Source organism: Delphinus delphis, chromosome X (assembly GCF_949987515.2).
Source record: "Delphinus delphis chromosome X, mDelDel1.2, whole genome shotgun sequence".
In the NCBI taxonomy this organism is placed as follows: Eukaryota; Metazoa; Chordata; class Mammalia; order Artiodactyla; family Delphinidae; genus Delphinus; species Delphinus delphis.
In genome coordinates this window covers 73,884,204-73,956,292 of record NC_082704.1, presented here as the reverse complement: position 1 = coordinate 73,956,292, position 72,089 = coordinate 73,884,204, and the positions used below count along the sequence as shown (strand labels likewise).

Genomic DNA, 72,089 nt, shown 5'->3' with positions numbered 1-72,089 from the left:
TTTCTAAGTTATTGCCACCCACCCACACCCCCAGATACACACTAACTAAGCTGTTTCGTTCATTTGTCAGGCAGATCAAAAAATAACAAGAAAATTATTATTACTATTATTAACATCTTTATTGGAGTATAATTATTTTACAATGGTGTGCTAGTTTCTGCTTTATAACAAAGTGAATCAGTTATACATATACATATATTCCCATATTTCTTCCCTCTTGTGTCTCCCTCCCACCCACCCTCCCTATCCCACCCCTCTAGGTGGTCACAAACCACAGAGCTGATCTCCCTGTGCTATGCAGCTGTTTCCCACTAGCTACCTATTTTATGTTCGGTAGTGTATATATGTCCATGCCACTCTCACTTTGTCACAGCTTACCCTTCCCCCTCCTCATATCCTCAAGTCCATTCTCTAGTCGGACTCTGTCTTTATTCCCATCTTGCCCCTAGGTTCTTCATGACCTTTTTTTTTTCCTTAGATTCGATATATATGTGTTAGCATACGGTATTTATTTTTCTCTTTCTCACTTACTTCACTCTGTATGACAGACTCTAGGTCCATCCACCTTACTACAAATAACTCAGTTTTGTTTCTTTCTATGGCTGAGTAATATTCCATTGTATATATGTGCCACATCTTCTTTATCCATTCACCTGTCGATGGACACTTAGGTTGCTTCCATGTCCTGGCTATTGTGAATAGAGATGCAATGAACATTTTGGTACATGACTCTTTTTGAATTATGGTTTTCTCAGAGTATATGCCCAGTAGTGGGATTGCTGGGTCGTATGGTAGTTCTATTTGTAGTTTTTTAAGGAAACTCCATACTGTTCTCCATAGTGGCTGTATCAATTTACATTCCCACCAACAGTGCAAGAGGGTTCCCTTTTCTCCACACCCTCTCCAGCATTTAATATTTGTAGATTTTTTGATGATGGCCATTCTGACTAGTGTGAGAGGATATCTCATTGTAGTTTTGATTTGCATTTCTCTAATCATTAATGTTGTTGAGCATTCTTTCATGTGTTTGTTGGCAGTCTGTATATCTTCTTTGGAGAAATGTCTATTTAGGTCTTCTGCCCATTTTTGGATTGGGTTGTTTGTTTTTTCATATTGAGCTGCATGAGCTGCTTGTAAATTTTGGAGATTAATCCTTTGTCAGTTGCTTCATTTGCAAATATTATCTCCCATTCCGAGAGTTGTCTTTTGGTCTTGTTTATGGTTTCCTTTGCTGTGCAAAAGCTTTTAAGTGTCAGTAGGTCCCATTTGTTTATTTTTGTTTTTATTTCCATTTCTCTAGGAGGTGGGTCAAAAAGGATCTTGCTGTGATTTATGTCATACAGTGTTCTGCCTATGTTTTCCTCTAAGAGTTTGATAGTTTCTGGCCTTACATTTGGGTCTTTAACCCATTTTGAGTTTGTTTTTGTGTATGGTGTTAGGGAGTGTTCTAATTTCATATTTTTACATGTACCTGCCCAGTTTTCCCAGCACCACTTATTGAAGAGGCTGCCTTTTCTCCACTGTATATTCTTGCCTCCTTTATCAAAGATAAGGTGACCATATGTGTGTGGGTTTATCTCTGGGCTTTCTATCCTGTTCCACTGATCTATATTTCTGTTTTATTGCCAGTACTGTACTGTTTTGATTACTGTAGATTTGTAGTATAGTCTGAAGTCAGGGAGCCTGATTCCTCCAGCTCCGTTTTTCTCTCTCAAGATTGCTTTGGCTATTCAGGGTCTTTTGCTTTTCCATACAAATTGTGAAATTTTTTGTTTTAGTTCTGTGAAAAGTGCCAGTGGTGGTTTGATAAGGATTAAAGCAAATTATTTTTAAACTTATCCAGAGACACAGTGTAAGCCCAGGGCCAAAAGGGGACCAAACACTGATTTCCTACCTTCCAGGTGTCCTGATGTTGATCAAAATTGAGAAGAGGCCAATGTGGAGAAAGAAATTCAAAAACAATGAGAGATATTCCAAACATCTAGTCCAATCTCAGGTAAATAATTATTAGCCTGGGGCTTACCATGAGCGAAGTCCTCTCACAACCACTGGGGTCTTCAACAATCCTAAGAGGGATGTTAAGAGGCAAGTTCAGCTCTTTGTTTTCCAGAAGAAACAAAGGTTCAGAGACTGACTTGCTCCATGCTAAGGGAAGGAGGCAGAACAGGATTCCAAGTTCAGTACTGTTGATAACCATCTAGTTCCTGTCAAGAAATATAATCAAAAGAACACTAAAGCCTCAAGGTTTTTGAAGATTCATTAACAACACTTTAATTTAAAATACCTCAAAGTCAATTTCCATTTCCTGCACATTTTCTTCAGACTTATGTTCTTAGGACCCAGAGAAGCCACGTTGAGCTGTGGCTGTGACCAGTATAACACATTTACATTCTGAACCAAAATATCAACAAAGGTCATTCTTACTCAGGGCCAGTCGAGCAGCATTTAGGCCTAGGACTCCAGGAACAGGAAACATACCAAGAAATTGACTTATTTTCCCCCACCAGATAAAACAGTGCTTGAAATTTGTTCAGTGATCTTTAGACATTCTTCTGCCTTTAGATGCTTCTCCTTCATAACTGACTCTCTCTGTTTGCACCTCCTAACCTCAGGGCATGGACCTCAGGGATCTGCTACTGTTCTCTAAATGCTCTGTCTTTTTGTGTCTTATATCTCATCACTCTATGTGTATGTATCCATCTCTAAGAGAGATCTCATCTCCTCTATGCTGAGACTCCCACATGTCCTCATGTGGTACCAAGCCATAAACATTTATAAATTCCTTATAAATCCTTACAAAACACTATGAAGCATGTGTGTAGCATCAATAACGTTTTTTAACAGATGAGGAAACTGAAGCCCAGGAAGGTTAGGTTATTTTTCCAAAGTCAAACTGTTTAGAAAAGCAAGATTTGAATCCAAGTAGTAGATTCTAGAGCCTGTATACTAAAGCACTGTCCACGTTATCTTGCTTTTAATTTCAACATTCAGGGCCTCTCACCTCTTGCTTTCACCCCTTGGCCCAATCAGTTATCCTAATATATTAGGTTCATTTCAATCTTTATATATTGGTTTAAGCTGCTTCCCCTACTCCCAACACCAGCCGGTTTTTATTTCTCTGTACCTATACAGATATTTGGAGGATTAATTCAAAGTCCTATGTTTTCCACAAAGCCTTCGCTAAACACTCCAGGATACATAACAACATGATTGCAGTTAGCATGAAATCTTAGAATGTCTTTTCACTGATCTTTTAGTATTCAGGGATAGATATCTTTTCAATTCTATCTTAGTTTTTTCAAGAACAGACACTTCTTTCATGGCAGTCAGATAGCTTTAGCACAACACTTAGGTATATACTTCTAGTGAACCGATTTTCCAAATCTAAGTAAATACTGGTGTGACAACAGGTCAAATTTCTTGAATCTGGAATGAATTGTCCCAGTCCACAGGGTAGACTTTAGCTTGTGCAATAAATAATTTAACCAATGGTTAACTAAATAATCGTCTTAGTTAATCAACTCATGTTTATCAGAATGTTAGCAGATTTGTTACAGCAGGCAGATAGCTAGATATGAGCAGAGAAAGGGGGGGCAGGGGCCAGGTGACAGGAAAGCATGCCTCTTGTAAACAGCGGGGGTCCATGGGCAGACAAAGAAAAGTAGGAACCTCCAGACTGACAGGAAACCACACATTTTGGGGGAGAAATGTCCTGGAGGTGGACAGGCTGGACAGGTGGGTGAGGTTGGTCTAAGAGGCTTGTTCAGGCTTCCTGGTGGGAGGTACTGGTGCCTGCCCACTAGTGGGTGGAGCTGGGTCTTGTGCCTCTGGTGAGCAGGGCCATGTCAAGGGGTGTGTTTAGAGGCAGCTGTGGGCTCAGGAAGACTTTAAGCATCCTGTCCACTGGTGGGTAGGGCTGCATTCCTGCCCTGTTGGTTTTTTGGCCAGAGGCATCCCAGCAGTGGAGCCTATAGGCTATTGGGTGGGGCCAGGTCTTGGTGTCAAAATGGCAGTCTCCAGGATGGCTCATGCCAGTGAGTACTCCCCAGTACCTCTGCCACCAGTGTCCTTGTCCCTGCAGTGAACCACAGCTGCCCCCCATCTCCCTAGGAGACTCTCCAAGTCCACCAGGTACGTCTGGCCCAGGCTCCTATGAAGTCACTGTTTTTTATCCTGGGTCTTAGTGTACATGAGACCTTGTGTGTGTCCTCCAACAGTGGAGTTTCTGCTTCCCTCAGTCCTGTGGAGTTCCTCTGATCAAGGCCCACTGGCCTTCAAAGCCAAATGCTCCCCACTAGCTATCTACCTTACATTTGGCAGTGTATATATGTCCATGCCTCTCTCTCGCGCTTTGTCACAGCTCACCCTTACCCCTCCCCATATCCTCAAGTCCGTTCTCTAGTAGGTCTGTGTCTTTATTCCTGTCCTACCCCTAGGTTCTGCCGTATAGCACAGGGAGATCAGCTCGGTGCTTTGTGACCGCTTGGAGGAATGGGGTAGGGTGGGTGGGAGGGAGGGAGACGCAAGAGGGAAGAGATATGGGAACATATGTATATGTATAACTGATTCACTTTGTTATAAAGCAGAAACTAACACACCATTGTAAAGCAATTATACCCCAATAAAGATGTTAAAAAAAATGCCAAATGCTCTGGAGGCTCCTCCTCCTGATGCCAGACCCCCTAGGCTTGGGAGCCTGATGTGGGGCTTAGAACGCTCACTCCTGTGGGAGAACCTCTGCAATATAATTATTTTTCAGTCTGTGGGTCGCCCACCTAGTGGGTATGGGATTTGATTGTATCACAGATGCACCCCTCCTACCATCTCGTTGTGGCTTCTTTTTGTCTTTGGAAGTAGAATATCTTTTTTGGTAGGTTACAGTCCTTTTTGTCCATGATTGTTCAGCAGGTAGTTGTGATTTTGGTGTTTTTGTGAGAGGAGGTGATCTCAGGTCCTTCTATTCCACCATCTTTTTCTCAGACCTCGTGCCCCAGCCCAGGCTCCCTCACCCAGGGCAGCACCCGCCCATTTGCTGTGGGTCTCTATGAGGAGCACTCAAGACAGAGTGCAGGGCCTGCTTCCCGTGCCAAGGTCACAGTCTTGGAGAGGTGCCCATCCTTAGGTCCAAGCCACAGCAGACCCAGCAGATCCTCTATATATTTAACAAACATCTGTTTTTCCTTTTCCGTGAAATGCCTGTTCAAATCCTTTTGCTGATACTTCCATTTTGGTTTATCTTTTTTTTTTGAATCACATTAGAGGTTTATATATAAAATGCCACTAAATAAATGTACACAATGTTAGCTTGTGTTAGCATTTTCAATGTTAAGAGGCAAGTGGACTTTTCTTAATATCCATTGATTCTTTTTTCAACTATTTGTTGAACACCTGCTATCTTCCAGACTCCAGAATATATAATGTTGAGCAAAAGAGATATAACTCCTGCCCTCATGAAAATTATGATCAGTTAAATGGGTAGAAAGATATTAATTAAACTATTAATTAAATAGTTACAAATAATTATAAGTGCTGTAAGAGAAAAGTACCTTGACTAAAAGGATTGAGGAATCCAGGCTGGTGGGCCATTAGGTAGGCTGCAATAGAGAAAGGATGAGTAGCAGTGCTCCCATTCAAAGAGCCAGAAGCAATGGGAAAGGATCTCTCATCTCCTGAAGACAATCACCTTCTAAGGCTCTTTCTCATTAGCTCTAGGATCACAGTCTGCTTGAAAAGTATGCTTTATGAAATAAAGTTAGCTATAAAAGTACTGGGTGAATAGAGAATCTAGCACTTCACTATTAATCTTTGGCCAAAAACGAGGAAAAGACTATCCTCTGTATCCCCGGCACAAGTCCACTGCTGGAATCCTTCTAGGAAAGCCAGGAGAAATATGTGATGGGTAAACCAAATGTTTTCTGCAGAAACTAGGGAAACTGTGACTTGTGGAAATCCAGTAGGACTGTGTACTCCATTATAGCACTATCAACACCAGCAAGAGCAATGATATTAGCAACATCAAAACTCAGAGCAATGGCAAGAATATCAAGATGCTTAAAAACAGGAGCAACAATATCAACACGAACAAGAACATCAATCACAACAACAGGCAGTATAATGACAGAGGATGATAAGAGCACCTCAGACTGTTTTGTACTTACTCTCAAGAAGACAGTAACAGCATGTTCAAGGATGCTTGCCACTTCTGTCATGCTATGCACTGAGAAACCACCTTCAACCTCAAGAAACATGGAATGGAAGATAAAGTGTGGGCCCAGAGTGTGATCCATCAAACTCTTATGATCCATTGGAGAGACACCATCCACTGTGAGGAAAACCACAATCCTGAGCAAGAATTGCTCCTAAGAGTTGTATGAGGAAATCCAAAAAATTTGGAGAAGTTGTCCATTTCATCTGGTCTCTACTCCCACATTTCCAGCCTTTCCATGCTTGACTGAGAAACCCATCTAGGCTTGGGACCTAAGAAAGTCTTCCTAGCACAGAAAACAGTTTGGGTTGTGATAGGCAGCATTGGCCTAAATAGTTTCTATTTATGATGCTTTATAACAAAATAGAATGGCCTTTACTTTAATTGACTCATCATTTTAAGACCTTAAAACTTAAGAAGCAGAAGAATATAAGACTTCAAATTCTCCAGGACTCATGGCTCTCTGGCTGATGCAAGCTTCACAATATGGTTTGAGGCTAGGCTGTGATAAGGGCTGGGCTGTAGTGATCTTGGAAGTTAGGGCTGCTCCAGGGAGAGGTTTGAACCCATAGCCCCTCTAGGGAAATGTGGGGGCCTTGGCTGTCCCAGTTTGTCAATGTTCCTCTCAGAGTGTGGTGCCCATAAGGGAAAACATTCTGTAGTCTGACTTTTTGGCCACCACATTTCACAATTGATGCATACTGAGCTCACTGTCCACCGAAATCCCAAAGCTGTATTACACATGCTTCCTCTAAGCCACATCTCATCAGTGGCCCTTCTCCTTGGATAGTGTCAGCAGCACATCAACACATTCTTTTGTTTTTGTCTCCTCTTTCTCTAGCCTCAAAGGAGACTATCCCCCTCAACCTCCTGTCTGTTGTGACAACACAACAGTAACTTCAGCCAAATTACAACATAATTGAATAGGTTACTGTTTTCTATATACTAAATTCCATTCCTGCTATGTCTTCCTAAACACTGGACTTGGGACACAACCTGGTCCTTTCATCGAGACTTGGGACACATTCGAGTTCCATCACACCAGTAATATGTGTCCAAATCCCTTTTTCAGGCTCAACTCTTTCTGCAAAAGGCTGAGCTCATATGTTTATTGTTGATTATGTTTGATTCATTTTCCAAACAATCAAATTTGGTCTAATTTGACCTCTGTAGGAGCAAGTAGAGGAGATGGGGTTGGTTGGAGGATGTGATCCTTGTGGGATTTGGCACACCTTCACGATAACTATACAAAGTTCAACTCCTCCAGAATTTATAATAATCAGCTCTTACATACCATTTCTTTTGAAAGGTTAAACAAGTCTGATTTTATTATAAAGAGGCTTTACTATTTATTTATTTATTTAGGGCTGTGTTGGGTCTTAGTTGCTGTGCACAGGATTTCTCTAGTTGTGGCCAGCAGGGGCTACTCTTCGTTGCAGTGTGCAGGCTTCTCATTGTGGTGGCTTCTCTTGTTGTGGAGCACGGGTTCTAGGTGCGCGGGCTTCAGTAGTTTTGGCACATGGGTGCAGTAGTTGTGGTTCGTGGGCTCTAGAGTGCAGGCTCAGTTGTTGTGGTGCACAGACTTAGTTGCTCAGGCAGATTCTTAACCACTGCGCCACCAGGGAAGTCCCTGCATATCATTTCATTTAGTCTCTGTAAGAGTCCAGTGAGATACACATTGTCACCTGTTTATTGATGAGAAAGCCAAGGTTTAGAGAGACTAAGGGTTGTGTTTAAGAGTTACACAATTAGTTATGAGCAGAGCTGAACACAGAAACTCTCTTGAATAATAATGCAAGACTTTTCTGCCTTTCCATTTGGCTTTACCTAAGAGTTGGTGGGACCTCCCAGCTATGCTACTCCTGCCATGACTATCCTGTTTCTGACTGTTTATGGAGACCTCACAGTGGGACAAAATATGCCTGTGACAAAATCATGTGATGCCTTGTCCAGACCTGAAGTAGAAGAGAAAGGAAACTGGCCTCATTGCTTAGGTGCTGCTGCCAATGAGGTGGCCTGGTCATAGTGCTTAAAGAGGAGGAGAGAGATTTTACCAGACTACTAAGAAGGTCTCCCTTTGCCAGGGACTCATAATGCCCTGAGAGAGACATCAGTGGACAGTGGACTAAAAAAAAAATTGGTCTCTGCCTGTATTAGTTTTTTAGGGTTGCCATAATAAACAATTCAGACTGGGTGGCTTAAAAAACAAACAAAAAATATTTCCTTATAGTTCTGGAGGTTAGAACTTTAAGGTGTCAGCAGTTTTGGCTTCTCCTGAGGCCTCTCTTTTGTCTTGGAGGTGGCCACCTTCTCACTGTGTCCTCACATGGTCTTTCCTCCATGTGTACACATTCTTGGTGTCTCATTTTGTGTCCAAATTTCCTCTTCTTATAAGGATACCAGGCGGATTGGATTAGGGCCCATCCCAATGGCCACATTTTAACTTAATTACCTCATTAAAAGCCCTATATCCAAATACAATCACATTCTGAGGTAGTGGGGGTTCAACATATGAATTTTATAGGACACAACTCAGCTCATAATACTGTTCCTCAGAGTTTGGACTGAATCTAGTCCTCCTTTTAGTTTTAAATACATAAAGAATAGCTGCATAAAGAGACACATAAATAAGGTAGTTTTGAGAAGAAGGATGTGTGGTGAGAGGGGTCAAGATATTGATTACCATCTAGTATCTATACCTGTTCCGCCAGGTTCCAATTCCTTCACCCCTAGGACTAGAATTTCAGAGTTTCTTGGCAACCCCTTATTGTCTTCTTGCTACCAGAATCTTATTTTTCTTGCTGAACTGTCTCTTTTCTCCTGTTTGGCTAATATTTGATTCTTTGAGAAAGTTTGGTTTTCTGGAAACAAGTATACAAAATAAAATTTTGATCTATATTTATAGATCTTTGATCCAAAAATGGACATTCTATCTTTAGGCAGTGATAATCATAAATATGGTAGACATAGATTTCAGATTTCCCAGCATAACTTCAGGTCTAAAAGTTTGGTCTTATTGCTCCCATAATTACATACACATTTGTTAGACTGTTTGTTCGCATCTGGGTTCAGAAAATATACTTCAGGAAGTTACTAAATAAATTTTAGTATTCCCTTCAATAACTTTCCATTATTTGGGGGACAAATTCTAAACTCAGCATGACATTCTATGTTCTCAGTGATTTGGACCTGCACATCTATCCAGTTTCATCTCCTGCCACTCCTCAACATAAATTTTGTGATCAAACCACACAGAATTTTAGTCACCCAAAATTACCTGCTTCATCTACATTTCTGCACATGTGTTTTAGGATACTCTTCTAGAATGCCTATGATGCTCTTCTTCCCACCCCTACCCGTAAACTGCCTGCTATCATCTTATTTATCCTTCAAGTCTGATTTAAAAGTTTCTTCTCTGTGAAACTGCTCCTGCCCTCCCCAGGAAGTTAATCACTTCTGTTTTGCCACTGTAGTTTATACATACTATATTACATATTATATATACTATAATATAGCTTATACATATTGTATTACATATTACACTTGAATATATCATAGTGATTAGCACTTTGTACTAATTGAACAATTCTGTTTATTTGGCTATCTTCCCCACTAAACAGGGACCTGACTCAGAGTAAGTACTCATGTGTTTGTAAATTAATGAATAAAAAAATATGAAGAGGACATTGCCAAAGATGTGTGTCTTCCCCTTCTTACCCTCCAACATGATCAACATAATTCCTGTGATTAATGATATGGGAGTGAGGTAGAGATAAGAATAGCTAAACCTAGGCTTCTAACCTGTTTACCAATTATGGGATCTGATCTGATCTAAGCTGAATTACCAATGCTGGGCCCTAAGAAGACCAATCCAAGTTGTCAAATTAACCTAAACTCCAAAAGGTATAAGTAGTTCAGGGGAAGGCAGGATGGCCTGATAGACATGTTCCCAGACAGGCCAAGTGTCATGTTGAGGGTTTCAGAAAACCTGGCTTCTCCCACCTCCATCACCTGAGGTCCCCATCCCAGGGTCCCTGAGACTCTGAGAGACCAGAATATTGCCACAGAAGTGGGGAAATACCAGCTTGGAAATTACCACACATAGGCTTTGGGGAGGTAGTATGGGGGTAGGATGGAGGAAGAATGGTACAGAGGGACTGATGCAAAAGCCAACTGTCATTCTTGAGCAACTGAGGAGGTATGGGCTAGAAGTCCAGACTGTTGTTGCTGGGACTTCCCTTTCACAATGACTCTGCAGTGAGTAACCGCTGGGGAGGCGGTTACAGAGGCCACCTCAGGCCAAGCGTGGGCTAGGGGTGGTGGCAGATAAGCCACCCACTCATGAGTTCCCACACCATCCTACTTTCCTTCTTCACATCTGTTATTACATCAGATCTGACAACAGCCTTGTAGTGTAGGCAGGGCAAAGATTATGACCTTTGTTTTATATTTGAGGATGTTGAGGCCCAGAGCAGTGGTCCGTAAGGCAGCCTCTTTCCCTACTAAACTGCTCAACTACACTCAACTAATGGTCCCTCCATGCCCAGAGCTTGAGCTCTGCTCTTGGTGGAGCCTCATGTCCATCCAACTTAATAGCTGTTTGGCCTTTCCATGACTTCAACTTCTCCATTTCAGCCTAAGCATAACACTGACCCCAGTAATGTCAACTTCTCTCATCCTGACTTATGTTGGGTCAGAGGCAGCAGTCATTTACTCACTAAATATTATTTAATGTCTCCTACCATGTGCCAGGTACTAAGCACTAGCTAATATATCAATGAATAAAACACAGTTTCTGTTTTTCTCACAGAGCTCACAGTCACAAAATGCAGTGTCCAGAACCAGGGAGGTGACCAGCAATAAACATGTAAATTGACTCAAAATTAAATTATTCCAAATGGTAGGAAGCAATATACTGTGAAAAAAATCAGTACGGTTTTTACTATGTGAGAGAAAAGGGATAAGGAGAGCTACTCTTGGGTTGGAAGGGGGGCCATCCCATGAAAAGGATATTTTAACACCTGAAGGATGAGAAGGATTCAGCCATGGGTTGAAAGGAATTTCAAAGGTCAGGAGGTAAAAAAGAGCCAGAGATGTACATAGTCCACCTGACTAGGGTTAATAGCCATCTGGAGGCAGTGTAGTATGCAGGAACAGCACTGGATGCAACTTGAGGAATCCCTTTGCTTTTAGAGCCATTCCTGCTAAAAGTTCTTTAAATGGCACAGAAAGGAGCTGGCATTTAGTAAGTGTCTACTATGTGCCAGGCATAAATTAATCCCTTTCCCGCATGGATTTTTAAATTTTGTTCAGTCTCAGTATTCTCATCTGTATAACAAGGAAGTGGGGATATTTGTTCCCTAAGAGCTCTTATAGCTTGGAGACATTAACTAGTCCATGACCCCATCTTCCTGTTAGAAAGTTGAAGCCTGCAGAGATGAAGCGCTTTTGCCTCAGGTTGTCTGATGGATAAGAACATCACTCTTCAGCTCTAGGCCTGATCAACTAAGGTAGGACTGAGATAGTCTCATCTGAACTAAAAACTAAATGGGCACACCGGACTCTTGGCACTGCTCAGGAAGAAGTGTACGGGGGGGACTCCATCTTGGATGCAGAGGGAGGAAGTCATCTGTGAACCCATTGACAGTATGGTTTTGCCTTTGGATGTCAGCAAAGCTTTTCTTAGCAGCAGATATTTCCAGGAAGAGCAGAAACTGCAACACAGTGTTTTGGGTAGATAAGCTTTATCCTGGTCGGGGCAGAGGCCTTGGAAGAGGGTTAGATATAAAGTCCAAAATCTTTGTGCTTTCATGGGAGGAGATCTGATGAAAGCTTCAAATCCATTTTCATTTGTTTTCTATAGCCCTCTTTTCTTCTACTTCTCCTCTGCCTCCTTCTCCTCCTCCCCTCCCCCTTCCCCCTCCACCTCTTCGCCCTCTTCCTCTTCCCCCTCCCTCTCCTCCTTCTCCCTCTCCTCCTCCCCTCCCCCTTCCCCCTCCACCTCTTCGCCCTCTTCCTCTTCCCCCTCCCTCTCCTCCTTCTCCCTCTTCTCCTCCCCTCCCCCTCCCCCTCTTCTCTCTGCAACTCAAAGTGCTACAGCCAGTTATAACCTCAGGCTCAGGTTTACCTTAGCACTTAGTCCTAATATCTATCCCATCTCCCAGCTTGAGGGAGAGAATAGAAGAAGATAAAGGAGAGAAGGAGAGGAAAATGGGAGAAGAAAGAAGGAAGAGAAGATGAGAGAGGAAGAAGTAGAAATAAAAAGGAAAGTAGAGGAGAGGAGTGCAGGGGAAAGAAGGAGAGGATAACTTCTCTTTGAACAGTATTCTCACCAATACTGCCTCACCATGAAAGCAACTTCAGCGAGGCCTAAGGCTTTTCCTATGAAATAGTATTTCACCTTGATAATAATGCAACACTTTGGTTACCAAACTTCTCAAATCAATAACCTCAACAGAAATAAAATGCATCTGCAAATCCCCTGAATCTTCCAGAGTCCCTTGAGCTCACTCCAATTTCTATCAGGGGAGAGAGCAGAGCTCTTTGTACATGGGAGTAGGGGCAAAGTGAGACCCTCTTCCTCCTTTCCCTCTACCCAAAGCAAAGGTTCCTCTGAGATTTTGCTCAGTAAAATCAGCATGTACTAGATTAGCCATCTGGAGAAGTCCTTAAGGGGATAGAAGCTCTCACTAATCAAAGTAGGAAAGAACAGAGCCTCACAGAAATCAAAAATCTAATTAAGGTGGAATTTCAAGAGGTCTGATAGGATATTAAAGAAGTTCTAGAAGGCTCATCAACAAGATTAGCTCATCTGCAGAAATAACACAGAAGGGTGGGTGGGGATTCTGTATGAACACTGGAAAAAAACAGGACCTAGAGCTGAAAGTGCTCATTGTATCCATGGTAGTGTCTCAGGGACAGAGAAAATAAATAGGTTACCCTGACCCTCCTTTTCACTCCATTTTAGTTGAGGCAGTTTGGGGAAAGGAAGAATTCATTAAGTTCATCTAATGTCCTTTGTCCGGTCTGTGTTTTCATCAAGCAATTTTGTGATTAATTTGGCTTCCAGAATGAATTTTTCTGAGCAAGAGAGAAATTGTTGTTCAGCTAACAACTCCTCAGCTGTTTGGGGATTATATTTGTTCTGGAATTAAAAATACAAAAAACAAACAAAAAACCCTTTGTTATTACATCCATTTCCTGTGATTTTGCCTTGTATGAGTCAGTTCATTGACTACGGTCAGGTCAACTCCAGGTATCTTCTCAGAAATGGAGTTTGGAGGTCATGTAAAACTGAACCCTGTACCCCAAGATGAGAGATCTCTGAGAAGTGTATGGTCAGGCCACTCAAGATGGCTGTTCTCTTGCTTTCTGTACATCCCTGAGTCGACCAGTGCCTGCTTTACCTACACCCTACTAACATGACTGACTTTCCTACATACTTGCCCCAGGCCCCAGCTAGTGACTGTTCTTATCAAAGGGGCTGTGTGGGGCGTTCCCCTCTGCTAGTTTCCCTGGTAACTGGTGAGTTAACCTGACGTCAATTCCCACTATAACTGGCAACCTCCCCTTTACCCCTAGGAGCGAGGCCTGCTGCCACGTCCTGCCCACCTTCCACCCCACACGGTGTGGTGCTGCTCCAGCACCTTGCTTCAGACATGTAAGATCCCCCATCCATTAAACCACTGATGTCTCTGTCGCTGACTCTGCACACTTTATTCGGTCTTGAAGCTGGGCAAGCACAGGGGCTTGTAGGCCCGTGGATTGCAGCCCAAGAAGTAAGCCCAAATCCTTAGAAGGCACTTCTATCTCATTCTGTAATGTCAAGTAGCCAATTTATTTATTTTGAAGATGGGGACAGTGAAGTGCAAGAGGGTAAGAAACTTGCCCAAGTGTGTCAATGGCAAAGCCAGGATCTAGGCCTAGGTCATAACCTTGTTCTACCTAGGCTCTTGTCCTATACCATTCTATGTCTGCATTTTGTAAACTCTCTCTTAGCCTCTAAATAAGGATCAGGAGTTCTGTGAACTCTCAGAAAAGTAGTCATTAAATCAATTGAACCTAGTTACTTTTCTAGTAACTTCCCAAGGGACAGAAGTCTATTTATAACTTTGCTCCTTTTGACTTTAGATGACAGATTTCCTCCATCTACTGCCCCCACCCCCCCATGCCTGGGTTTTCCCTTTTCTCTCATTTAATTTCCTTCTCTTCCTTACTTAAGGTGACAGGAATATAACCCTGATTGAAACTGTGTTCATTCCTTTTCAAATTTTCTATCAGTATGTCCATGGGAAGAAAGTAGAAGTTTAGAAGAAAACCCAATTGCTGTGCCATCCTATTTTCACCTCCAGCCAGAATCTGATTCTAGGTCTTTCACTAAGAGCCTACTCTGGGCTAGGTATGGAGCCTAAGAAAAGAGATAACCCTGTCATCTGAAGAGATTTGGACTGGAGCAAGACTGGAGTTGGAGACTGAACATGTATGGAAAGGATCTTTCAATAAGCATTTTAATCAGATTTAGCAAGAGTTTACAGAAAGTCTGCTTCATGCTGGAACTTACTCTAAAGGCTCTGGGAATCCTAAAACAAGTTAAGTTAAGGTCCCTGCCTGATAGATCTCTCCTTCTAGCCGTGTAAACAGATAACATAAATGCAATGTTTTCAGGCCATAATTGGGGTATATACATAGTACAGGAGACTTCGTCTAGGGGAGCAAAGAGTGGTCCCAGAGATGATAATTGAGCTGAGCCTGAAGAACAAACACAAGGTCACCTGTCAGGATAGATGTGACGGGGCCAGGAAACCTTCCAGGTCCACAGAGAGGCATATAGAAAGGTCAGAGGTATACTACTAGCGTATAAGGGGTGTCGTAGTTGGAGCATAGGATGTGTGGATAAGGGTGAAGACATAGGTTGTAGACAGGTTGTGAAGGGTCCTGACTAATTGGCTGAGGAATTTTCAACTTTTAGCTTCAGGCAATGGGGAACCACTGATCCTTTTTAAGCAGTGAAGTAACACCATTAGAACAGTGTTGCTGAAAGACCGTCCTGGCAATAAATACCAAACCTTAAGGAGAAAGAAATCATCAACTGAAAATAAGCATTATATATATATATATATATGTATATATATATATATATATATAAATTATATATATTCATTTTCATCTTAATCATTAAGAATAAGATTATCCTCTCCCTTAATACAGGTGCTCTGGGGGCTGACCTAATTACCACTCATTCATTCAGCTATCATTTCTTAAATGCTAACTTACTTTGTGCCCCAAACTGAGGATACAGAAATTAACCAAGAGACCCTTGCCCTTGAGGGAACTCCAGGCTATAATGAGAGGAAGGCAGGGGCATAAAATATCATGATACAAGGAAGTGTTATAATCAGAGTATTAATAAAAATATATAATGGTGGTCAAAGATGACTGATCTCTCTATCTTGGATTCCCTTCATGGAGATATGGATTCCCCTCAGGATGATGAGAAGGTTTGAGGTATAGGGTCAGGGACATGAGGACTTAGACATTCAGGGAGATATGCTCAATATTCAATTGAATCTACTAATGTAGATGTGAGGGAGATAGAGGGTGAGCAAGCTGCAGACACATGCACATACACACAGAGAAAGATACAGAACTCAGGGAAACACTAACGTAATAAGGAGTAGGAAAAGAAAGAGGAATTCATGAAGAAAACAAAGGAAAGTAGTCAGGAAGATAAGCAAATCAGAGGAATATAGGCAAGCAAATTCAACTATTCTCACCGAACACTACTCTGGATCAGGTGCTGTGTTAGGGACTAGGGAAACAAATGAAGAAAACAGTCCCTGCCATAAGCTATGATCTTCTGGCAGAAAGTTGATCTTTACATCTCATCTGAACCATGCTTGTGTGACACTGATGACAAAATTCATTCTGAAGAGAGAGGATAACTTCTAAACCACAGAACTTTGAGAAAGAAGGAATGGCTGACAGAGTCATCTGTTGCAGAGACATTGAGGGAGATGAGAGCTAGTAAAGAGGCTTTTGGCTTTGTTGAGAAGGCGTTCATGGTAATTTGGTGACACCAGGTAGCAGGGTCAGTGCAGAAAGGGGGATAGAAAACAAATAGGAAGCTAAGTTATGGTGAATTAGGAGGATAAACAACGAGTCAACATTTAGAAACTACTTTTGCAAGAACTTTGAGTGAACTGAAGAATGATGGAGTGGGCATTGGAAAGAGATTTTTTTTAAGTTGGTTGTGATCAACATATGAAGGACCAAACAGGATGACATCTGAGAAGAGGCCATTGAGTTGGATGAAGTTTCTGTGAGCAGAGCCAGTGGAGTAATGGAAGCAGGTGAAGTGAGAGTGGCCTTAATCTGAGTTCTGAAATGCCTTTGTTTGGATTAGGAGTCAAAGAGGGAGGTTCAAAAGGAGCACAAGAGGCTGGAGGCTTACAACTCAGGGGCGAATGTTTGGAGGAGAAGTAGGATAAGGGGAGAGGAAGTTGACTTAAACCACAACAGGCATGGTTCAGATGAGATGAGAGGATCAACTTCCTGCCAGAGGAAAATAGCTCATGACAGGAGAAGTGAGAGAAACTCTATATTTGCAATCTCCCCAAATTTACAAACAATTCGCCCCCTGCTTTGCAATAAAAATTGGTACTGTCCACCCTGGAGGTAGTGGAAGTTACTAAAATGACTCTTCCAAGTGGCATGTGGTATAGAAGAAAGTGGGAAAGTTGGTTTGAACTTCAAACACTCAGCTGCTAACTGAGTGGCTTGAAATGAATCATTTGAGCACTCTGAACTTCATTTTTATCATTTGTGGAAAGGGAAGAACAACTGCTACCTCCTAGAATAGTTGTGAAGGTTACATGAGAGGATGTGCATAAAGCATCCAGCACAGTGCCTGGGACATAGTAGCCATTAGCCAACTGTTGGCACCCTTCCCCTACTTGCTGTATCCCTAGTCCTATCAACACAGTGTGCTAGAGTCTCCAGATGCCAACCCCCTTTCTTCTCCCTGTTTACACTTAATAGATAATGAGAATATGGGAAAACCTGTGGATGCTGGGAATCCATGCCACAATGTCCAAGAGCTGACCATCTCCTGGAAAAGGTCAAGTTGTCCAGAGGGGCCCACAAAGTAACCCTCATCCTACCTCCTTTATCAAGCATTGAGACAAGCCAAGCTGCTTTCCAGGATATCTGATAGCATCAGTGAGTCAGAGAAGTGGGCCTAATATGTAGTTAGGGACACTCTCAGGCTCCAAAACAGGTCTTTGTTTGTCAGAGACAGATGGTATTTGCTTCACACTACTAAAGGAGCAGCAGATCCCCCTATGAGTCTCAGGTTCAGGCTCAGGTTCAGCCTCAAAGTGTCCTGGAGTAAAAGCCACCCACGAAGTTCCAAACAGGTCCAGAGAAATCCCCAGCCACATGAAAAACGTCATCCCTCACATTCATATTATCATTTTATAGTTTAGAAAACTTTTCTCACACATGTTAGGTTAGGATTTATATGTATATGTTTGTGTTTAACATAATATAAATATAGTTTATAATAAAATTATAAATTGTATAATAAATATTATATATAATAATAAAGAATATATAAACGATATAATTAATATTAATTATATATATAATTAATATTATATATATATATATATATATATATATAAAAAAGAACCAAGGCCCAGAAAACTTTACTTAGTCTGGATCATCATTCAGATGTCAGTTTTAGGCCGTTTGGAAGAAAGACTTACCTAAACTTTTATATAAGATTAGATTTACTATTATTTTCTCTCATAACACCCTATATTTATCTTACATAACCTTGTATTTTTACTGTGAGATTGTTTGGTGAGTGCTTTTTTCTCATTAGACCGTGAGTTCTGGGAGGGTAGGGTTCTAGTCAGTTGCATTATCTTTGGTATCTCTATCACCCATACCATTTCAAAAATTCTTAAATGGGAGAAGGGGATTCTTAAAGACCATATAGTCCACCACATTTATAAAGAAGAGCAAAGAAGGAAATTTCCCAAGTTCATACTACAAGCCATGGCATAGCTGGGCCTGGAACTCAGTCTTCTGCCACTGTGTCTAGGGCTTTCTTTAATGAATCTCCAATCTCGATTAATTCTGGGTCCTAGGTCATTAGGCACCAGGGTCAAGGGATGGTCAAAGCTTTCAATATTTACATGTCACCTCATTTTCAGGCCTGTACAACAGGAATAATTATTTTTCATTAACAAATATTTATTGAACACCTACTAAAAGCAAGGCATTAGGAATATAGTTGTGAATAAGATAAAATCACTGCCCTCATGGAGCTTGGTAGAAGACACAGACAATAAACAAAAATATAAAATGCTAGAAGCAAAGTCAAAAGACGAATGATAAACTAGTGAAAATATTTGCAATTCTTATTACATACAAAGGGGGGAATCTCTCTAATATATAAAGAAGTCCCAAACACAAGAAAAATAAATTAACAACTTTATAGAAAACTGGATATAACAAACATGGTTCTTGACCTCATGGAACTTGTAATCTAGCGGGAGAACCTCCTTTTCTCCAAGGCTAGGGAGTGGCTGGACTGCATGGTTTTAGGACACCAAAGGAGATGGTGAGTCCTTGAGTAGCCCCTCTCATGTCTTCTTAGGTACACAGCTAATAAAAGTCCAAATATCAACTCTGTCACTTACTAAATATGTAACTTTGAGGGGAATTGCCTTTTTTTTGAGCTTCAGTGTCTTTATTTTGTGAACTGGGACTAATTCTAATTCTACAGGTTTGTTGAGAGGACTAAGTGATATAATAGATGTGAGAGTATGTGGTACGTAATAAACACTCAACAAAACCTTTTTTCCTTCCATTTCCCCCCTCTCATTCTGCCTAGAACTGAGAATAGAGGAGCAGTGCCTCTTCTTCTGTGAATATTTAGTTTTTTTTTTTTTTTTTTTTTTTTTGCTTCTTACCGTGTAATGTCTGGCCTTGAGAGTTCTCAGTTATACCACTTTCCTGAAATCCCATGAGGTACCTATTTATTAGCTCAGTTTTGAGATGGGTAAATGGATAGTCAGAAATATTAGTAATTTACCCAAGGCCCCACAGCTGGAAAGTGGCAAACTGAAATTCAAGTCCAGGTCTTTGAACTTCAAGCTCAATGTTCTTGTCACTATAGCACAAGGCCTTGGGTGACAATCTGCAATGCCTGCCACCAATCAAGCGCCCACTTTTAACATCTTTGATATTTTTATTTCCCACTTAATCAAACTGTAACACTCTTTATGAGTAAGAGACATTAGACCCTCTACAGCATAGCATCTGCTTTGGGATTAGAAAAGTTCAGGTTATACATTGGAGATTCTGAACTACCTATTGCCATACACATTGTGATGGTTGACACTCTTTAGATGAGACAGTGGAAGCTAACATATGCAAATAAGGGACAGGAGCATTAAGGAAAGCTGTCTGTGGTGACTAACCCTAGAGAGAAGTATGTAAAAATTGACTACCTCCTAAATCAGTGCTAAACTAAGTTCTGGCACCCTAGTTCTAGAAGATGTTTAGCTGTGATGTAAGCACAAAGGCTTGGCCTAAATTCTCTTTTTGTCCCCACAAATGCACCATTCTTGCCCTTTGTTTAGTCAGAGGAAACTCTAAGAAGATGAAAATGGTCTGTGTGTCAAGTCAGTGAAACCAGGGGCACCCATCCCAGTCTGAATTAGAGACTATATATTTTAAAGAAATGCTGTTTTGTTCCTTCCAAATATATGCAATGGACTATCACAAGTTTTTCCTCCTTCCTTCCTTCCCTGTCCACAATTGTTGCCTAGGGGTTTTTACCTTTAGGTGGGCCATTGTGGAAAATAGATGAGTGGTTGGCTAGTTATTTCTTCTGTTATTTCTGTCATAGATGGAAGTTTCTGAAGGACTCTGATTGGGAGTAAGGTATAAGAAGTGAGGAGCACAATCAGTTTACTTTTCTAAGTCTTTAAACTCTCTGGAACTCCTATCTTATCTTATCTACCTTTTTTTTTTTTTTTGGATCACACCGCATGGCTTGCAGGATCTTAGTTCCCTGACCAGGGATGGAACCTGCGCCCTCAGCAGTGAAAGCGCGGAGTCCTAAGCACTGGACCACCAGGGAATTCCCATTAATTAGTTTATTTTTTTCTTTCCAAGAAGCTAAGCAAGGGTCAGCTCAGCTCAACCCCTCTAATAGTCATAAATTGGAAATTAATTGAGTTTTTTCTGAATAAGACTGCCCTTGTAGACTGAGATGATAACTGACTTGAATTTGCTACTTCTTAACCAGAGCCATATTATATATTTTTGTAGATTGCTTCAAAATTCCTACCTTTCATAAATTGTTGCATAGCATTTGGGCAAGTGACATGACCTCCCTGAACCTCAGCTCCTCTTATGTCATATGGGGATAATTTTAGTATCTCCTTTATAAGGTTGTTATGAGGATATTACTAAACTAATACATGCAAAGGGCTTGAGACAGTGCCTGGCACTTACTAAATTCTCTTGGTAGGTCCAAGGTCTTTGCCTGGTTTCTCCCAGAACACATTTTGTGAGTTGGATAGGCTTTGGGGTGGCTATTGTTCTAGTGCATCTATAGATATTCAAAAATATACTTAAGCTTATATTTACCCTGTTACATCAGTTGTCCCTCCATTCACACAAGCTCACCATGTTCTTTCCTACCTCTGCACTTTTACTTGTGTTCTTCTTTTTGTCTGGAATGCTCTTCTCTGACTATTGATCTTACTATCTTTCAAGGCTCTTTTTAAATGCTGCCTCTTCTGTGAAGTCTCTAGTCCACCCAGTTGGAATTAACTTTTTGTTCCATGGCCTAAACTCCAGAATTCCTTGTCTTGAAGATGGAAGAGTATTGCACCACTTGTACATTCTCTTGTTTCTCATGTCACATTGGATAAGTTTCAAACCCTCAACATAGTATACAAGGGCTTCCTCAGTTTGGCCTCCTGTTACGTCTCCCACTTTGCTTTGAGCTATTCTTTCCTTTGCTTGCTCTATTCCAGACCACATCAGCCTCCTTATCTTCTTGGAATATGCCACATATTTTCCCATCTCAGAGCTTTTACACATGCTGTTTCTTCTGCTTGGAATGGGTTTTCAACAATTATTCACTTGGCTCACCTGGTCATTTGTTCTTATTCTTCAGTCGCACTTCAAAGGTCACTTCCTTTGAGAGGTTTTCTTGACCTATCCAAGCCTTGTGGATTAGGTTCCCTGTGTTCTCCTAGCTTTCTGTGATTCCTCCTTTCTTTTCATATTTACCTGTAATTATTTGTTCAATAGCTATTTTCCACCACACTGCAAGTGCCAAGAAGGTAGGCATCTTATGTGTCTTGCTCTCCTCTGTATCCCAAGTGCCTCGCACCATGCTTGATACTTAGAAAACTCTCAATATATATTTGTTGAGTGAATGAATCTAGTCCAGCCTCATTGTAGATATGGCCCATAGAGGGAGAGGGTTTTACTCAAGGTCACACAGATAATCAGTGGCAGAGAATAGACTGTAGTCTGGGTCTCCTGACTTCAGGTGCACTGCTCTTTTCCATACATTCACCTCCACTATAGTATTTGTTCTTTGTACATGCTTATGTATTAATTTGGATCCTGGACTAGGCTGTAAATTCCTTGAGGGCAGGGACTACATTTTATACTTTTGTTGTCCCACATGGTAACTACTAGCTATGTGTGGCGATTGAACACTGGAAACATAGGTAGTCCATATTGTGGTGTACTGTAAATTTAAAACACACACCACATTTTAAAGAGTGTAAAATACCTCATTAAAACATTTTTACATTGTTTACTGGTTAAGATAACATCTTGGATGCATTGGGTTAAATAAAATATACTATCAAATTACTTTCACCTATTTATATTTCAAATTTTTAATGTCGCTATTAGAAAATTTGTGGCTCACATTGTATTTCTGTTAGATGTATAATACTGCTCTGCTGTGTATTTATTTTTCCCCTTGGTGCCAACCATAGAGCTTTGCAGCCAGTAAGTGCTCAACACACCCTTGTTGAATAAAGTTGACCTATAGTTGGTAGGTTAATTGCTGCCACATTTCTTGTCATTGTCACTGGGTTTGTGGGGAACCTCACAGTGAAACATCTATCCCCAAGCCCATGAGTACATGAAGTTCTTCAGTCTTGGCCTGGAGGTGCCCTGTACATTGCATCAGTCTTTGTATTTCCTTTCAGAGGAAGCCCCAGTGCAATCATACACATAGCAATCACCAGGGATGAGGTGGAGTGTGTGGACACTGGCTTCTTGCACAGGAAGTGGCCTCAGCTTTGCAGTTGTCCCTGGGGCATTTTCTTGACAGGCTTCCTATAGGAAGTGGGGGTAGGTGAGCACGAAGTTGAACTCAATGTTGAGAGGGGCTTCTCAGTTCCTTCATGAAGGTGAGGTAAGCTAAGGAATGTGAGGATCTTGGGCTCTTTCATTTGCTTATGCACTGATGCATTCACTTATTCACCTCACAGTTCTGGGGCAACTATTTCATCCTTGGACCTGTGAAGAAAGGTAGGGATCAGACACAGCCCTATTTTTGGCAGTTCTTGGTCTTTTTGGAGAGACAGACACATAAATGCAGTGTGGAGAGGTTTTTGAGACTAGAGGCAGGCAAAGCCAGGAGCCATTAATTTTGTCAGGAAAGGGGTGGTCATGAAAGCTTTCTAGAGACAGTGAGCATCATTATTTTATTTCCCCATCTTTTAGAATCTAGCTAAAATCCTACTTTTCTATGAACCTTTCTAATCACCACCACTTCCTCACTCTCTGCCCTGGAAGAATCATGTCTTTCTTACCCACTCTTCTGATTTCACTTTGTACCTTCATCAAATCACTTGTCTCACACTGTAGAGATATATATTTCCTTGGGTGCATGCCTGAATCCCTCTCCCCTCTAGCCTGACAATCCCTCAGTATGATGTAGTGACTGATGCTCAGACAGGCTGTGCATGATTTTTCAAGGGTGTATAGTTAATGTTACAGAGGTTGGTCTATAACCCAGGGTCTATAACACAGGATCCAAGACACAGGGACTCAGACTCAAAATTCAGTGTTTATTTTCATTCCAGCACTGAGTGAATAAATGCATGTATCTACAGTGTGGGACTCCCGCACTGTCTGCCTGCTCCCCCTATCCAACTCTCTTCTCCCTCATCCCGCCTCGTAAGCATGGTCAAGCCAAAGAGCATCCAAAATGGAAGAACTCTATGTCTTTTGGTTGGACAACAGACCTAAAGGAAAAGTCCCGTTTGTGCTGTTGCTGCAAATTGGCCCTTCCAAGCATGCTTTGTGTTTGTGAGGTAAAGAGGAGCTCTGAGGAGCCCCATGCCATTTTCTCTAATTCAGACCTTTTGCATAGTAGGTATGATTTGTAGATCCTCCTGGCTCCTAATGCTTTTTTAATTCGGGTATAGTTGTTTTACAGTGTTGTGTTAGTTTCTACTGTACAGCGAAGTGAAGTAGAGTTCCCTGTGCTATAAAGCAGGTTCTTATTAGTTATCTATTTTATACATATTAGTGTATATATGTCAATCCCACCCTAATGTTTTTTTTTTTCATGGATCTACTATGAAGCTCAAGTTGGCCATCATTAATTACTACTTTAATTGAAGGCATTGTTTCCAGAGGGCCCCTGTTAAAAAGCTAGGAGAGTACCTTAACTGATAAGAGGAAAAAAACCTGAGTGGGTAGCTGAACTTAATCTCTAGGATATGAGTAGGGAGGAAGGGTCCCTCCCTAGAAAAGTGCCCACAGGACAACCCTGACTCCACCACAAGCTTTAGTCAGAAACCAAAATAAAAAGGAATTGAATCTTTCTAGAAGCCAGATCTGGGGAAACTGGTTTCAAGGACTAAGCCAATAAATTATTCTGGTAGAAGGAAGTTTTCTGCAGAGTAGTGTGAGTGTAAGTGAATTCCTATCCCAGGTAGTCCCCTAGAGCCTCTAGGCTCTGCATACACAGGAAAGACCATAGTGAGAGAGGGGCAGGTATGGAAGGGGTTATAAAAGAACCAGGGAATGTTTGAGTTGGAGAGGCCACCAAGATCATCTAGTTCAGCCTCTGTTGGTTAAATGGGAAACTAAGACTAAGGGAGGGAACAGAGCTGACAGATCTGGGAGTAGGACACCAAACTCCTGACTTCCAGGATGTGGTCTTTTCTCTTGAACCCGAATTTATATGACTGTATGTAGCTTAGATAGATTATTCACGGAGGCTTGAGTACTGTCAAGGGTCCTATTTCTTCTATGTAGACTAAGGACTGAGACTTGGGCACTGCAATCATTGAAGGTGATCCTGTAAGTATACCCTGAAAGCATTGCAAGAACTGCCTCTCCCGTCTGCCATATCATCAGGATTTATGATGTAGAGCACTGCATAATGGGAATCCAAAGTCTTCCTGGCTGTGAATGGGGACTGCCCAAGGATTGCAAGCATAAGGCTCTAGGAAGTCATTCACTTTCTTCTCATAACTGTCATGTCCCTCATGAAGCCTAAAGGTCACAGTTGAACTTAAGTGTCTGGCACTATCTTTTCCTTCTCAAGGTCAACCACTTTCTTCATAACCAACATAGGAGAGTAGAAAAAGCCTAACATTTTAAGTCAGAAAGACCTGAGTACAAATTCTGCCTTCTCCATTATTTCCTAGGTTTGTGTCCTTAGACAAGCCACTTTACTTCCATGTGTCTCAGTTTCCTCACCTATAAATAGGAATAATGATAATACCATATTAGATGGTTGTTGATTAAATGAGATAACACATGTAAAACACATAATAAATACTTTCATAGATGTGAATTTTCTTTTTTCTGTCTGTGAGCTCCCTGGATGCCAGAATGTGACCTGTGGGCAGAGCTGTGCTAGCAGGCCCAGCTTCATAGGCATGTGACCTGTAAATTTTCACAGGTCCTCATACTTAGAAAGACCCCAAACTTAGCTAAATGTTCTGCTGTTGTCATCTGGAATTTTTAATTTCTTTTTTACAAAGGGCCCTTCCTTTTCATTTTTCACTGGGCCCTGCTAATTATGTTTGTGTGCCAGGGGAGATAAAATGGGTGTTTCAGGACTAGGAGGCATTCTGACAGGGTGAGAGAACACATGATTTGGAGTTGACAGAAATGGATTCAAATTCTAGATATACCACTAATTTTCTTTTTGATATCAGGCATTTCCTTTTATCCCTCAGGGGGTCAGTTTCTCAATTTTGACAATGGGGATTTTTATTTGATAATGTCTCAGCTTTGACATTCCAGGACTCCTTCAGTAAATCTGGGGAAACCTCCCTGTCCATAGGTCGAGCCTAGGGCAGCCAGGGCTTTCTGCTCAGACTCTCTGCAGCTTGGGGAGTTAGTATCTGTTGGAGTTCAGCTGGCAGTGGGTGAGGACATGGCAGTGAGGACTGTTGCTTCAGTAGGAGACCCTTTCACAACGGCACTCTTTTGTCATTTTGCACCCAGATTTCCGTTGGCTAACCTCAGCCTTATCTTCCTCATTTCTGTTTCCTCTTGAAGACACCAAGGGCCCTTCAAAACATAGGACCTTCCTGCTCACAGCATAAAGCCCAGTTCCCTCTGGTCTCTGCAGTTTGACTCATCACCAGGGAACCTATGCCTCCTACAAGATGAAGGCACCACTCCAGTAACAGGTATAGTATCAACTTGTCCTCTCTGCTTGGATTCCCAAACTGGGGCAGTGTCCATGGCTACCAAATATGGCTTGGATCTGCTCATCCCATTCTCCTTGGACCCTTCTCAGGAATTCTGGATCAAGGGTTGGGGAGAAGAAGTGTCCCATTGGTACCCTTCTCTCCTGGAGCCTATAATGATGAGAAAGGAGGATGACATTTCCTCTCCAAACAGGCTGTTTAGGGGACAGCAAAATGGAAGTGGAATGTTCTCTGGAACCAGGATCAGGATATTTAAATAATGGTCCTGGTTTTGCCATTTACTCATTGTGTATCTTTGAACAAGTCCTTTCTCCATTCTAGGACTCATATTTTTGACCACTTCTGAAAAGAAGAGGAGGGGAAGGATTAGATGGACAGTGTCTAGAGACTCTTTTAGTTTTTATATCCCTTATTTTGATAGTTTTTAGCCCTCTGTTGAGAAAGGACTTGAGAGTGATGCTGAGTAAATATCTCTGGGTAGGGTTGAGCAGGGGGTTGAACTATGCCTGAAAAAAAGTCCATACTGCTCCCAGTATGAGGGGGCCCAACTGGGTCAGTTGCAGAGCAGGTCTTACTGCTTGGTGTGTTAGCCCTCCCAGGGTAGACAGGGAGCAAATGATATTTTATGTAGTATAACAGACCAAGAGAAAACTTTCAGAGACCCTCAGTATCACTCCACGTAGATATCCATCTTTTCTTCCTATGGGTCTGGCCAACCTTCCTCAGCTGAACCTGCTTTCCTTATATACACTCTGTTGGAGAGGCATGGACTAAAACATCCAATGTGGAAATAAAACCAATATAGTTTCAGCTCAGCCACTGCCTCTTTCCATTAATACTGGGGCAAAATGGTCTATAAGGCTCTTAAACTTCATGTACTAAGAAAGAATCTTTAACCTCCTCATACCTGTCTTCCTTTTTGATGAAGTCAGAAAGGGCATTCAGGAGGCTGTGGACATCTTCAGTTTATCCAGGTCTTCACACAGAAGCTGGTAGCCAGTAAGGGTAATGATAGAAGAAAGGCATCAGTCCAGTTCTCTCTCTCCCACTACCCTGAACTCAAACTCTATTAATCAGCTTCCTTGATTGGCTTCCACTCACAGCTCCAGGGACTGAGCCAAGGTGCCTGTAAGCTCCTATATGAGAGGCTCTGGAAAGCTCACCAAACACTTTCCTGACAACTTTGCCAGGTAAGTCTTCTTGTCCCCATTTCCAGAGAAGACAACTGAAGCTCAAAGGGCAACTGAAGCCTAAAGGAAAACTTTCCCAAAGCCATGATTGGCTAATTAGTGCCCCAAGCAGCATTAGAATCCAAGTTTGTCTGATTCTTTCCACTATGCCATATCTGGTGACCAAGATTGTTGCTTTGGCTGAAAAAGCCACACTTCTGGGTGGCTTGGAATGGCTTGGGTAAGTAGAGAGGGAAATGAGGGGATGGAAAATATCATTTAGAGCTTTAGGTTTGAAGTCACTCTCAGATATCAAATTGGAGGAGCATGTCATCTGCTTACCAACATACATTTACCTGAAAGGGTTAAGTGTTTTTTTTTTCAATGCACTATGATTTTTTGCTGAAAGACAAGTCCCTCTGCCTTGTCTTAGCTGGGATAAGGCTTTCTGGCCTCATAGGGTAGTTTTATGTTCCTCGGAATGTTTGCCTCTTTTCATGCCGGTATATAATATAAGCCAGCTACTTTCTCACAGATCAACTACCACATCTGGAAAAGGGAGGAATTTAACACGGACTATCTGGAATTTTTAGCAACAGTATCTGGGTATTGCCAAGTGAATTCTCTCGGAAGTTCCAGGCCTGATCATGCTCCTGGCAGCTTCTTTATTTCTCTGATGGCTGTGGGTTGAATGATCCCAGTACCTCACTGCCAAGTCCACTGCCTATATTTTGCCTTCCGTTTTGATGTGTCTCCCTTTTCCCAGAGAGATATACAGAGCATGGAGGTAAAAGGACCAGTGAGGAAAACTGGAGGGCATAATAAGGTGACATAGGGCACAGCCCCAAACTGTGTACAACTTGTATGATCTTTAGCAACTCTCATCCTCAGTGTGAGCCTTCATTTCCTCATTTATAACATGAGTAGGTGAAACTAGATGAAGGTCCTTTTATAGCTGCTATTCTTGAGTCCTGATTTGTTAAGTGCATCATGTTAGGTAAGTCTGAGACCATAAGAAATTCCTGTTTCATTGTCCTGACCCTGTTAAGTCAGTGGTCAATGGCCCTTGCTTTCCTTGTGGTAGTTCAACCACCTTTTGTTTTTCCTTTGGAGCATTTGTTATGTATCAAATACTGACCTAAGGGCTTTACATACATTATTTCATGTCATTCTCACAATAACTTATTAGGTAAGTACTATACTTACGCCCATTTTGTGGATGTGGAAAACTAGAGCTCAAAGAGATGAAATGATTTATCCAAGATTTCTCAGCTACTCAGTGGAAGAGCCAGAATTCATGCCCATGCTTAAACTCAAAGCCTATGTCCATAGTCATAACACTGTGAGAACATAAACTGAGAGAGTTGGGAAGGTGGGACATGGACATTGACTCTGGGACCTGGTCCTTTCCTGAGGTCAGGGAGGCAGGACAATGACCAAATTGTACATTCTCTGCTGCATAGAGAATCTCATTGGAGCTCCGGATCCCTAGAAATGCCATAGCTATAGGACTCAGGCCTGAGGACCTCCCCAGCTGAGCACTGGGGTTTCACCTGCAGTATCAAGTGGGCTTTTCTTACATACCCTAAGGATGCCTCTTCTGGTTAGAAGCCTTATTGCCTATTTTGTTCACTTCCTTATTCCAGTGCTTCAGCTAGTCCCTATAGCCTCTGCAGTTTCCCTGGTGCTCAGGGTGTGACTCCTTTCTCTTTCTTTCCCTCCAGGGCCATATCTCCCAGGAAGATCTTGCCTCCCCACTGAAGCCCCTGGCCCAGCCTCCTGCAGTGCCACGCTCCGTGTATTTGACAAGCTGAGTTAGACACTCCATGTAGTAGAGTGTCAGTTTGTCAAATACCCCAAGTGCGGCATATGCCTAGCAGCTCCAGGCCAGGACAGTTGAAATATATCTGATAGACTGACAGCTGGATGCAAGAACACACACCAAATACCAACTAAGCTCTCAGAAGTTATTTTCGGTGACTTTGAGGGAATTAAAGCATTGTACCTGAGGGTGTTGGGGGGCGGGGAAATGAAGCAGCTCTGCTTATACACAGTGGGAGCCCTAGGTGGATACAATAGTCTTGAAAAGGCATATGGGCCCCAGGGATGGCAGTACTCCTTTATTCATTACTTTCTTCCTTCACATTCCCCTCCCAGAGTCCCCTAAAAAGGACATCTGAATTCTCACACAAGCATCATCACAGGGCTTAGACACCCAGTTTCTGGACACTTAACCTTGGCTTCTAAACACACTTTGACCTTACCTATCTCTCTCCTTTTCTTCATGCTTTTTCTCCTCCTGGGAACACCTTCTTCATTTCTCTCTTCTTATCCAATTCCTTCCCATACTTCTTGGCCAAGCCAAAGTCCAGTCTCTCCAAGGACTTTTGAAAGTCAACCTATACTCTTTCCTTCTTCATTCTCAAAGCACTCCTTGCCTGGATGCTTGTATGTACCCTTTTATCTCCTACTGCCAAATGGTACACCTTGAATTGTTAGTGGACTTTTGCAGGGGATATTTTTGAATTCCCCACTAGATTGTGAGCTCCTAGAGAACAATACTCTTTCCTTAATTGCTGTCTCCCCATTCCATCCCTACTCCAGCCCCAGAACAGTACTCAGGTAACAGAAAATACTTAATAACTGTTTATTGGTTGATAGACTTTCCACTAGTCTATTAGTTTTGGGCCTTTGGGCCAAATGCTACCCAGGAATTTTGTAAGAAAACAATTAAACTTTGGTCGCTGCAGTGCTATAGGGTGTGTGAGGCAATTGCCAACATGGAGGGTTTTTCTTCCTGAGAAATAGGGTCAAGAGTCAGAGAAGGAAGGCAAAAATGTAGACTCAGAGGGCAAGTAAGTTTTGGAATTACTTGGTAACAAAAAGTTATACAGATGCTTTATTGCAGGATTTTTCAGAGACTTTAATATTGTAATGTTCCATTGGAAATCTCCAAGAGAGGGCCATAGAATGAAGCAGTTCCCATGCTTATCTGATCATGGAAATGTTTTTCTGTGGGCCATTTCCTGGATCGAGTGTTCCATGGAACAAAATTTGAGAAATTGCCTTAGAGGAACTTCATATCTTTCCTCTCTTCTGGAGATCTTGTCTTTTTACTCTTCTACTTTTCTCCACCCAGCTACCTGCCTAAGACAGGTCCTGTTTCATTATACCATTTTTGTTTAGCCTATCCTGCATATTTGGGCTAGCCTTATACTTAGGACTTTCTCACTGGCTTGTCTTGCATGAAAAAGATTATCAGGTTTTAGGCAGAGATGATCTCTAGAAGTTTCCTGCTGCAATAAGTATGTGCTCCTAGGTCTGTAATTTTATCTTGTTTTATCTTGTTATCTTGTGGCATTTAATAAACTTGCAGTATCAGTGTCAACCTGCATCATAGAAAGAGTTTAGAAGTTTACTTTCATTTTTTCCTACTCTGGAACAATTTATGTAGCAACAACAAAAGGCTTATGGGTCCCAGGGATGGATGTACTCCTTGATTCATTACTTTCGTTCCTTCCTGTAAAGCGAAGGACTCTTTGTTCACTTTTATGTATGATTTTGACTTCTGTAATCAATTCATAGGGGAGCAGCTGCTGGTTAAACCTGAGCTGACCTTGGAATTGCATTGTAACCAAAAGTGGCACATGTCAGCTTCCATAAAGGGTGAAGAAGTTGATTTGACATGCATTACCTGAGGGAAAGGAAACAGTGTTGAACTGACCCAGAACAGTTCCTCTCTGAGGACACTGATTTAAAGGTGTATTGTGTGTGCACATATACAGACAGATAAACACACACACACGCACACACACACTCACACTCCTAGTGCTTATTCCTGTTTGAGAAGAGAGACTTCCCTGCTCTGACCTCTACCCCACAGTGTAAGAAGGGGCCAAGAGATAAAGACGATCTATGAAGAGTACAACTACTCCAAAGATTTTAGGATTCTAGGAGGTGGAAATCCTTGAGGGTGATGCATTCATACTTTGGAGAAAGGGGGATCTCTTTATCTCTGCACCCACAGTCCGCTTTTTTAGGTTTCCAATTGACCTGGGAAGAGTCACCCAGGTGGAGCTGGCAGGATGATTAAAAAGGGAATAGAAGGCAGTTGAGTACTGTTTTACCAAATGTTCATTGTGTTCCAGTGAGCTCACTGCTGAAATGAGGTAAGGGTAGCATAGGTGGGAAGAAGGAAAAAACAAAAAAGCAAAGGTGCTATCCATACTCCCAGGGCCCCAACCATCTCAACTAGTCTCACTTTAATCACTCTTGGTAGGTCCTTGAGAGAGGACCAATATGACCAAAGTTGCTGTTATGTTTAGATATTTATTGAGCATCAGAAGAATACCAGAGCACTAGACTCACAGTACAGGAGCAGAACTGAACCCTGGCCTCTTACATGACAATCTCAATTAAAAGCTATCTGGCACTAGAGAAAAGGAAGTGATCCTAAACCTAACTGGTTCCCTGAGCTGCCAGAGCTGAGCCTCCCTCTGGTCATTCAGTGGTAAGAGGCCAAAGTTGACTGGTGTCTGGATGCATGATGACCAAGTCCTAGTGCTATAGGCACTTCCCTCTGGTGTTTGGAGTGAAGCAATGGAAACTCCAGGCAGGGACACTAGAAGGACCTAAGGCATGATCCAGCAGCAGGCTTGCTTGAGGTGCATATGGTAACTTCTTAGGCAAAGCCATTCACTCTTAGCAACCCCAGTGTTGGCAAGGAAGACACTTTGGACTATCCAGGAATAAAGATAGCAGGTAAAGGGGCCATGCAGAATGCCAGGGATGAATAGGCAATTATGTCAACAGACTTTGACCCAGTAGGACATTTTTAGCAGCTGCTCTTGCCCTTGGTGACCAGAAGCTCATAATCTGGGGGAACCGTGTGCAGCAGGCGAGCATAGTCACCGTTGATCTGGGCGATGATCTGGTACTCCTGGCCCAGGCAAGGTTCATCAGAGTAGTCGTTGTCCAGTGTCTGGGAAGCTGGCTCTTCACTGGAGCAGCCACTTGTGAAGATGGCCACCCTCATGGTTTCACCAGAGTCACTGGCCTTCCCGGCATGCACCCTGTGTTCCAAGAGCCCACCATCCATGAGAAGAAACTTGAATCTGGTACCCTGGTTTCCCACTTTTCTGCCCCAATTCTTGCCAACTGACCCTCAGGCACTTGCCACCCAGGGATTCTGGGAATGGAGGGCTAGAGGACCTGAATTATTTTGTGTGTTCAATAGGCCAGGACAGTACCACAGAAGATGCTTCAGAGAGGGAAGAAAGTTGTGCCCTGACCCTGAAGGCCTCTGGGCTTAAGATTGGGCCTGTGCCAAACCCCCTTTCCTCTATGCCAGTGACGAACAAAATCGAGGGCAAGGAATGGGTCAGAAGATAAAAGAAGAGAGGTTATCTTACCTGACCACTTCACAGACATGCTCTGGAAAAAAAGGAAGAATCAAGTCAGAAGTCTCCATGGGGAGTGAGTAAGAGCCAAGCATGAGTACTTGTCAAAAGGTAAGGGAAGGGGAGACAGAAAGGGGGATCTCAATATGTCTCAGCCTTCCAACAAATAGGAGCTGTTGGGAAGGTGAGTTGAAATACAGGGATGCAGATTTATCAGGGAAATGAAAAGGAAGCACACTTTATCACTGTCATCTTTGACTGACTCTAGACATTGGGCTGGAGCATTTGCTTGGTATGGTGGGGGGAGGGACACTGGAACTGGATCCACTCTCCACCCAGGAATCTTGCCAAAGATCCCCAGGCAGTCCTTGTGAGAAACTTGGCAGCCATCCAGAGCCCAGGTAAAAGGGTCTGAATTAGTCTGATGTCTGGGACTTTGGTTTGAGCCATTCCCAAATTCACTTATCCCCACCCTGCACCCAGGAAAGATCTTGGAATAAGTCACCATTGCCCCCTAGTGTCAGTGGAGGAGAAGTATCTACATTCCATGCAGGCTTAAAGGCTCTAGCCTAGTACAAAGATAGATATCTCTTGGTACTGCCCTCTAGGAGCTTGTAATCTTTCGGAGATGCAACAGGGAATGCATACATTAAACCACAACAAAGCAAACACGGCATGCTGCAGCAATTTTGCTTTGTGATAGAGCCCTGTATTTCCATGTCTTACCTCCCCAGTTGGCCTGGCAGCTCCTATATTGTAGGGTCTTTTTCATTTTTATATGCCTAATGCATGGTACATAGTAGGCACTCAATAACTACATGTTAAATTGGATTGATGCCCTAAGGCTGTCTCCCTTATAGAGAGGTAGAAAGCAGGAATTCTGGGAAGGCAATCCAGGAAGGAAAAATTATAAAGGCATGAGGTGTGTGGCCAATTTGCCTGCTTGACTCCAGTGTCTGGAAATGAAAATAAGTATAAAGGCATGGTGGGGATTGACAAGATAGGCCAGAGCCACATTATAGAGGGCTTTGAATAGAATGCTACATTTTGACCTCTACCCCCTGAGTCATGAGGAACCCTGGACTGTTTTTGAAAGGAAAATAATCATATGATTACAGTTTATATCCAGTCTCATTAAGACTATAATGAATGTTTTCCTTTTAGTACTCCTGGGATTTGTGACCACTTGAGATATCTCCACATCCAAGTTTAGCCTCATGGGTCGTAGCCATGGCAGTTGGCCAAGACCAGAGCTTACACTTGAGACCCAGGAAAAGGAAACACTCAAGGTTCCCTTCTCCTTTTTGGTTGGAGAGACCCATGGTAGAAACCAGACTATTTGGGAGTAAGAGCTACTACAAACAAAGAGACACACAAATGCTAGTTAAAATAGCTAGTGCAACAGGAACTGAAGTGCAGTTAGGTTTTACTTATAAATCAACATTCAAATTCTTTTTCCTCCTCTGCTGGCAAATAGATGTTAAATGACCCTGACAACTACACTGTAATCATGTCACTCCTCGGCTTAAATATTTTTTAGTAATTTTTAATGCAAGGCTTAGAGAAGAAAGTCCAGATTCCTTAACCTGTCATTCAAGACCTTCTATAATCAGGAATAAGCTTTCCTTTTCCCCTGTATTTCTCTATTGCTTGGTTACATGAATTTTCTTTATTGATGACCCCACTCACATTCATATTTCACCATTTTACCCATTTATTCTTGTAGTTTCTCCTTCCTAGACTATTGCTCCCTTTCAAATGGTTTTCATCCTCCAAGGAATGGTCTAAGCCCCACCTCCTTCTGAAATCCCTTGCTAATTACTCTAGCCCTAACTGACTCCCCTGTCCTCTGGATACCTTTAGCACTGATTGTCTTCTCCAGGCTTTGAGTCCATAGCCTTTATAGCTATGTATTGTTATTGATAAACTCCACGCTTCTACCTTGATTCCATTAATCAAATTGTAAGCAACTTGAGGTCAAGGACTGTGACTTCTCCTTCTCTTGCATCCTCATTAGAAAACTCATTACATAGATACTGTACTCAGTTGGGTACCAAAGATTTGTGAATTAACTTTCATAAGTTGTATTGTCATTGTTGCCTTGCAGGTCTGTCTCCATGGACCCCCTACCTTCACTTTCAAACTAGGCTAGGAGCCCTTTGAAGTGCCTAACATAGTGCTTGATACTAAGTTTATGCTCAACTATACTGCTGAATGAATGAATAAATGAGCAAGAACCACCCAATCATACTTATCACTCACCCTGTTGGGATGTCTTCCGGCAGACCATGATATAAGTCATTGTGGTGACCACAATACAGCAGAAGGAGATGATGAGAATTATGGCAAAGATAGGCAGACCATTTCCTAGGAGGTAAAACAAGACCAAGTGGTATCTGGTTGAAAATGAATCTAGCAACTCCAAGGATCAGTCCAGACCAGCTCACACTTCTTTCTTTTCCATCTTCTCCTAAATTTCTTAGCTAGCCAGAGAGACAAACAAAACCCTAGGCCCATGAGAAAGACTTGAGAGAAGCTAGAGACTCCACATATAAACAAGTTATTTCAGACCCACTGGTTGATGGCTGATTGGCCTGGGCATTTGAATGACATAGAACATTGTATATAGTGGAAAATTTCAGTTACAAAGTTCACAGCCAAAAGGGAAAGCTAGAAGTCTTAACATTGCCCTTACCTGGCCCAGCACTTGTCTTTCCAACGTAGCCATCCACTTCAGTGATCCAGCCCTGGGATGAGTTCACTGTGGATGTTGCTATGATAACAAGTGTGTTAGGGTTAGAGGCCTCTCTTCCAGCAAGTAACTGTGAGGTGAAGGGTGGCTGCAAAGTCTGAAGTCCTTCTGTGGGTATCTGTGCTAAGCTTTCTGCAATTCCTGGCCATGTCACTGACCACTATTACCATAAAGTGAGGTATCTTAGTTTTTCACTGTTTATGATGGGAAGAACGCCAATAGAGGGGAGACAATATACCTAAAGTCCTATAGCAAGTCAGACTAGGAGCAAAGCAGAAGTCACAGTTTTTTCTTTTTTCACTTTTCCCATGGGATTATTCAAATTCTCTCCTTCCTTTTGCCTCAAACATTTTCATGAAGAAGAATATATATATTCATGATTCCACTTCATCATGACCCTTAAATCTTTCTTATTTCCATTTCTTTACTACTAATTTCTTTCCGGAGAACACAATGACCTCTTATTACCCATCTAATGGCATTGGGCCTCCTCTCTTGGCTTCTATGAAGCCATTTCAGACCTTTCCTACTCCCACAGAACCCTAGTAAAACTCACCTTCGAAGGGGGATTGCATGGTTGGAGGTGCCTTAGTCTTGGTCTCGAGTGGCTTTGAGGAATCTGCAAGGAAAAGGGAGTCCATTCAAGGGCCCTGGCACCTTTGAATGAACAGTTGAATGCCTTAGGGAAAATGGGAAGTAAGTTAGGGCCAGTCAGGTCCTTAATTAATCTGGATGGGAAAACATTTTGTTTTAACTAACTTCTGATTGAAATTTAGCTATTCATTCTCTTGAGAGGGTCTTAGAAGGATTACAAAGAAGGTGGGTGTGGTGATGTCAGTAAAAATGGTAGAGTAATGACCTCCAAATATTCACTTCTTCACAAAAGCAATGAAATAACTGAAAAAAATTCATAACTTTTTTCTTTCAGATTTGGGGAAATTAGCCAAAGATTTGCATCAACCCAAGTAGCATTTATGGAAGAAAAACACCCCAGTCGTGTTAAGAACAGGGAGCTCTGTGGCATTTTAACTTACCCCAACCCTATCACCCTGCCCCAGGCCAGTAGTAGCCTTGAAAATAAACCCCATTCTAGGTGCTGGAGTGGACAGAGCAGATTTAATTCCCAAACAATTGTCATTATTTGACCTGTGTGGTGGTTCCCTGAAAGACCTGACTCAAAAGCTTTATATTTATTGGTCACCCAGTGCTAAAACTGTCCCCAGGGAAGGGATGTATTTATCACACAGCTGCCTGAGGCAAGAGATAATAGTTGAGGTAAACAAGAAACTAGCCAGAAAACTTAAAAGAAAAAAAAGTAATTAGATGTTCATAGAGACTTTGAAAATCTCTGACACATTCCTGGTAATCTAGAAGACCACAGACATGCCTAGGGTTTTGTGCATGCTCAGGAAAGACATGAGAACATCATAAGTTCTTTCCTCTGGCTAACCTTGAGGCTCTGCATTAGCAGGAAGTGAAGGCTACAGCACAGTTATAAACTTCCTGGGTAAGTGTTGAAGACATAGTTCAAAAGGCAACAGAGCCCTGGGAGTTTTAGTGGTTCTAAGTATTTAAGGAGATATCTACCCAATCAGTAGCTGACCACTAAGCTACCAAGCAGAGACTTCAGTGGCAATCCATGACAAAGAATACAAGAGACTACTTAAAATTATCTTAGAAAAGTTACTGAACAAACAAACAGTAACTAGTACAATAAGCAGTGCCAAAAACAAGCCCTGGAGAGAGAAAGGGAGAGTCAGATTTCTAGATTTGCCATATTATATTATTTAAAAAGTCAAATTTTCAACAAAAATATAAGATATACAAAGAAACTAGAAAGTAGAGCCCATAAACATATAAAAAAGCAATGAATACAAACCATCCCTGAGGAAGCAGAGATACTGGACTTACTAGACAAAGATTTTAAATCAACTAAATTTGTTAAAAAAGAAATAAACCAAAGGAAAGATTGTGCAAAAATCTAAAAGAATGAGGACAATTCAAGCCAAATAACGAATATCAATAAAGAGACAGAATTTATAAAACAGGAACCAACTAGAAATACTAGAGTTGAAAAGTACAATAACTGAAAGGATAAAAATCAATAAAGAGAAGAAAAATTCACTAACGGAGATTAAAGCAGGCAGAAGAAGAATCAGTAAACTTGATAACAATTGAAATTAACCAATTAGAGAAACAGAAAGGAAAGTGAATGAAGAAAAATGAGTAGCACCTCAGAGGTCTGTGGGACACCTTCAAGTGTACCAACATACACATAATGGGAGTTGTAGAAGCAGAGGATAGAAAAGGGTAGACAAAATATTTTAAGATATAATGTCAAAAAACTTTCCAATTTGATGGAAAACAATCTGCAAGTACAAGAAGCTCAATGAACTCCAAGTAGGGAAATATTTTTTAAATTCACACCTAGATACATACTCAAAAGCCAAAGCCAAAGAGAGAATTTTGAAAGCAGCAAGAAAGAAGCAACTCATCATGTACAAGAGATTCTCAGTAAGACTAATGGCTAAGACCATAAAATTCCTAGAAGAAAACATAAGCAGAATACTCTTTGACATAAATAATAGCAGTATTATTTTAGATCTGTCTCCTAAAGAAAAGAAAGCAAAAATAAACAAATGGGAACTAATTAAACTTAAAGGCTTTTGCACAGCTAAGGAATCCATCAACAAAACAAAAAGACTGCCTACTGAATGGGAGAAAATATATGCATAATATGAATGATAAAGTGTTAATGCCAAAAATACATAGATAGCTCATGTAACTCAATATCAAAAAATAAAAACAAAAAACCCATTGGCTTAGTTTTGTTTTTATTTCCCTTTCTCTAGGAGGTGGGTCAAAAAGGATTTTGCTGTGATTTTTGTCACAGAGTGTTCTGCCTATGTTTTCCTCTAAGAGTTTGATGGTGTCTGTCCTTACATTTAGGTCTTTAATCCGTTTTGAGTTAATTTTTTTGTATGGTGTTAGGAAGTGTTCTAATTTCAGTCTTTTACATGTAGCTGTCCAGTTTTACCAGCACCACTTATTGAAGAGGCTGTCTTTTCTCTACTGCATATCCTTGCCTCCTTTATCAAAGATAAAGTGACCATATGTGTGTGGGTTTATCTCTGGGCTTTCTTTCCTGTTACATTGATCTATATTTCTGTTTCTGAGCCAGTACCATACTGTCTTGATTACTGTAGCTTTGTAGTATAGTCTGAATTCCGGGAGCCTGATTCCTCCAGACCTGTTTCTCTTTCCCAAGATTGCTTTGGCTATTCAGCGTCTTGTGTGTTTCCATGCAAGTTGTGAAGTTTTTTGTTCTAGTTCTGTGAAAAATGCCATTGGTAATTTGATAGGAATTGCACTGAATGTGTAGATTGCTTTGCGCAGTAGACTAATTTTCACAATGTTGATTCTTCCAATCCAAGAACATGGTATATCTCTCCATCTCCTTGTATCATCTTTAATTTCTTTCATCAGTGTTTTATAATTTTCTGCATACAGGTTTTTTGTTTCCTTTCATAGGTTTGTTCCTAGATATTTTATTCTTTTTGTTACAATGGAAATAAAAACAAAAATAGACAAATGGGACCTAATGAAACTTCAAAGCTTTTGCACAGCAAAGGAAACCATAAACAAGACCAAAAGACAATCCTCAGAATGGGAGAAAATATTTGCAAATGAAGCAACTGACAAAGGATTAATCTCCAAAATTTACAAGCAGCTCATGCAGCTCAATACGAAAAAAATGAACAACCCAATTCAAAAATGGGTGGAAGACCTAAATAGACATTTCTCCAAAGAAAATATACAGATTGCCAACAGACACATGAAGGAATGCTCAACATCATTAATCATTAGAGAAATGCAAGTCAAAGCTACAATGAGATATCACCTCACACCAGTCAGAATAGTCATCATCAAAAAATCTACAAACAATAAATGCTGGAGAGGGTGTGGAGAAAAGCGTACCCTCTTGCACTGTTGGTGGGAATGTAATTTGATATAGGCACTATGGAGAACAGTATGGAGGTTCCTTAAAAACTACAAATAGAACTACCATACAACCCAGCAATCCCACTACTGGGCATGTACGCTGAGAAAACCATAATTCAAAAAGAGTCATGTACCAAAATGTTCATTGCAGCTCTATTTACAATAGCCAGGACATGGAAGCAACCTAAGTGTGCATCAACAGATGAATGGATAAAGAAGATGTGGCACATATATACAATGGAGTATTACTCAGCCATAAAAAGAAACAAAAATGAGTTATTTGTAGTGAGGTGCATGGATGTAGAGACTGTCATACAGAGTGAAGTAAGTCAGAAAGAAAAAGACAAATACCGTATGCTAACACATATATATGGAATTTAAGAAAAAAATGTCATGAAGAACCTAGGGGTAAGACAGGAATAAAGACATAGACCTACTAGAGAATGGACTTGAGGATATGGGGAGGGGGAAGGGTGAACTGTGACAGGGCAAGAGAGAGGCATGGACATATATACGCTAACAAACGTAAGGTAGATAGCTAGTGGGAAGCAGCCGCATGGCACAGGGATATCAGCTTGGTGCTTTGTGACCGCCTGGAGGGGTGGGATAGGGAGGGTGGGAGGGAGGGAGATGCAAGAGGGAAGAGACATGGGAACATATGTATATTTATAACTGATTCACTTTGTTATAAAGCAGAAACCAACACACCATTGTAAAGCAAATATACCCCAATAGAGATGTTAAAAAAGAAAGATACATGCACCCCCATGTTTATTGCAGCATCATTTACAATTGCCAAGACATGGAAAGAACCTAAATGTCCATCAACAGATAAATGGATTAAATAAGACGTGAGAAGAATGGAATGACATAGAAACAAAGTTTTTATATGCTATTGAAATTAAGTTGACATGAATTCCACCTAGATTGTAGTAAATTAAGAATTAATGGTAATCCCCATAGTAACCACCAAGAAAATAACCAAAAATATATATGGAAGAAACAACAGAGGAACTACATAGTACACTATATTATATTTATTTACTACCAAAGACAGAAGTAATGAAGGAATAAAGGAATGAGAAAAGACAATATATATAGCAAGCTGGCAGACATAAACCCTACCTTACCAGCATTTACATTAAATGTAAATAGCTTAAATTCTCAAATTTAGAGACTGGCAGAATGGATAACAAAACACAATTCAACTATAAGCTATGTATATGTATGATTCAAAAGACACAAATAGTTTGTAAGTAAAAGAATGGAAAAAATATGCCATGCAAATAGTAACCAAAATAGAGCTGGAGTAGCTATACTAATATCAAACAAAATAGACTTAAAACCAAAAAGTGTTATTAGAGAAAGAGAATCACATTTTATAATTATAAAAGGATCAATCAATCATAAGACACTACAATTATAAATATATATGCTCTTAACAACAGAGCCCCAAAACACATGAATCAAACAGTGACTGAATTTTTAGGAGAAATAGACAATTAAACAATAATAGCTTGAGATTCGAATACTACACTTTGAAGTTTGGATAGAACAATTAGAAAAAAGATGAACAAGGACATCATAGAACTGAACAATACTGTTAACCAATGGACCTAACAGACAGATACAGAACACTTTACAAAGCAACGGAATACACTTACTTTTCAAGTACGTATGGAACATTATCCAGAATAGACCATATGTTAGGCCATAAAATAAGTCTCAATAAACTTGAAACAATTGTAATAATGCATCACAATAAAATAAAATTAGAAACAAATAACAGAAGGAAATTAGGGAGATTAAAAAATATGTGGAGATTAAATAACATACTTCTAAATAACCAGTGGGTTAAATAAGAAGTCATTAGGAAATTAGAAAATACTTTCAGATGATTGAAGATAAAAACACAGCATACCAAAACTTATTGGATGCAGTGAAAACAGTACTCAGGGTTCAGATGTAAATACCTACATCAGAGAATAAGAAAGGTTTCTGATAATAATTTAATCTTCCACCTTAAAAATAAAATTAAAAATAGAAGAGAAAACTAAACAGAAAACAAAGCAGATGGAAGAAAATAAATATTTAGCAGAGATAAATTAAATAGAAAATAGAAATCGATAGAGAAAATCAACAAAACCAAAATCTGGTTGTTGAAAAAGATCAATGCAATTGGCAAGCCTTTAACAAGACCAACCTACAAAAGAAAGAGAGAGAGAGAGAGAGAGAGAGAGAGAGAGAGAGAGAGAGAGAGAGAGAGAGAGAGAGAGAGAGAGAGAGAGAGAGAAAGAAAGAAAGAAAGAAAGAAAGAAAGAAAGAAAGAAAGAAAGAAGAAAAAAGAAAAAAAGCAGGCTCAAATTATTAAAATCTTTGATGAAAATGGGGACATATCTACTAACTTTGTAGAAGTAAACAGAATGACAAGGGAATACTATGAACAACCATATGACAGTGGATTAACTAAGATATAAACAACAAATTCCTAGAAATGCACAATCTACTGAAAGTGACTAAAGAAGAAATAGAAAATCAGAATAGGCAGAACTTTAACAAGTAAAAAGGTTGGATTGCTAATCAAACAACTTCAGATAAAGCAAAGGCTAGGCCCAGGTGGCTTCTCTGGTGATTTCTATAAAGGTGTTTTTTTTTTTTAATGGCAACTCTTCACTAATTCTTTCAAAAAGTAGGTGTGGTAACACCTTCAAACTCAGTATATGAGACCAGTATTATCATGATACAAAAGCATAGAATGACATCAAAACAAAAGAAAACTAAGAACCAATATCCCTTATGAATATAGATGCAAAACTCCATAACAAAATACTAGCAAACCAAATCCAGCAGCATATTAAAAGGATTGTGCACCATGATTAATTTATCTCAGGGATGCAAGATTGGCTCAATATTTGAAAATGAGTCAAGGTAATGCAGTCTCTTAATAGAATAAGGACTAAAAGAAACACAAAATCATCTCAATAGACACAGAAAATGAACTTGACACAATCCAATTAACTTTTCATTATAAAAACACTCAACAAGCTAGGAAAAAAAGAAGTGGTCTCAAACCAATAAAGGGCATCTACGAAAATAAAGGCATCTATCATCATAATGGTGAAAGAAAGAATATTTTCCTGTAATATCAGAAACAAGTCAATTATTTCCATTCTTTCCATGCTTATTCACCATTGTACTGTAGATACTGGCCAGGAAAATTATGCCAGAATAAGAAATAAAAGGCATCCAAATTGGAAAGAAAGGAATAAAATTATTCCTATTTTCAGATGACAAAATCATATATAGAAAAGCCACAAGAATCCACAAAACAGGAGGGAAGATGGCGGAAGAGTAAGTCGCAGAGATCACCTTCCTCCCCTACAGATACAGCAGAAATACATCTACACGTGGAACAACTTCTACAGAACACCTACTGAATGCTGGCAGAAGACCTCAGACCTCCCAAAAGGGAAGAAAGTCCCCACGTACATGGGTAGGGCAAAAGAAAAAACAGAGACAAAAGGATAGGGATGGGACCTGCACCAGTGGGAGGGAGCCGTGAAGGAGGAAAGGTTTCCACACACTAGAAGCCCCTTCGCGGGCGGAGACTGTGGGTGGCGGAGGGGGGAAGCTTCGGAGCTGTGGAGGAGAGCACAGCAACAGGGGTGCGGAGGGCAAAGCGGAGAGATTTCCGCACAGAGGATCGGTGCCGACCGGCACTCACCAGCCCGAGAGGCTGGTCTGCTCACCCACCGGGATGGGTGGGGCTGGGAGCTGAGGCTTGGGCTTCGGTCAGAGCGCAGGGAGAGGACTGGGGTTGGCAGCGTGAACACAGCCTGCAGGGGGTTAGTGCACCATGGCTAGCCAGGAGGGAGTCCGGGGAAAAGTCTGGACCTGCCGAAGAGGCAAGAGATTTTTTCTTCTCTCTTTGTTTCCTGGTGTTCGCGGAGAGTGGATTAAGAGCACTGCTTAAAGGAGCTCCAGAGACGGGTGTGAGTCACGGATAAAAGTGCGGACCCCAGAGACGGGCATGAGATACTAAGGATGCTGCTGCCGCCACCAAGAAGCCTGTGGGCGAGCACAGGTCACTATCCACACCCCCTTCCGGGGAGCCTGTGCAGCCCACCACTGCCGGGGTCCCGGGATCCAGGGACAAATTCCCAGGGGGAGCACACAGCACGCCTTGGACTGGTGCAGCGTTACGCCGGTCTCTGCCACCGCAGGCTCTCCCCGCACTCCATGACCATCACCCGCCCTGGCCTGAGTGAGCCAGAGCCCCTGAAGCAGCTGCTCCTTTAACCCCGTCCTGTCTGAGTGAAGAACAGACGCCCTCCAGCGACCTACACGCAGAGGAGGGGCCAAATCCAAAGCTGAGCCCCAGGGAGCTGTGAGAACAAAGAAGATAAAGGGAAATCTCTCCCAGAAGCCTCAGAAGCCGTGGATTAAAGCTCCACAATCAACTTGATGTACCCTGCATCTGTGGAATACATGAATAGACAACGAATAATCCTAAATTGAGGAGGTGGACTTGGAGAGCAAGAATTATGATTTTTTCGCCTTTTCCTTTTTCTGTGAGTGTGCATGTGTATGCTTCTGTGTGAGATTTTGTCTGTATAGCTTTGCTTCCACCATTTGTCCCAGGGTTCTATGCATCCGCTTTTTTTTCAAAAATAATTATTTTTTATTTTAATAACTTTATTTTATTTTACTTTATCTTCTTTCTTTCTTCCTTTCTGTCTTTCTATCTTTCCTTCTTACCCTCCTTTAGACAACAAATCATCCCAAACTGAGGAGGTGGACTTTGAGAGCAAGTTTTATGATATTTTCCCCTTTTCCTCTTTTTGTGAGTGTGTATGTGTATGCTTCTGTGTGAGACTTTGTCTGTATAGCTTTGCTTCCACCATTTGTCCTACGGTTCTATCCGTCCGTTTTTTAAAAAATTATTTTTCTTAATAATTATTTTGTATTTTAATAACTTTATTATATTTTATCTTATTTTATTTGATTTTACTTTATTTTCTTTCTTTATTTCTTTTTTTATCCTTCCCTCCTTCCTTTCTTCCTCCCTCCTTTCTTTCTCTCTTTCCTCCTTTCTTTCTACTTCTACTAATTAGTTTTTTCTACTTTTTCTCCCTTTTATTCTGAGCTGCGTGGATGAAAGGCTCTTGGTGCTGCAACCTGGAGTCAGTGCTGTGCCTCTGAGGTGGGAGAGCCAACTTCAGGACACTAGTCCACAAGAGACCACCCAGCTCCACATAATATCAAACAGCGAAAATCTCCCAGACATCCCCATCTCAACACCAGCACACAGCTTCACTCAACAACCAGCAAACTACAGTGCTGGACACCCTATGCCAAACAACTAGCAAGACAGGAACACAATCCCACCCATTAGCAGAGAGGCTGCCTAACATCACAATAAGTGCACAGACACCCCAAAACACCCCACCAGACGTGGACCTACCCAGCAAAAAGAAAAGATCCAGCTTCATCCACCAGAACACAGGCACTAGTCCCCTCCACCAGGAAGCCTACTCAACCCACTGAACCAACCTTAGCCACTGGAGAGAGACACCAATAACAGCGGGAACTATGAACCTGCAGCCTGCAAAGAGGAGACCCCAAACACAGTAAGATAAGCAAAATGAGAAGACAGAGGAAAACACAGCAGATGAAGGAGCAAGATAAAAACCCACCAGAGCTAGCAAATAAAGAGGAAATGGGCGGTCTACCTGAAAAACAATTCAGAATAATGATAGTAAATTTGATCCAAAATCTTGGAAATAGAATAGACAAAATGCAAGAAACATTTAATAAGGACCTAGAAGAACTAAAGATGAAACAAACAATGATGAACAACACAATAAACGAAATAAAAAATACTCTAGATGGGATCAATAGCAGAATAACTGAGGCAGAAGAATGGATAAGTGACCTGGAAGACAAAATAGTGGGAAAAAAATTGTGCAGAGCAGAATAAAGAAAACAGAATGAAAAGACCTAAGGACAGTCTCAGAGACTTCTGGGACAATATTAAACGTACCAACATTCGAATTATATGGGTTCCAGAAGAAGAAGAGGAAAAGAAAGGAACTGAGAAAATATTTGAAGAGATTGTAGTTGAAAACTTCCCTAATATGGGAAAGGAAATAGTTAATCAAGTCCAGGAAGCACAGAGAGTCCCATAAAGGATAAATCCAAGGAGAAATATGTCAAGACACATTTAATCAAACTGTCAAAATTTAAATACAAAGAAAACATATTAAAAGCAGCAAGGGAAAAATAACACAAAAGGGAATCCCCATAAGGTTAACTGCTGATCTTTTAGCAGAAGCTCTGCAAGCCAGAAGGGAGTGGCAGGACATATTTAAAGTGATGAAGGAGAAAAACCTGCAACCAAGATTACTCTACCCAGCAAGGATCTCATTCAGTTTTGATGGAGAAATGAAAGCCTGTACAGACAAGCAAAAGCTGAGAGAGGTCAGCACCACCAAACCAGCTTTAAACCAAATGCTAAAGGAACTTCTCTAGGCAGGAAAAACAAGAGAAGGAAAAGACCTATAATAACAAACCCAAAACAATTAATAAAATGGGAATAGGAACATACATATCTATAATTACCTTAAATATAAAAGGACTAAATGATCCCACCAAAAGACACAGAATGGCTGAATGGATACAGAAACAAGACCCATATATTTGCTGTCTACAAGAGACCCACTTCAGACCTACAGACACATACAGCCTGAAAGTTAGGGGATGGAAAAAGTTATTCCATGCAAATGGAAACCACAAGAAGGCTAGAGTAGCAATTCTCATATAAGACAAAATAGACTTTAAAATAAAGACTATTAGAAGAGAGAAAGAAGGACACTACATACTGATCAAAGGATCGATCCAAGAAGAAGATATAACAATTGTAAATATTTATACGCCCAACATAGGAGCACCTCAATACATCAGGCAAATACTAACAGCCATAAAAGGAGAAATTGACAGTAACACATTCATAGGAAGGGATTTTAACACCCCACTTTCACCAATGGACAGATCATCCAAAATGAAAACAAATAAGGAAACACAAGCTTTAAATGATACTTTAAGCAAGATGGACTTAATTTATATTTATAGGACAGTCCATCCAAAAACAACAGAATACACATTTTTCTCAAGTGCTCATGGACCATTCTTCTGGGTAGATCATATCTTGGGTCACAAATCAAGCCTTGGTATATTTAAGAAAATTGAAATTTTATCAAGTATCTTTTCCAACCACAATGCTATGAGACTAGATATCAATTACAGGAAAAGATCTGTAAAGAATACAAACACATAGAGGCTTAACAATACACTACTTAATAACGAGTGATCACTGAAGAAATCAAAGAGGAAATCAAAAAAATACATAGAAACAAATGACAATGGAGACACGATGACCCAAAACCTACGGGTTGCAGCAAAAGCAGTTCTAAGAGGGAAGTTTATAGCACTACAATCCTACCTTAAGAAACAGGAAACATCTCGAATAAGCAGCCTAACCTTGCACCTAAACCAGTTAGAGAAAGAAGAACAAAAGAACCCCAAAGTTACCAGAAGGAAAGAAAGCATAAAACCAGATCAGAAATAAATGAAAAAGAAATGAAGGAAATGATAACAAAGATCAATAAAACTAAAAGCTGGTTCTTTGAGAAGATAAACAAAATTGATAAACCATTAGCCAGACTCATCATGAAAAAAAGGGAGAAGACTCAATAGAATTAGAAATGAAAAAGGGCAAGTAACAACGGACACTTCACAAATACAAAAGATCATGAGAGATTACTACAAACAACTCTATGCCAATATAATGGACAACCTGGAAGAAATGGACAAATTCTTAGAAATGCACGACCTGCCAAGACTGAATCAGGAAGAAATAGAAAATATGAACAGACCAATCACAAGCACTGAAGTTGAAACTGTGATTAAAAATCTTCCAACAAACAAAAGCCCTGGACCAGATGGCTTCACAGGCGAATCCCATCAAACATTTAGAGAAGAGCTAAGACCTATCCTTCTCAAACTCTTCCAAAATATAGCAGAGGGAGGAACACTCCCAAACTCATTCTACGAGGCCACTGTCACCTTGATACCAAAACCAGAAAAGGATGTCACAAAGAAAGAGAACTAGAGGCCAATATCACTGATGAACATCGATGCACAAATCCTCTACAAAATACTATCAAAGAGAATCCAACAGCACATTGAAAGGATCATACACCATGATCAAGTGGGGTTTATACCAGGAATGCAAGGATTCTTCAATATACGCAAATCAATCAATACGCAAACAATATGGTGTATGTGATACACCACATTAACAAACTGAAGGAGAAAAACCATATGATCATCTCAAGAGATGCAGAGAAAGCTTTTGACAAAATTCAACACCCATTTATGATAAAAACCCTGCAAAATGTAGGCATAGAGTGAACTTTCCTCAACATAATAAAGGCCATATATGACAAACCCACAGCCAACATCGTCCTCGATGGTGAACACCTGAAAGAATTTCCACTAAGATCAGTAACAAGACAAGGTGGTCCACTCTCACCACTCATATTCAATAAAATTTTGGAAGTTTTAGCCACTGCAATCAGAGAAGAAAAAGAAATAAAAGGAATCCACATTGGAAAAGAAGAAGTAAAGCTGTCACTGTTTGTAGATGACATGATACTATACATAGAGAATCCTAAAGATGCTACCAGAAAACTACTAGAGCTAATCAATGAATTTGGTAAAGTAGCAGGATACCAAATTAATGCACAGAAATCGCTGGCATTCCTATGCCAGGAATAGGATGAAAAATGATTTTTCATAACTAATGATGAAAAATCTGAAAGTGAAATCAAGAAAACACTCCCATTTATCACTGCAACAAAAAGAATAAAATACCTAGGAATAAACCTACCTGAGGAGACAAAAGACCTGTATGCAGAAAAGTATAAGACACTGATGAAAGAAATTAAAGATGATACAAATAGATGGAGAGATATACCATGTTCTTGGACTGGAAGAATCAACATTGTGAAAATGACTCTACTACCCAAAGCAATCTACAGATACAATGCAATCCCTATCAAACTACCACTGGCATTTTTCACAGAACTAGAACAAAAAAATTCACAATTTGTATGGAAACACAAAAAACTCCGAATAGCCAAAGCAATCTTGAGAACGAAAAATGGATCTGGAGGAATCAGGCTCCCTGACTTTAGACTATACTAGAAAGCTACAGTAATCAAGACAGTATGGTACTGGCACAAAAACAGAAAGATAGTTCAGTGGAACAGGATAGAAAGCCCAGAGATAAACCCACACACATATGGTCACCTTATCTTTGATAAAGGAGGCAGGAATGTACAGTGGAGAAAGAACAGCCTCTTCAATAAGTGGTTCCGGGAAAACTGAACAAGTACATGTAAAAGTATTAGATTAGATCACTCCCTAACACCATACACAAATATAAACTCAAAATGGATTAAAGAACTAAATGTAAGGCCAGAAACTATCAAACTCTTAGAGGAAAACATAGGCAGAACACTGTATGACATAAATCACAGCAAGATCCATTTTGACCCACCTCCTAGAGAAATGGAAATAAAAACAAAAATAAACAAATGGGACCTAATGAAACTTCAAAGCTTTTGCACAGCAAAGGAAACCTTAAACAAGACCAAAAGACAACCCTCAAAATGGGAGAAAATATTTGCTAATGAAGCAACTGACAAAGGATTAATTTCCAAACTTTATAAGCAGCTCATACAGCTCAATAACAAAAAACAAGCAACCCAATCCAAAAATGGGCAGAAGACCTAAATAGACATTTCTCCAAAGAAGATATACAGACTGTCAACAAAAACATGAACGAATGGTCAACATCATTAATCATTAGAGGAATGCAAATCAAAACTACAATGAAATATCATGTCACACAAGTCAGAATGGCCATCATCAAAATATCTAGAAACAATAAATTCTGGAGAGGGTGTGGAGGAAAGGGAACACTCTTGCACTGCTGGTGGGAATGTGAATTGTTATAGCCACTATGGAGAACAGTATGGATGTTCCTTAAAAAACTACAAATAGAACTACCATATGACCCAGCAATCCCACTACTGAGCACATACCCTGAATAAACCATAATTCAAAAAGAGTCATGTACCAAAATGTTCATTGCAGCTCTATTTACAATAGTCAGGAGATGGAAGCAACCTAAGGGTCCATCATCGGATGAATGGATAAAGAAAATGTGGCACATATATACAATGGAATATTACTCAGCCATAAAATGAAACGAAATTGAGCTATTTGTCATGAGGTGGCTAGACCTAGAGTCTTTCATACAGAGTGAAGTAAGTCCGAACGAGAAAGACAAGTACCGTATGCTAACACATATATATGGAATTTAAGAAAAAATAATATCATGAAGAACCTTGGGGTAAGACAGGAATAAAGACACAGACCAACTAGAGAATGGACTTGAGGATATGGGGAGGGGGAAGGGTAAGCTGTGTCAAAGCGAAAGAGAGGCATGGACATATATACACTACCAAACGTAAGGTAGATAACTAGTGGGAAGCAGCCGCATATCACAGGGAGATCAACTCGGTGCTTTGTGACCGCCTGGAGGGGTGGGATAGGGAGGGTGGGAGGGAGGGAGATGCAAGAGATATGGGAACGTATGTATATGTATAACTGATTCACTTTGTTATAAAGCAGAAACCAACACACCATTGTAAAGCAATTATACTCCAAGAAAGATGTAATATGTATAAATAAATATATAAATAAATAAATAAGTATATATATATATATATATATATATATATATGTAAAGAAATTATGCCTCCTATAAACAAGAAACCAAAGTGGTTATCTAGCGGTCTGGTTTTCAATGTTTTATATAAAAAAAATGAATCCGCAAAACAATGATTAGAGCTAATAAATGAGTTTAGCAAGATTGCAGGATATAAGTTCAATATACAAATATCTGTTGTATTTCTGTATGCTAGCAATGAACAATCCAAAATTAAATTTAAGAAAATAATTTTAGAATAAAAGCCTCCCAAATTGGAATGGAAGAAGTAAAATTTTCACTATTTGAAGATAGACGTGATACTATATAAAGACAAACCTAAAGACCACCAAAAGTCTTTTAAAACTAATAAATGAATTCAGTAAAATAACAGGACACAAAATCAATATACAGAAATTTGTGGCATTTCTACATACTAATAGTGAACTATCAGAAAGACAAATGAAGAAAATAATCCAATTTATAGTTGTATCAAAAATGTAAAATACTTAGGAAAAAATTTAACCAAGATGGTGAAAGACCTGTACACTGAAAACTGTAAGACACTGATGAAAGAAATTGAAGACATAAATAATTGGAGAGATATCCCATTTTTATTGATAGGAAGAAGTAGTATTGCTAAAATGTCTATACTATCCAAAACAATCTACAGATTTGATGCAATCCTTGTCCCAATTCCAATGGCATATTTCCCAGAACTAAAACAAATAATTCTAAAATTTGTGTGGAACCACAAAAAATGCAGAATAACCTAAAACAATCTTGAGGAAGAACAAAGCTGGAGGCATCACAGTCCCTGATTCCAAACTATACTACAAAGCTGTAGTAATCAAAAGAGTATGTTGCTGGCACAAAGACAGACACACAGATCAATGGAACAAAATTGAGAGCCCATAAATAAACTCACACTTATATGGACAATTAATTTATGACAAAGGAGCAAAGATGTGAATAAAGATATCTTGGGTTTTGGAGATTTGGAAGTGATGACTCCAGTTTACAAAGTTATGTTGTGCTAAATAGGGAGAGACAGCCAGTGAAAACTACCGTTTTTAGTAGGTTGGTAGTGGCCATAGGAGAGAGGTGGTGTGGCAGATGAAGAAAACGTTTATTTTTTATTATTTTTAATTTTTTTGCGGAACGCGGGCCTCTCACTGTTGTGGCCTCTCCCATTGCGGAGCACAGGCTCCGGAAGCGCAGGCTCAGCAGCCATGGCTCACAGGCCCAGCCGCTCCGCAGCATGTGGGATCTTCGCGGACCGGGGCACGAACCTGTGTCCCCTGCATCGTCAGGCAGACTCTCAACCACTGTGCCACCAGGGAAGCCCGAAAACATTTTTTAAAATAACATATATATGTATGTTATTTACATATATATGTATATTAGGCTTACATTATACATATATTATACATACATACATACACACACACGTACATACATACATTTTAGGCTTATGTAGAGGATAATGGGTGAAGCAGGGAGTTGGAGTAGTTGAGGTAAAGAGCTGAGGTAGAAGGTTTACTGTGGAGAGAAGAAAGACACATCTTACTCTGAGCCAAGGGAGAATAGGCAGGGAAATGTCAAAGTAGAGAGGGTGGTTGATAGAATTCACATCTGAGGGCAGGGGTCTGGGTCTTCTCAAAGAAGGAGAAGGTGACCTCATCTTCTGGGAGCAGGGCTGGGGACATGAGATAAGGCAGAAAGTATTCTGAATAGCTGTTATAAGGAATGGAACATAGATGAGCAAATTGATTGGCATACAGCATGGGGACAGGCAGTTGATGTCACAGAGCATGAAACTAAAGTGGCATCAATGCATCTCTGCTTTTTCCAGAATTAAGGAACATCACAGAGGGTGAGGGGATGGATGAGGAGCTGAGAGCTATGTAGGACAGAGATGAAACAAGTGACCAGACTCATGGGACCAGGTTGAGGTGCAAAAGAGGCAGGTAGAGGAAGCCAAGAGATAGTAGCTTGGCTTAGAGAACAGGGAAGGGTGTAACTTCTCTGAGCCTCAATTTCCTTATCTGTCAGAGAGCTCAATTGTGAGCACTACCTAACAGCTCTGTGGCCTGTGAACATGGACTAGATAAGGAATAGACAGGCTGATTAGTTGTGAGCAAGATCCTCCCCAGATGGACTAGAAACAAACTCAGAAAGGTGAGAATGTTCAACTTGTCCCTTTATGAAGTACACATTCTTGAACTTTCTGGCCATGTCTTGCTCTCTCTGCTTGACCAGATTATCGACTCTCAGAGAACTGGGCCAGTGTCCATATAATTCTCTCAGAATGAGACTGCCCTTATTCCCACCTAAACTAACAGACCAAATCCTACAGCACACACATCCTCATTACAATTCAATTTTGGGAAACAAATCCTTGCAGGCGAAACAGGAGTCTCAAACCAACATCAGTCTCCTAACCCAAGTGGAAGGAGACAGTTTGTTCACTTTTGTTATACAGAGTTGGCCTCAGAGGATAATAATTTTCAGGTGGCTCTGAGGATAATCTCCTAAAGGCAGTTAGTACTCAACATGTTTTTGGAAATAGAAACCTTATTGAAATAAGTATCTTTCCTTCCAAGGAGATTTCTTGAAAGGTAACAAGACTCATTTGGACATATCACTGCTGAGCTGATCACTTAAATCCCAGCCTACAATCTTTATGTAAACAGTTTGTAGTATTCCCAAATAATTCTTTAATAAATAATCTGACCTTGATTAAGCATAGTCAATCTTCATCGAGACTTCAACCAGAACTTGCATTTGGCTTTAGGAAAAAAGAGCGGGGGGGGGGGGATTTAAAGAAACTATGCAGAGATCTGGGCTTTATTTCATAAAGCAAAACCAAACAAAATCAACCAAAAAAATAACAACAAAAAACACACCAAACAAAGCACAACAAAAAGAAACAAACAAAAAGTATCCCGAAGGGTGCCCAGGAGCTGGTACAGGTTCCACCATGACAGGCAATCAGACATAGTGGAAAGAGCATGAAATCTGAGTACAAATACCGCCTTGAACTTCCAAGCTCTGAGCCCCTGGACAAGTAGGTTTCCCTTCCTGACTTTTAGTTTCCTCTTCTGTAAAATAAGGGTATCTCATGAGTTATTTGTGGGATTCAATGAGAAGACATGTGCCGACTTCTTGTGCATTGTATCTGGCAAATAAATGTACCAGTAAATGTCACTTTTCCCTTTACCATTTTCATCTACTTAACCTACAACATGACAGGCATTGTCTCCACCCCTATTGTCCCCAGTGCAGAATTTTTTCTTTGTGATTGAACAACACAGGACTCCCTTCCCACTGTGCCCCAACTTCTCTTCTCTGGAATAAAGACATATACTGACGTATCTCTGGAACAAGGTAGTCCATTGAAATGCTCACCAGGAAAGAGAATTGCTCACCTTTGACCACAAACTTCACAGTGTCACTGTGCTGCTCAGAGCCTAACCGGCCCTTGGCAGTACAGAAATAGGAGCCTGAGTCTGTCACCACTGCAGGCTTGAAGAGTAAGGTACTCAAGACTCCTACTTTGATGGGTTCTTGGTTGTTAGTCTGTTCCTTGTACCAAACATAACTGATGGGAGGAGAACCCCGAGCCTGGCATTGAAGGCTAATTCTCATTCCCTGGGGTACCATGAAGCCATAGCCACTGCCAGTCGTCACTGTGGGCTTGGAAACAGAAACTGCAAAGGGAAGACAAGAGAGGAGGCTCTGAGAAGTTACAAGGGTATGGGAACACAAGGCTGAGTCATCCCTGCTGAGTCTAGGGGTATGAATATATCTGCAAAGGGAACTAAAAGGGACTCCTGACATGGGGAGGAAAAAGGGAATAGGACAACTTAAATAAAAAGAACTTCTTTTTGGAAGATTAGGTACCATTTTGGATTATCTGGGGATTTGGGTTATCTGGAGTTAAAACAATCAACTGACTAAAAACAACAACAACAACAAACAGGCTTTGTTGTTGTTGTTTTGCTCAAGTAGAGTTTTTGGATTATATGCAGTTTGGGATTACCAGGGGTCAGAACTCTGTAAAATTGTCAAGCCAGTTAAGTTTATCTTGGCTAATCCATGCATTCCTTTTCCCAGAGTTTCTCTGCCAGCATCTATCCACTCTCCAATATCCTGATCAGATATACTCATTTTTATGGATTTTAAGACTCAGAGTCCAAGGAAGCAATCAGGCTATCGATGCAGGAATTTCTGGGACACTTGAAGGGGTAGAGATTTGAAGGCCAGAAAGCCTTCCTAACATTTATTAAATTCTGCCACGAGAGTGATATCACTGAGGATGCTCTGCCTGTCCACTTCCTCTGATTAGCACATATAACTGAAGAGAGACTATGTAAATGTAAACAGAGGTCTCTGGGTTTCTCAGGGTTTTCTAGGATTACAGTCCTCTCTCAGGTTTTTGCTTACCAGTACTTTCCTAACACCCACAGTGACTCACGTTTCTGGACACGGAGTTCAATGATCTTATCTCTCACGACTTGCTTGCCATTAGGGGTCTGCCAAGTGACTTCACATGTGTAGTGGCTCCGGTCATCCATCTCCAGGGTATTCAGTTGGAGGGACACATCTCCTGGAACCTTGTCGTTTACATGCAGGCGGCCCCGGTACTTTGCTTGCTGGATATGGTCTCCAGAAGCGTCACGTAAAAAGATGGTGACTGGGTCTGAGCCACGTTCTACCAGCCACTTTACCAAGACTTGTGTATAGCCTTGCAGAGGACCATAGGTGCAGGGAATATTTACATCCCCTTTCCAAGGCCCTGTCACACTCTCAGGCACTTTCAGGATGGGATGGCCTGAAGAGGGGGAACAGAAGAAGGAAGCAGACACAGATGGCACACCCACCTGGGTGCTAAGATGGCAATGGAAGAGAGGCTTTTGAGAAACACAGCCTTAACTCATAGTTTCAGATTTCCCATGCCCTTTTGTTCTCTGCCAGCCCTCCCATCAATCAGAACCAGTCCTTAGAAGGAAAGCCCTTAAGGTTGTTTAGCTCTTGTGAGTTTCAAGTCCTTTCCCTGTCACTGCCTTGCTGTGAGGTGACCCTGGGTAAGTCACCTTTCACCATGGAGGACCCATTTTCTTTGTATATAATGTAGAGAATCTGAATGGAATGATCTCTAACGATTCTACAAACTCTAACATTCTGTAAATCCATGAAAGATACGTCTTTCAACATTTTGCAAAAGAAGTGTGGAAGCAAATGCTGAGTAGTTGGGTCTGGGCTATTTTACTGTATGTAATTATGTACCTGGAGAAATGTGGTGGCTTCAAGGCTCAGAAAGAAAGGGCTATCTGCCCCACTAATTCCCCATTGCTCCTTCAGAAAGGCTCAGATTGGGTCCTTAGACTAAAGCTCTTTTCTGGAAGGGAGGAAAGAGGCAGACAAAGGACAATTTTGAGGGTGGAAACTTGTGTGAGATGCATTCCTGTTTAACAAAATCTTTAGTTATTGTTAAGTGTTAAACCTGTAATTTGTAAGCTTGACTTTTTTCTTCTGATTTCTATCCTTTCTTTGTTTATTTCCCTATTGGTTTCTCTGAGTTCTCAGCAAAGGTACATTGGAAAATTTCATCCTGAGGAGGAATGGAGATGAAAAGGTCTGGAGGGGAAAAAGTTCTGAGTATAATCCTAGAACTGGCTGTGGTAGGAATGATGGTAGGACCAAAGGGTGATTAATTCTTGGCTTGCTGGGAAAGGAAACTAAGGGGGGAAATTTGTGGGTGTTGAGAGAGCCACCACCTTCCATCAGCAGTTTCCATCCATAAGCTAATATCTTGAGGATTTTGTGTTTTATTTAACTGGGGTCAGGAGTGAGAGATTGTATTTAGATATGTCTTTATATCTCTCTCAGGAGAGGTTGTTTCAAAGTGTAAGCTATTGCTGAATAAAAACTTTTTATATAGCCTAGTATTCCCAGGCTTCAGTCAAGCAGATGGAAGTTGGGGTGGGGGCTAGCTCCCATAATGTATTGCCAAGTACCAGGGCTTCTATCAATGAGGTTACTAAAGTTTAGTCTTTGGCCTGTGCCCTCACCTGGGACTCTAGTACATAACCAGCATATTTTGGCCAAGATAAAAGCCTTGAATAAACAATAATAAATAAACATGTGTCCATGTTGCTAGGTCCACCACATTCTCTCTGGAGAGTTTCAAACTGGGCAGAGAGAAAAACTCAGATCCACAAATGGGAGCACAATACAGGCAGATTTTGGTTTTCCCTAAAAATGAATTTTGTAATTAATCAGAGCTGTCCATGATGGACTAAGCTGTCTAGGGCAAGTTCTGAGCTTTGTTTAGGTCTTGAACAGAATTATTCTTTAAGGTCTCTTCCAATCTTAGATGGTTCAGTGCTAATAGACTTAATGAAAGCATAAATTAAATAATTACATGTTCTAGCTGGTGGTGAGCTTTCACCAGGTAGTGGGTTTCACTGTGCTATTGACAGTTCCTGCCTCCATATGCATGCAGATACAGCTTATCATCGTCATGAGCACACATGCCCATATATATTTTTGCTCACCTGTAAGCACAAGCCCCTTGAAAACCATTTGACCCTTTCAGTTTAATCTTTCTCCAGCCCTCTCAAATATCCTTCTCCAACTCTGAAAAGTATTCTCATACTTCCCTTCCTTCTAGGGCAACAAAACAGCATTTTGCTGTGAGGACAGCTGGAGCAGCCAAAAATGCCTGTCTGTGAATATATATGTTTTCCCTTTGACATAGGGGGACTGCAAGGCCTGTCATGCATTACTCTCTCTGGAAACTTGCTGGAGATTCTCACATAGCTCACTCTGGTCTGTCAAAAATATGGGCAGTCAGTCCCAATTTCCCAGTCTCACTTCTAGAAGTGGGTCAGGCTTCACTTCTCCATCCCAGAATAGGAGAGTGGGGCGTAGTTAGTAACAAGACATCCAAGAATGGCATATTTTCCCCCTTTTACTCTTTTTCTTCCCTTCTCCTTTATTCCTTTCACCCATTATTCCATCTTGCTCCTATTACTCCTCCTTTTTCTTCTTGTTCTGCTCTCCTCTTATTCTTCCTGTTTCATCAGTAGCATGAAGAGACAGTGTATGGTAGGCACAGGGTATCACAAGAAAGAGGACAATGTACCATTCCTCATGTACCCTGACCTCCAAAATGAAGGTAACTTCAATAGCATAGGTTTTTACTTTCCAACTCTTCCTCTGGTGCACAAAGAGCCTAGAGAAACACTGAGTAGGAGCACTGCACCTAGTGAGATCAGGAGGACAGTGAAGGACTGCATGATGTAGTAAGAAGAGTAACACCAATCTAAGTTTAAGGTCTGCCTTACCATATATCTCTCTGTGTGACCTTGGGTAAATTGCTAAGCCTGACTGAGTTTTAGGTCATTATCAGCAAAATAGAGGTAATAGTAAACCTTCCATGGAGTGTTATTATGATGATAAAATGAGCTCATAAGTGTGAAAGCACCTAGCATAGTGGCTGGCATTCAGTAGGTGTGGGATAAATGCTAGTCCTGTCCCATGCCTCAAGAGAAACTTCACATATTTGTATTGATTCTTCTTATCCTAGAAATCCTCAATACGTCTTACCCACGGTGGACAGATTCATTAGATTGGATCATTGTCTGCTTTAATAATGACCTGAAGGAGAAGTTAATACATGAGAAAGTAAGGAGTTTGCCTTTCCATTCTGCTGGGACCTACCAAGTTATGGGTAGGTAATAGGTCATCCCTGGGTTATAAGGAAACCAGAGAGGACACTTTAGCGACAGGACTGGCTTGGCAGCCAATGTGAAATGTTGGCCAAATTAAACAATACTCCTGACTTTCCTGGAAGATTGGGTAGAGGAAAATCTATTTCAGGAAAGTCCCAACTCTTAGGGGGATGCTCTGCCCATTATGGATCTATGCAGACCACCAAATGGTGAGGTACTTGGTACAACAGGGTTTGAAGTATCAGGCAGGAGAGAATTTGGAGACTTCCAGTATGGCATAGCTCAAAGGGCTTTTAGAAACCACTTAGTCACACTCTCTCACGGTACATGTGGACAAGCTGAGGCCCAGAGAGAGAAAGTTGCTTACTCAAAGTCACACAGAGAGCAGGAGCAAAGCTTGGCCTGGAGGCCTAGAATGAAGTCTTTCAGCTCCTACACTGCCTTTTTACTTTTTTAACTGATTAATCCACCAGCCACAACAGAAACCAGCAACCCCTTATCTGGGCCTATTTGACATGGTTTAATGGGTGTTATCCTAGGGCTAGATAATATCCTCCTGACTTCCTGAAAAGTAATTCCCCCATCTGCCAGCTGCTTCCTGAGAAACCTTTCCCAGAACTTCAGAGCTTAGCTCTCCTCCCTCATGGAAGGATTGAATTTCCTGCAAATATTGCATCCCCTCAGAAGAAAGAAAAGGGCTGAGCATGGACTCAAAGGGCTTTGTTGAAAAAAGTTTTGGCTTGAGAAAGAACGCATATTACTGAGGCCCACTCTGGTCCTGGGACCTGGACTTTGAAAATCAAAGTTCTGTGGTCTGTGTGATGATACTAAATCAAGAAAAGGCCTAGTTTGGGGTATGTGGCCCCTTTTATGAGATCCATTATGGGTCCCATCTTGAATTTTCCTTCTCCCATCATTAAACAAAGATGGTGAGATCTTCCAATGACCCTGCACCTCTGTGTTTGGCCTCTCTCCCCCTCTTGGGATGCTTCCTCAAAAGAGGATTAGCTAAGATAATAGGTATTTATAAAATGTTTATAGTTTTTATAAAATGCAAATATTAGGACTTATTTTTATTGTGATTATTTCAACATATGTCTTAGATCTAGAGGCTTTTTAGAAGTTAAGCCACAGTCTTACAGATCTGTCCAGCTGACAGGATCTTCTAAGGCCAGCCAAGCTGATCTAACTATATAGATGGGTTGGGGATACTGAGATGAAGGGAGACAGAAAGCATTATTGGCCATTGAGTTTGTCCACAGTCTCAGGTCTGTGGTGTAAGACCCTCCATGCAAATGGAAGACCTGCTTCCAGGTCTAAAGGACCCTCACAGGCTGTGGAGGGAACATGCACACACACACATACACAAGTGATTTAAATTTAACATTTACAAAATGTTCCTCTGAGCTCCAGTCCTGCCTCTTTAATTCCCAGCTCAAATCAACAGATTTGGAGAAGGTAGAGTGGTGCACTCTAAAACATGTTAGATAGTGAAAATATTGTAGTTGTAGAAAGAACGGTAATTTTTAGGAACATTAACTCTGCTGCTAATGCTCTGTGCCCTGGAGCAAATTATTTTCCTTCTTGGGTGACTTAACTCAGTGTCTCTTTTCTAACTTTGAGGTTCTAGAATTTAATGGGTCACAGAGCCCCAGGACAAGGTGGTTTAATCTGAGTCAGTTATGGAAAGTTGGGTTCTTTCTAACCACACAAAGCGCACCAAGTTAACACTCATCTAGTCTCTCCCTCTAAGGATATGGAATAAACAGGGGTGCATCAAAGAATCTTTTACCCTATCCTGGATTTCACTTAGCTATTATCAGGCTCAGTTTCCTAAAAAGGCTATTTCAATTTTCAGGGGTATAAATGAGGATGGAGTAAGACCCCACAAAATAATGCTACTATGGGATAGTCAATCCTCCTTTGGGGTATGTGTCCAGCATTAAGCCCCCACAAATAGCCCAGACAAACTGGGCTATGTCCACAGGGAAGTGAGATAACCCAGGAAGTGGTAAGAAACCAAGTTCTGTGAAGAACAGTTGAAGGAGCTAAGGCTGTTTAGCTTGGAGAAGAGATGAATCAAAGGGACATGGTTTCTGTCCTCAGGACTCTAAAGAGCTGTCACAGCATAGAGGGAGAAGATATATTATCTGTGTCTCCAAGAAACAGGGCTGGGGTTTTTGGATGGAAGCCACAGGGAATTTGATTTAGTTCAACACAAGGAAGAACTTTCTAACAGTTGAAGCTGCCTTCTTAGATGGTCTGGACAAGTAGTGAATTCTCAGTCACTGCAAGAATGTGAACAAATATTCTGAACACCTGTTCATAACAGTGAAATGTGGATCTAGGTTACTTCTAAGGTCCCATCTAGCTCCTGACAACATTACTTCTTTTGGGGGTTGTATACCTTAACAAGGATCAAAACCTGGTAGCATAGGGGTAAAGGTATAGTGGTAGAATTTAAGATGAAGGGCAACAGATTGGGGAGGGATTTGGGTGGCATTGGGCACATTTTTAATGCCCCTGAGATATGACAGGTACTGGAAAATCATGTGGATGTTTTCCGAGAGAGAATCCTTTCCAATTTCTACCCAAAATTATCTCCTAGCTTCTTCAATAGACTTCAACCTCCTCCCTTCCTTCTGCCAAAAGCTGAGAAAGCCGGGAGCATTGGCTGAGAACACTCACCTAGTCAGCAGGAGTAGGCTTTCCTCAGTAGGCATTCAATCCCGCCTCTCCCCAACCCCCAGCTTTTTGCCTGTGCCAGCAGTGGCAGCCAGGCCCCCTTTTGCTACCTTACCATAGGTGACCACCAGTAGGTGGCGCAGGAGCAGTAGGCCCAGTAAGAGCTCCATCACAGCCAGAACCACTTCTGTCCTTTCTTCCAGCCTCCTGCTGTCAAAAAGACTTGAACTCCTGATGGCTGCCAGTGTCTGTGCCTGCTCACTTCCTTTTCTTCCCTATATCTCTCGCTCGGACTCCCAGTCCCATCTCAAATTCCCCTTCTTTCCCTATTTCAGCACAAGTCACATGAGCACACCCTTCCCTCCCCTGCCTGGGGTTGGAGGTTTAAGTGTGAGTGAAGCAATTCCTCCCCCTGCTAGACTATTGACTTGACTTTCCCTGGAGCCAATAGGGGTTTCTGGTCTTTGATCTCTCAAGCTGTGTTTACTTGTGTTTCCTCAACAAGATGAGGTTGAGGAATGACTTTTGGGATGAGTCTGCTCCCTTCAGTATGGGAGTGTTTTCCTTTCTGGTGGGCCCAAGTAGAAAAGATCAACTTTGCTGGCCTATGCAATATTCAGCAGTCATAGAGTTAACCCCGTCTGTTCAGCGTATGCAAATAAAGAGTGTTGGAGGTGGGTGCCTATGGGCCTCAGAATACAGAAATTAAGTTCATGAAAGACATTTTTATACACCAATGCTTAAATAATTTGTAAGCCCATGAGTAAGATGGTTATGAGGGAATATACCCCCATATCTCATATAGGGAAAGCTCTTTGAATTACTTTCTCCAATAGCTCTGCCTCTTTGGTGGTAAGGGTACACATTAGTTCCCATTACTGCTCACAAGGAATCTATTATTTATTTATTTTGTGGGAAAGTTAAGTCTAGCATCCAATATACTTGCCAATTGACCTGAGTGGTACGCTCTATTAGGTTGATGTTTTCAGTGGCTTTCAATTGATACATACCCCTGATCTGTGAGAGAGTGATATTAAGCCTTATGGGAAGCTTAATTACTTCTTTTCACAGGCCCAAGAGTGACTGTAAGTCCACCAGAAGTCTACCTCCAAGTTTGGCACTGACAACAATCCACTAATATTTGAAAATATAAACACTTCCAAAAGAAAAATACATCCAACAAATTCATACTGAAGTGTGGGTAACATCTGAATTTAGCTTTCTTTTTGATTAGAGGGATAGAGAGAACTTGGTTGGGGAGGCATGAGCTTTAAAGAGAGGGGGAGTGGGACTCCAAAGAGAGACATTATCTCCTCCACATGCTTGTCAAAGCATGTTTACATACAGATGATTTGGAGCTGTTCAAGGGCTAAGAGGAGACTTCAGATTTTCAGGCCCTGCCATTATCACAAGGAATTCTGTCAAGCCCCTCTGCCTCCCAGTTTCAATCCCACTTGTCTGGTTGTCCCTTGATTTTTGGTTACTTCATTCAGTCTACCTCACTGGAACTTCTAGTCATTCATTCCCATAGGGTCCTCACTCAGGGAACTCTGAACTTTGGAGAACTCTCCTATTGTATTTTCCAACCAACACCCTACCACACTACCACCATTCACATACAAACACACACTCACACACACACACACACACACACACACACACTCCTCTTCACCTATACAGTCTTTCCTGATGAAGAGCTGGAAGCCCATGCCCTCTTGGACTGGTGTCAATTTCTGTCTGGCCTGGTGACTGTATTTTTTAACTGCCTCTTGCCTCTTGTTAGGATCTCCTAGATCTGAAGATAAAGAAGTATCCTCGAGAGCATGCACAGCATTTCTCTGGGGAAGACTTCCAGTCCTGCAGTGGGCTCAGTAACTGTTGAGCAAGAAGAACATTGAAGGTGAAATTAGGAAGCCCAGAGACAGGCCGGGCTCTGCATCTATTTCATTCTGAGACTTTAGACAAGTTAAATCTCTCTGCGCCTCAGCTTCCCCAATTGTAACATGAGCACTGTTAGCCTTGATATTTGTATCTTTTCTGATCTTTAAAAATCAAACTATAATATACATACAATAACAAGTATAACAATGACAGCTACTATTTCTTAATCATTTGCTCTTCCAGGCACTGTACTAAGCACTTAGTGCAGATTATTTCATTTGGCATTTACAGTCACTCAGGTAGGTATTGATATTATTGTATTATTGTACTTACTCTTGTGTCTCTTTTATCACTCTATTCCCTCTTATGCTGTTATTCTTTTTCTTTGTAGAAATCACTTGGCATGTTGCATTTTTATTGGTTTATTTGTTTGTTGTCTGTCTTCCACTCTAGAATGTAAACACTATGAAGTCATGTTCACTGCTATATACCCAGTGCCTAGAACAGCGACTAACATATAATAGATACTCAGTAAATATTTTTTGATGAAGGAATTGAATAAATCACCATTTTACAAATGAGACTGAGGCCCAGAATAGTGAAATCACTTACCTGTATAGAGCTACCTAGACAAGATCCAAATTGTTAAGCACAGTGTGAATGTACACCTTGGGTTTGGCTGAGCTGGAAGGAAGCAGTGGTGCAAAAAGGAAATCCACACAAATCCTGCTCAAGAACATGCATACACACAAACCCATAAACCCACAAATATCATATATAAATATAGATACATATGGACACATAGTTATACATATGTGTATATAATGACCATAGGCATAAAATATTAGCACATTGACACACAATACATGAAATGTACATGCAGAGATACACAGACACACAAAACAGTCATACAGACATGCAAATATACACAGACATGCACATGGACACAAAAACAAGGATTGAAACACAGATCCATTTATCCAAGCAGAACACAAGCAGACAGTACATGCATATAAGCATGTAAACACACAGATACACACATACAAACATTAACCCAAGGAAACATTTAAAAAGAGGGAGATGTATTTAAAAGTAAACTAACAATAACAGGCCTCACATACTAAGAGAGAAGGGAATGACAGAAACTTATTTGTACAATGGGAATACAGAGGTGGTAACAAATCCCATGAACTTCATTGGTCTAAGAAAACTTCTGAGAGGAGCTGGAATGTGGGCTGGGACCTGAGATTTGGTTAACACTGTCTAGGCAAAGAGAATGGGGAAGGAATTCCAGATAAGATGGGTAATGAACAAATGCATATTATTTACCTTTAACATTCCTGACACTGTTCTAGGTACTGGGGATATAGTACTGAACTAAACAGACATGGAGCTTATTTTTCTAGTGGAAAGTATCTATTAAACAAACAACCAAACAAATAAATATGGAAATGAAACGTTATATATGATATGGCTCAGCCACGAAGTCTCAGCATCATAAACACTGAATCTTACTCTTACCAATAAAATTATATTTGAATGCATTGAGATAATGGGAAGACAGGAAATATGCATGAGTTTATGTGTGCAGGACTGGAGTGAATGGATACAGGGGAACAAATGAGAGCTAGATTCTCATCTTCTATATAAGATAGAAGAAGGAGTAGCAATATAAGCATGTTATTTAGAGTTATGGAGTCAAAGCTCCCCCAAATCAGTTAAAAGCGTTGATAATATTTGTCTCTGAGGACGGAAAAATGTTTTAACAAGCATCATAGAACTATTTGATTGTTTTGATTACATGCATGTTTAACTAAAACATACGTGTGTTGTATATACTGCATCAGGCGGTGATGAGTACCATGAAGTTAAAATGAAGCAGTGCTGTGGGACAGTGAGTATGGTAGGAAGAATACTGGACCCCGAAAAATGTCTATATGCTAATTCCAAAATTTTGTAAATATGTTAATTTACATGGCAAAGGAGGATTAAATTTGCAGATGGAATTAAGGTTGCTAGTTAACTGACTTTAACAGAGAGAATATTTTGGATTATCCAGGTGATGTCAGTGTAATCACAAGGGTCCTTAAAAGTGGAAGAGAGGGAGGCAGAAGAGTCAGAGTTATAGGAAAATGTTACTATGAAAAAAAGGTGCAGATAGGTGCAACATTGCTGGCTTTGAAGATGGAGGAGGAGAGCCATAAGCCAATGAATGTGGGTGGCCTCTAGAAGCTAAGAAGGACAAAGAAATGGATTATTCCCTTTCAAAGCCTTCAAAAAGGAATGCAGCTCTGCTCACATCTTGATTTTAGTTCAGGAATATCCCTGGCAGACTTCTGACCACTAGAACTGTGAGGTAGTAAATTTGTGGTGTTTTAAGCTACTAAAATCATGATAATTTGTTATGGCAATGATAGAAAATTAAACAGAGAGTAATAAGGTGGCATGTACTCTTGGAGGAAGTAACATTTGAATAGAGGCTTGAATGAAGTTAAACAGCAGGTTTGGCCAATATCTGGGAAAGATAATTCCAGGAAAGGAGCACTGCAAGTGGAAAGATCCTGAGGAGGGAGTATGCCTGGCATTTTCAAGTATGTGTGGTTGGAGTACAGTGAGTGAAGGGGAGAATTGTTAGAGGATGTAATGGGAAAGGGGATGGTTGAGGGGGAGTATATCATGCAGGGTTTTGAGGGTCATTTAAAGAATTTTAGCTTTTACTCTGAGATAAGGAATGATTGGTTGTATCTGAACATGGGAATGATGTGATCTGGATTGTGTTTTAAAATCATTTCCATGACTTCTCTATGGTAGACACTAGAGGGGCAAGGGTAGAAGCAGGGAGACCAATCTGGATGCTTTTGCCACAAATGAGTAAATGTACAATGGTGGCACTTTAATCAGAGTAGAAACAGTAGATGCCAGAGACTGAGGAAAGAAGAGTGGCTAGGACTTGACAATGTGTCAGAGTGAATCATGGTTAAGTGTAAGGTGCAGATATTGTTCATGTGGTAGATCTGGATGGCGTGGGCAACAACAAGGCCACAAGTAAAACTCAACGAATTCTGGACGGGAAGTGGTGGTCTTTATGAGAAAACAGTTTGGAACCAGCTTTATGGGAATAGAAGTGATGGGACTTCTGCACTGAGATGTCCTCGTAGGGAGAATATGAGAGGACTGGAAGTCATAAGAGAGGTCATGGCTAGAGGGAGAACTTTGAAAATCATTTAGAAAGAGATGATGGTGAAGACATGGGAGTTTGCCAAACCGCTGAGGAGAGTAGAGAAAAGGAGCAGAGAGTCAAGGATGGAGAACCAAGAGTTCCTAGAGGACACCCAGCTCCCTCCTTTACCACTAATTCCAGACCCATACTTAGAATCATTAAAGGTCAGAGCCTAGAGAACCTTTGAGGTCACCATGGATCTTACATTGTCTCAATTGTACAGGTGGGAAAAACTGAAGCCTAGAGAGAGAATGGAATTTGTTCAAGTCTACAGAGTGAAGGTCAGTGTTAGAGGAAGGACTGGAACTCAGAATACTTTTATTTACTTATTTACTTATTTTTTTCACATCTTTATTGGAATATATTTGCTTAACAATGGTGTCTTAGTTTCTGCTCTATAACAAAGTGAATCACTATACATATACATTTACCCCCATTTCTCCTCCCTCTTGCGTCTCCCTCCCACCCTCCACATCCCACCCTTCTAGATGGACACAAAGCACCGAGCTGATCTCCCTGTGCTATGCGGCTGCTTCCCACTAGCTATCTATTTTACATTTGGTAGAGTGTATATGTCCATGCCACTCTCTCACTTTGTCACAGCTTACACTTCCCACTCCCCATGTCCTCAAGTCCATTCTCTACATCTTCGTCTTTATTCCTGTCCTGCCTCTAGGTTCTTCAGAACCTTTTTTTTTTTTTAGATGCCATATATATGTGTTAGCATACAGTAATTGTTTCTCTCTTTCTGACTTACTTCACTCTGTATGACAGACTCTAGGCCCATCCACCTCACTGCAAATAACTCAATTTCATTTCTTTTATGGTTAATATTCCACTGCATATATGTGCCACATCTTCTTTATCCATTCATCTGTTAATGGACACTTAGGTTGCTTCCATGTACTGGCTATTGTATATAGAGCTGCAATGAATATTTTGGTACATAACTCTTTTTAAATTATGGTTTTCTCAGGGTATATGCCCAGTAGTGGGATTGCTGTGTCGTATAGTAGTTCTATTTGTAGTTTTTTAAGGAACCTCCATATTGTTCTCCATAGTGGCTGTATCAATTTACATTCCCACCAACAGTGCAAGAGTGTACCCTTTTCTCCACACCCTCTCCAGCATTTATTGTTTGTAGATTTTTTGATGATGGCCATTCTGACCAGTGTGAGGAGATATTTCATTGTAGTTTTGATTTGCATTTCTCTAATGATTAGTGATGTTGAGCATTCTTTCATGTGTTTTTTGGCAATCTGTATATCTTCTTTGGAGAAATGTATATTTAGGTCTTCTGTCCATTTTTGGATTGGGTTGTTTGTTTTTATAATACTGAGCTTCATAAGCTGCTTGTATACTGTGGATATTAATCCTTTGTCAGTTGTTTCATTTGCAAATATTTTCTTCCATTCTGAGGGTTGTCTTTGAAGCTTGTTTATGGTTTCCTTTGCTGTGTAAAAGCTTTTAAGTTTCAGTAGGTCCCAGTTGTTTATTTTTGTTTTTATTTCCATTTCTCTAGGAGGTGGGTCAAAAAGGATCTTGCTATGATTTATGTCATTAAGTGTTCTGCCTATGTATTCCTCTAAGAGTTTTATAGTGCCTGGCCTTACATTTAGGTCTTTAATCCATCTTGAGTTTATTTCTGTGTATGGTGTTAGGGAGTGTTGTAAATTCATTCTTTTACATGTAGCTGTCTAGTTTTCCAGCACCACTTATTGAAGAAGCTGTCTTTTCTCCGTTGTATATTCTTGCCTCCTTTATCAAAGGTAAGGTGACCCTATGTGTATGGATATATCTCTGGGTTTCTATACAGTTCCATTGATCTATATTTCTGTTTTTGTGCCTATACTATACTGTCTTGATTACTGTAGCTTTGTTGGATAGTCTGAAGTCAGGGAGCCTGATTCCTCCAGCTCCATTTCTCTTTCTCAAGATTGCTTTGGATATTCAGGGTCGCATGTGTTTCCATACAAATTGTGAAATTTTTTGTTCTAGTTCTGTGAAAAATGCCATTGGTAGTTTGATAGCGATTGCATTTAATCTGTAGATTGCTTTGGATAGTATAGTCATTTTCACAATATTGATTCTCCCAATCCAGGAACATATTATATCTCTCCATCTGTTTGTATCATCTTTCATTACTTTCGTCAGTATCTTATAGTGTTCTGCCTACAGGTCTTTTCTCTCCTTTGGTAGGTTAACTCCTAGGTATTTTATTATTTTTGTTGCAGTGGTAAATGGGAGTATTTTCTTAATTTCTCTTTCAGATTTTTCATCATTAGTGTATAGGAATGCAAGAGATTTCTGTGCATTAATTTTGTATCCTGCTACTTTACCAAATTCATTGATTAGCTCTAGTAGTTTTCTGGTAGCGTGCTTAGGATTCTCTATGTATAGTATCATGTCATCTGCAAACAGTGAGAGTTTTAATTCTTCTTTTCCTATTTGGATTCATTTATTTCTTTTTCTTCTCTGACTGCTGTAGCTATGACTTCCAAAACTGTGTTGAATAATTGTGGTGAGATTGGGCAACCTTGTCTTGTTCCTGATCTTAGTGTAAATGCTTTCAGTTTTTCACCTTTGAGAACAATGCTGACTGTGGGTTTGTCATATATGGCCTTTATTATATTGAGGTCAGTTCCCTGTATGCCTACTTTCGGGAGGGTTTTTTTATCATAAATGGGTATTGAATTTTGTCAAAAACTTTTTCTGCATCTTTTGAGATGATCATATATATTTTGTTGACAATACAAGAATTTAGGAACTTTATTGGAAATATGTGTGATATACAGTGGGAGCACAGGAGACCAGGACGAAACCTGTAAGTCAGGAAGATAAACCCAATCTTATCTAAGGGAACCTGTCCTAAGCTTTTAAATTAGTAAATTTCCAGGCCCACAAGGCTCTTCCATTTCTTCCAGATCCCCCGTCCCAGTCTGGATGGCAGGTCTCCTCTACACCCTAGAATATGCACTGTGTACCATAGCCTGGCAGGTTATGCAGTGCTTCTCATCTGGGGCAATTTGCCCCCCAAGGACATTTGGCAGTGTCTGGAGCATTTGTGGTTGTCACAATGTGGGAGGTGGGTAATGGGGAGAGGACACTGGCATCTAGTGGGTAGAAGCCAGGGGTGCTGCTAAACATCCTATAATGCACAGGACAGCACCCACAACAAAAAAACTATCTGGTCCAACATGTCAACAATGTCAAGGTTAAGGAACCCTGGACAATGGTGATGTCTTCATATTTTATTCTGAGTCAGATGCAAACACAAGCACCTTCACCATTTCTGCCTTAATTCAGAACCACCTTCCTTCATCCATCCATCATATCTAATTACAATGTGTGACCAACCCTTCCAAAGGATAATCTTGCTGCCTATTCTACCGTTTACATTGTCACCTTGGCCTTTGGGGCTTGATGTTGGGTACCATTTTCTAAGACAGGACCCTGGCTATTTCCAGTTCAACCCCCAAGTCCTCTAAACTTGGGGCTGCACTCCTGAAACATGTTCCCACTGGGCTCATCCCATTTCCACAAATATGCCTCCCAACTACCTCTGCTCCCAAACTTGGTCTCCTGCCCCCACCCTATATTCAGCTAAAACTGTGGACACATCACTAAAACTACCACTCCCCAAGTCTCTAACCAGAATCCCTCCCTCCCAAAGGTCACATCCTTCAGCACTACATCTCACTTGGGCACAAACACAGGTGGTCCTAGCACACAGAAAAAGGTTGGGTGAATGGGTGTCACCCACATTTGCCAGCACCTGGCTGGCTCAGGGTATTGACCCAAGGATATGCCTGCACCCAAAAGTTTTGAGTCATTTCCAGTGTCTTAATTTATTTTTATTTTTTATGATTGTGTAGCACAGGGAAGTATATTCAATACCTTGTAATAAAGCATAACAGAAAAGAATATGAAAAAGAATATATATATATATAAAACAATCATTTTGCTGTACACCAGAAACTAACACAACATTGTAAATAAACTATATTTCAATTAATATATATATTATATATATGCATATAGTTCACTGATTTTTGACAATGGGGCAAAAACAATACAATGGAGCAAAGGTAGGCCCCTCAACAAATGCCGCTGAAACAACTAGACATCCACGTGCAAAAACGTGAATCCAGATACAGACTTTACACCCATCACACACAAAAAATCTCAAAATGGATCACAGACCCAAATGTAAAACACAAAACTATAAAACTCCTAGAAGATAACATAGGAGAAAATCTAAATGACTATTGACTTGGCAATGACTTTTTCTTTTTTGGGGGGGGTCTAGGGGAATTATTTTTGGTTTTGAATTTTATTTTATATATATTTTTTATACAGCAGGTTCTTATTAGTCATCAATTTTATACACAGCAGTGTATATATGTCAATACCAATCATCCAGTTCACCACACCCCGCACCCCCCTGCCGCTTTCCGCCCTTGGTGTACAAACTTTTGTTCTCTACATCTGTGTCTCAATTTCTGCCCTGAAAACAGGTACATCTGTACCATTTCTCTAGATTCCACGTATATGCATTAATATACGATATTTGTTTTTCTTATTCTGACTTACTTCACTCTGTGTGCCAGTCTCTAGATCCATCCACGTTTCAACAAATGACCCAATTTTGTTCCTTTATATGGCTGAGTAATATTTCTTTGCATATGTGTACCACATCTTCTTTATTCATTCGTCTGTCAATGGGCATTTAGGTTGCTTCCATGACCTGCCTATCGTAAATAGTGCTGCAATGAACATTGGGGCGCAGGTGTCTTTTTGAATTATGATTTTCTCTAGGTATATGTCCAGTAGTGGGAGTGCTGGATTATATGGTAATTCTATTTTTAGTTTTTTAAGGAACCTCCATACTGTTATCCATAGTGGTTGTATCAATTTACATTCCCACCAACAGTGCAAGAGGGTTCCCGTTTCTCCACACCCTCTCCAGCATTTGTTATTTGTAGATTTTCTGATGATGCTCATTCTAACTGGTATGAGGTGATACCTCATTGTAGTATTGATTTGCATTTCTCTAATAATTAGTGATGTTGAACAGGTTTTCATGTGCTTCTTGGCCATCTGTATGTCTCCTTTGGAGAAATTTCTGTTTAGGTCTTCTGTCCATTTTTGGATTGGGTTATTTGTCTTTTTTAATACTGAGCTGCATGAGCTGTTTACATATTTTGGAGATTAAGCCTTTGTCCATTGATTCCTTGGCAAATATTTTCTCCCATTCTAAGGGTTGTCTTCTTGTCTTGGTTAAGGTTTCCTTTGCTGTGCAAAAGCTTTGAAGTTTCTTTAGGTCCATTTGTTTATTTTTGGTTTTATTTCCATTACTCTAGGAGGTGGATCAAAAAGATCTTACTGTGATTTATGTCAGTGAGTGTTCCTCCTATGTTTTCCTCTAAGAGTTGTATAGTGTCCAGTCTTACACTTAGGTCTCTAATCCCTCTTGAGTCCATTTTTCTGTATGGTGTTAGGGAGTGTTCTAATATCAGTCTTTCACATGTAGTTGTCCAGTTCTCTGAGCACCACCTATTGAAGAGACTGTCATTTCTCCATTGTATGTCCTTGCCTCCTCTGTCATCGATTAGTTGACCATAGGTGCCTGGGTTTATCTCTGGGCTTTCTATCTTGTTCCATTGATCTATGTTTCTGTTTTTGTGACAGTACCAAATTGTCTTGATTACTGTAGCATTGTAGTATAGTCTGAAGTCAGGGAATCTGATTCCTCCAGCTATGCTTTTTCCCCTCAAGACTGCTTTGGCTACTCGGGGTCTTCTGTGTCTCCAAACAAATTATAAGATATTTTTTTCTAGTTCTGAAAAAATGCCATTGGTAATTTGATATGGATTACAATAAATCTGTAGACTGCTTTGGGTAGTATAGACATTTTCACAATATTGACTCTTCCAATCCAAGAACATGGTATATCTCTCCATCTGTTGGTATCACCTTTAATTTCTTTCATCAGTGTCATAGTTTTCTTCATACAGGTCTTTTGTCTCCCTAGGTAGGTTTACTCGTCAGTATTTTATTCTTTTTGTTGCAGTGGTAAATGGGAGTGTTTATTTAATTTCGCTTTCAGATTCTTCATCATTAGTGTATAGAAATGAAAGAGATTTCTGTGCATTAATTTTATATCTTGCAACTTTACCAAATCCATTTATTAGTGCTAGTAGTTGTCTCGTGGCATCTTTAGGATTCTCTATGTAGAGTATCATGTCATCTGCAAAGAGTGACAGTGTTACTTCTGTTACAATTTGTATTCCTTTAATTTCTTTTACTTCTCTGATTGCTGTGGCAAGGACTTCCAAAACTCTTGAATAATAGGTATGAGAATAGGACATCATTTTCTTTTTCTTGATCCTACAGGAAATGCTTTCACTTTTTCACCATTGAGAATGATGTTTGCTGTGGGTTTGTCCTATATGGTCTTT

General features: G+C 40.6%; 1 protein-coding gene and 1 long non-coding RNA gene across 3 annotated transcripts; one reads left to right on the top strand and one right to left on the bottom strand.

The window, feature by feature from the left end:
• Window positions 1–25,843: 25,843 nt before the first annotated feature.
• Window positions 25,844–28,984, top strand: LOC132418059 (uncharacterized). The gene is made up of 3 exons (XR_009517974.1): window positions 25,844–25,920; window positions 27,045–27,131; window positions 28,835–28,984. It is a non-coding gene; the product is annotated as an uncharacterized lncRNA (long non-coding RNA).
• A 2,805-nt stretch (window positions 28,985–31,789) lies between these two features.
• On the bottom strand, window positions 31,790–60,721 carry VSIG4 (V-set and immunoglobulin domain containing 4). Of its 2 annotated transcripts, XM_060001792.1 has the most exons (8): window positions 60,643–60,721; window positions 54,581–54,937; window positions 53,532–53,813; window positions 35,818–35,880; window positions 35,205–35,282; window positions 34,772–34,876; window positions 32,522–32,543; window positions 31,790–32,182 (listed from the first exon to the last, which is right to left on the bottom strand). In XM_060001792.1, exons 1-8 carry the CDS (start codon window positions 60,695–60,697, stop codon window positions 31,945–31,947), a joined length of 1,200 nt encoding a protein of 399 aa, XP_059857775.1. In that variant the 5' UTR covers window positions 60,698–60,721; the 3' UTR covers window positions 31,790–31,944. The 2 variants fall into 2 exon arrangements, with proteins under 2 accessions (XP_059857775.1, XP_059857776.1); XM_060001793.1 differs by lacking the exon at window positions 53,532–53,813.
• Between the last annotated feature and the right edge of the window lie 11,368 nt (window positions 60,722–72,089).

Excerpts from the sequence above, each read along its gene's own strand:
- VSIG4 (XM_060001792.1), bottom strand. The coding sequence starts at position 60,697 with ATGGAGCTCTTACTGGGCCTACTGCTCCTGCGCCACCTACTGGTGGTC. Across the intron at positions 34,877-35,204 it reads AAAGACAAGTGCTGGGCCAG|GAAATGGTCTGCCTATCTTT; the intron begins GTAAGGGCAATG and ends TTTACCTCCTAG. Across the intron at positions 32,183-32,521 it reads CATGTCTGTGAAGTGGTCAG|GGTGCATGCCGGGAAGGCCA; the intron begins GTAAGATAACCT and ends CTTGGAACACAG.